The 69,245-nt window shown below is 39.5% G+C and overlaps 7 protein-coding genes and 1 long non-coding RNA gene across 9 annotated transcripts in view; 2 read left to right on the top strand and 6 right to left on the bottom strand.

Annotated features, from left to right (window-relative positions):
* Positions 1–297: 297 nt before the first annotated feature.
* Positions 298–7,637, bottom strand: pwp1 (PWP1 homolog, endonuclein). Its single transcript, XM_037695854.1, has 15 exons — positions 7,480–7,637; positions 7,069–7,127; positions 6,661–6,926; positions 6,477–6,562; positions 6,193–6,289; positions 4,567–4,677; positions 4,299–4,429; positions 4,152–4,222; positions 3,952–4,048; positions 3,770–3,831; positions 3,582–3,693; positions 1,510–1,600; positions 1,261–1,382; positions 1,062–1,167; positions 298–901 (listed from the first exon to the last, which is right to left on the bottom strand). The coding sequence occupies exons 1-15, from the start codon at positions 7,543–7,545 to the stop codon at positions 807–809; spliced, it is 1,572 nt and encodes a 523-aa protein (XP_037551782.1). The 5' UTR covers positions 7,546–7,637; the 3' UTR covers positions 298–806.
* A 2,841-nt stretch (positions 7,638–10,478) lies between these two features.
* ano6 (anoctamin 6) lies at positions 10,479–30,998 on the bottom strand. The gene is made up of 20 exons (XM_037695856.1): positions 30,780–30,998; positions 24,538–24,608; positions 24,070–24,198; positions 19,952–20,017; positions 19,574–19,861; positions 19,344–19,457; positions 19,141–19,256; positions 18,883–19,017; positions 16,872–16,974; positions 15,804–15,864; positions 15,488–15,633; positions 15,271–15,348; positions 14,726–14,957; positions 14,462–14,631; positions 14,280–14,377; positions 14,029–14,159; positions 12,831–13,036; positions 12,547–12,749; positions 10,916–11,021; positions 10,479–10,830 (listed from the first exon to the last, which is right to left on the bottom strand). The coding sequence occupies exons 1-20, from the start codon at positions 30,868–30,870 to the stop codon at positions 10,627–10,629; spliced, it is 2,748 nt and encodes a 915-aa protein (XP_037551784.1). The 5' UTR covers positions 30,871–30,998; the 3' UTR covers positions 10,479–10,626.
* Positions 30,999–31,674: 676 nt separating this feature from the next.
* Positions 31,675–39,762, top strand: ints13 (integrator complex subunit 13). Of its 2 annotated transcripts, none has more exons than XM_037695962.1 (17): positions 31,675–31,854; positions 32,136–32,387; positions 32,567–32,641; positions 32,759–32,961; positions 33,648–33,728; positions 33,830–33,920; positions 34,020–34,148; positions 35,194–35,278; positions 35,569–35,661; positions 35,899–35,988; positions 36,192–36,370; positions 36,450–36,614; positions 38,446–38,600; positions 38,674–38,904; positions 39,024–39,154; positions 39,332–39,467; positions 39,549–39,762. In XM_037695962.1, the coding sequence occupies exons 2-17, from the start codon at positions 32,163–32,165 to the stop codon at positions 39,583–39,585; spliced, it is 2,106 nt and encodes a 701-aa protein (XP_037551890.1). In that variant the 5' UTR covers positions 31,675–31,854; positions 32,136–32,162; the 3' UTR covers positions 39,586–39,762. The 2 variants fall into 2 exon arrangements, with proteins under 2 accessions (XP_037551890.1, XP_037551889.1); XM_037695961.1 differs by having other exon boundaries at positions 38,674–38,913.
* Positions 39,763–42,706: 2,944 nt separating this feature from the next.
* Positions 42,707–43,489, bottom strand: LOC119428482 (zinc finger protein 239-like). The gene has a single exon (XM_037696164.1). It carries the CDS (start codon positions 43,487–43,489, stop codon positions 42,707–42,709), a length of 783 nt encoding a protein of 260 aa, XP_037552092.1.
* A 140-nt stretch (positions 43,490–43,629) lies between these two features.
* LOC119428216 lies at positions 43,630–45,057 on the bottom strand. The gene is made up of 3 exons (XR_005187699.1): positions 45,012–45,057; positions 44,683–44,806; positions 43,630–43,804 (listed from the first exon to the last, which is right to left on the bottom strand). It is a non-coding gene; the product is annotated as an uncharacterized LOC119428216 (long non-coding RNA).
* A 9,648-nt stretch (positions 45,058–54,705) lies between these two features.
* On the bottom strand, positions 54,706–56,322 carry LOC119428481 (zinc finger protein OZF). Its single transcript, XM_037696163.1, has one exon. It carries the CDS (start codon positions 56,320–56,322, stop codon positions 54,706–54,708), a length of 1,617 nt encoding a protein of 538 aa, XP_037552091.1.
* A 3,966-nt stretch (positions 56,323–60,288) lies between these two features.
* LOC119428294 lies at positions 60,289–64,769 on the bottom strand. The gene is made up of 7 exons (XM_037695958.1): positions 64,758–64,769; positions 63,851–63,958; positions 63,684–63,740; positions 63,441–63,599; positions 63,106–63,265; positions 62,925–63,025; positions 60,289–60,453 (listed from the first exon to the last, which is right to left on the bottom strand). The coding sequence occupies exons 1-7, from the start codon at positions 64,767–64,769 to the stop codon at positions 60,289–60,291; spliced, it is 762 nt and encodes a 253-aa protein (XP_037551886.1).
* A 3,107-nt stretch (positions 64,770–67,876) lies between these two features.
* The window catches only part of asb15b (ankyrin repeat and SOCS box containing 15b), an 8,215-nt gene continuing 6,846 nt past the window's right edge, over positions 67,877–69,245 (top strand). Inside the window, exons 1-2 of the mRNA XM_037695685.1 lie at positions 67,877–67,943; positions 68,146–68,254. Of these exons, the coding sequence (XP_037551613.1) occupies positions 68,148–68,254 (107 nt within the window). The 5' untranslated portion in view covers positions 67,877–67,943; positions 68,146–68,147. The remainder of the gene's footprint in view (positions 67,944–68,145; positions 68,255–69,245) is intronic.

Genomic DNA, 69,245 nt, shown 5'->3' with positions numbered 1-69,245 from the left:
CTGTTTACCTGGTAGGGCAATCTGCACATAAATCTATAAGGTAATTTGCTTCTCACAGCTTTTGCCAAACTTAATTAAAAACATGTTAGGCAAGCATAACCCCCCGAAATCATGGCTTATTATTTCATCCATCTTTAATCCTTCTTCAATTTTTGTAACTATAAATAAACAAAAAGGTACACAATTTATTTTGGGGAAAAAAAAATAAACAAAACACATTTATCACCTTCAAAAACATATTAGTTTAAGACAAAAAAAAATTAAGGCCAGATTTCTGGTCAGTTAACCACATGCAAACCCCATTAGAACAATTTTATTTTAGAGCACTTTAATATCACAGCACATCATGAGCAGGGTTCAGACAAAGACAACACTTGTCATCAAATTGTCTCGTTTGTTATAATTGACTATAGTCCAGTTACAACAGTGATAGATCAAAATGTAAAATAGTTTCTTGTATATGTGTTGAATTAAAATAATCCTAGCAGATTACATTTGTAATGCACTGAAAACTATTTACACTTGTGCCTCCACCTGGAAACATCACTAATCACATTCATTTACAAATGTGAATATTGTAAGAAACATTTTCTTTTCTTTCCAGACCTTAAATGTTCAGTTTCATTTTGTAAGAGACGAGCTGAACAAGGTTCTTCAAGTCTTTTAAGGTCTGTTTTAAAACATATTCAGCGTTTCTGCGTGTTAGGTGTGGTTTCATTTAATTGTGTCCTCCTGAACGGAGACCCTTGAGGATTTCCACAGTACAGTTTTTGCATCAACATGTTGCTGTTGCATTCAGAGCATCATTAGGAGACTTCCATGTCTGCTGCGGCTGCACTGCTGGAGGCCTGTGATGCTGTATTCACCACCAAACGCTCTCGATTTCCAAACACCTCCGTCACTGAAAGCAAACACAACAGAGTGCTGTTTACAGTTTCCCTTTGACAGAGTTATATCTGACTTTAATATACAAGATGGAATAGCTGGTTTCAAAATACAAAAAAAAATAAAATAAAAGTATTTCAACTTTAACGAAAACCCAGTTTTGGCATTAACTTTACCTGCTGCAACATCACTTATATCCCAAACTCGCAAGCCGTCTTTCTGTCCTCCGAAGGCGTAGACAAAGGGCATGTCGGGGCAACAAGAAGCACAAAACAGCACCCCCTGTTCACAAAAGGCAAAATAAATTAATTTGATTACTTTACAACAAACTTCAAGAGCAGAATTAGCTATAAATGCACTTTTTTTTTTTTTTACCATCTTCATATCTCGAGTGTGCACCAGGTTGGGTTTGTCGCCTAAAATGTCCCAAATTTTCACATGTTTGTCAGCCGATGTGGTGACGAGGCATCCTTTAATCTGGCTGCTGAGGTCCAAACCTGCAACGATTTATAAAATAACTTCATGTCTTATTTTAGAGTGCATGACTAATAAGTCAGAATAAAAAAAAAAATCTGTCCAAAATGTTTTCTGATTTAATTATTTAGTGAAATAAACTTTAAGAACCTGAAACTTCTTCATCATGTGCTCTCAGAGTGAACACTGGTTTATCTGAGCGGGCATCCAGACAGTAGACAAAACCATCCTCTGTGCTGGCCTACACACACGCACACACACACACGCACAAAGCTGATTTACCCACAGACATTAAGAATTTAATTGCAGAAAAACAAGACGAGCAATAGTTGTTGAATCATGACCACACAATCCATTAATATTTAATTACAGATTTTTACATTTTAGTCTTTAAAAATGCTGAGGACACAGTTTTACAGTGTGGGTTGTGGTTGGGAACAATTATTAAATGAGCGAGCACATGAAACCTCTGTGCTCTAAAATGTGTTCTGGAGAAAACATGTTGCAACCCTGAAACAGACAAGCTTGTCTGGAAGTTTTTGAGTGCTGTACATCAAGTACAATCGTCAGCCATAAACAGATGTGATTAAAGCGGCAGAACAGACAGAAAGAGGTTGCTTAAATAAAATTATTTATTAAAGTAGTCCCTCGCTACTTCATGGTTTGATTTTTGCGGACTCGCTCTATGGTGGTTTGTGAACGTACAGTCCATAATATATAATATTGGACCCAAAAATAACAATAATTAATTAATATTACTCATGCGATTGGGAAAGTACTGGATACAGTACTGTACAGTAAAAAGTTAATGAAAAAATAAAATATTTTGGACCGGTGCCGCCATTATGTAGTTTTCTCTCTGTAAGCCTCCACTCTACATTCCCGCTCATAATGACCACATTTCCCAGAGGGCAACAGGGCCCCGTCCAGAAGCCCCATTTACTTCTGCTGTAAAAAAACAAACAAAAAAAAACAAAACTAGAGGTAAAGTTTTTATCTGACCCCTGGAGCAGAGCCAGACTTCCAGACCCATCGTGAATCTTTGAGAGCTGGTAACCCGCCCACGTGGACCTCCGAGCAACGTGCGTGGACAAAGGTCCGTCGCTCCGTTCGGTGCCCATCAGGACATTTTTCATTTCTTTCAACCGGCCCTCGAAGAGCCCTGAGCGGGACGCGCGTGGCCGATGATCCGGTGGTCCATCTGAAGCTTAACAGGACATTTTTCCACATGTTTCAACCGGCCGGTCAGTGGACGCGCACGGCTGATGATCCGGTTGTCCATCACAAGCTTAATGGGAATATATATATATTTTTTCTTTCAACTGGCTGAGGACCTCTGAGCGGGGACACGCTGGTAAGTAAAATTTATTAGCTACACTATGTTGTTAAAATTAGTAGGATTAAAAGTTTAGAATACTGATTGATTGTGGGTCGCTGCAGGGTACCTCTGCAGAAACGGAACAGAGTCGTACCGACACGAATAGAGCCGCTCCCGTTCTGCAGAGCCCGGCAAGTACAATTTTGTAGCTACATACACAGTATTGTATGTGTGTTTTTAAAATGACAAAGGTTTAAGAGTTTAGAACATTGCAAGAGTGTGGGAAGGGTTTAAAACACCTTAATATATACCTGTATATAAATACTAAAATTAACTACTTACTACTACTACTACAGTAAATACTAAAATAAACTACTACTTACTACTACTACTTGTGTACATAATGTTGTTCCATCTCATGTACCACATGAGATGATAACGACGATAAAGTTTACTTGAACTTAAACTTGGGACTACTTTATCCCTAATTGGCGGTTTTTCCACTAAGCGCGGGGGGCGTGGTCCCCTAAACCCTGCAATAAATGAGGGACTACTGTATATTGCACAGCTTTGTTCTGCAGCTCATTTGTAAAGACAAACAAACAGTTTAATGTGCAACACTTAGCTGTTTTTCATTAAACCAAGACTATCGGCCTCTTCCTGAGAATAAAAGTCCATTATCTTGTTGAAAAAGAAAATCCCCTACTTCAATGTCCTCTTAAAACAGGTCATACATTTTGGGTTTTCCTCTTTCTTCCCAACATAAAGGTTTTTGTGCTTGCAAAATACCTGCTAAGCTCTAAATCTCAACGTCTCCATCACATGTAGTTCTCTTCTTGTGGAAGACATCACTATGATTACACATGGGCTTTACTAAGCTCTACAAGAGGTGTTGGAAACTTACCAGGAAGTTGCAGGGTGAAAAGTGGTTCCAGACTAGACGCTCCACTTGACCGCTAAACCTCCAGGTCCGATAGCTCGTGTCTGGACTACGGCAGTCGTAAAGAACAGCTGTCCTAAAGAGGGAAACCCACTTGTAATGTTAAACTTTGATAATACAAAATATCCATATGTAAAGTGAGTAACACTTACTTGTCATAAGATCCAGATAATAAAGTTTGCGCCTCAAAAGGATGGAACGTTAGTGTTTGAACCTGAAAGATAGAAAGAGAAAGATTTATGATTTTTTTTTTTACAAAAACTAAAGCTTTCACAGTATATCCAGGAAGTAAAACTGTATAAAAACTAATAAATTGAACTAATTTTCAGAGTACCTTATCTGTATGCCTTCGCAGAGTTGTAGCTGGTTTGCATTGAGACAGATCCCACAAGATGACTGTGTCATCTGCAGATCCACTGGCTAACACGTTCCTAATTAAAGCAAAGTGCATTTGTGTTTCTGTAAACATGAACTTAATGTCTGGAAATAAGCAGGTATTGGTTTAAGCAGGTGAACTGCAGTAAGACAACCAACCTGACCAGTTTGTTCCAGGATAAATCCAGCACTGCGTCTGTGTGTCCCTCCACAGGCTCCGCAGCGGCACCCTGAAATACAACAGGAAGCTGCGAGTTAATGACTCTTCAAAGCGAGAGATAACGTCACAAATGTGAACACTTGGACCTTCTTGCTCTTCTTTTTCTTCTTGGAGGCCTTTTTGCTCCCCAGAGAGAAGACCGGCTCTAAGCAGTCCACCACATCCAGATCCCACACATCAATCTGAGGAGTCATGTTGCCCACGGCAACATAATTAGCTGCAGTTCAGACACACAGGAGACACTATATTACTTTAATTTATTTGAAATGTGAAATTTAACTGAGACAGTCCTGGTCAAAAGGTTAAAAGTTTGGTCAAAGGAAGTTCATCATCAGTGACTCCATGCTTTTTTACCTGTTTCCTCTTCAGGGTTGGGGTCAAAGTTCAGCCACTCTACACACAGTGGATAAGCTGGCAGCAGAATATCATGGTGAACATACAAAGAGTCTTCCTCAGAGTTGTAAACTGTGAAGAAAGAAATTACTTCCTTTAGATTATCTACATAAAATGCTACTAAATGTGTTTCCTTTGTTTAGCTTCTTTCACAGGGGTGCCCAAACATTTTCCCTGAGAGGGCCACATTTAAAATCTATCAGAGGGCTGCGGGCCAAATGCAATAATACAAGAAATGCAAATACTTTTTTAACAAAAGTCTATTTATTTATTATACAGTTATTTCACCTTCAAGTCTGTATAAAGAACATTACAGAACAGGCTGTGTTGGTGGTGGTGGGGGTCCTCTCCCTGAGAATTTTTAATAAAATAGATGCCATTTCCTGCATTCTGGTGTATTTTACAAAGGTTTATTACAGTAGACTAACATGAAACAAAAGATGTAAACTCAGTATTGAAATCTCTGACTGCAAAGTTGCAGTTCTGCAGGTAAGGGGCGTTCACTTCAGGACAAACTGAGGTTGCTGATTGGTCAGTTGCTGACATGCTGGATTGATTGACAGGTGGCTGGACTAGTGCAAAAAAAAAAAAAATTGTAGATTTTACTGGCCCGTTTGAGATTGTTGTCATTTATTCCATATTCAATATTTTGGTGAATCTAAGGTTTGAGAACTGTTTCCTTACAAAATCCTAATGATAGTTTATTTTTCAGAGGTGCTGAGTTTAAATTTAGGGGTGCTTGAGCACAATGAGCAGCCCCAGAAAGAGGCTAAAATCACTACTGAAGCCATCCTGATGCATGCTCAATAACTGAAGCCAGTTCATATTTATAATTTAGGCTATTTTTAAACGCTTTATGTGTGATTTTTAAGTGTATTAGTGCAGGACCAAAGGAAAATGTTTTTCAGTGGCAGGAAGCTGTAGGAAGTCTGTCAAAAATGAGTAAAATTGAATATTAAATAGGCAGCACGGTGGCGTAACTGGTAGAGCTGCTGCCTCTCAGCGAGCAGGTCCTTGGTTCGAACCCCGGTCCAGGGGCCTTTCTGGGTGGAGTTTGCATGTTCTCTCCGTGCATGCGTGGGTTTTCTCCGGGTACTCCAGTTTCCTCCCACAGACCAAAAACATGCATGTTAGGCTGATTGGTAACTCTAAATTGTCCCTAGGTGTGAATGAGGGAGTGAATGGTTGTTTGTCTCGTTTGTCTCTATGTGTCCCTGTGATGGACTGGCGACCCGTCCAGGGTGTACCCCACCCCTCGCACAGTGATTGCTGGACATGGGCACTGGCGACCCCCGTGACCCAAAATGGAATAAGCGGGTAAAGATAATGGATGGATGGATGGATGGATGAATATTAAATAGTCATTGGGCTGACTTTCCATTTAACATCAACATTAAAGACAGAATGACTGAGTGTAAACACATTGACACTTTAAAGGAAATTTTAACATAGTAACGAGGACAGCTTGGCGGGCCAACTCAAACAGATCTGCGGGCCAACTTTGGCCTGCGGGCCACACTTTGGGCACCCCTGTTCTATCATAAACAAGAACATCAGATTTAAAGAATATATATTAAAGACACTCACCATAAACTTCCAAACTGCAGTAGTCCTTTTCTGTTTTCCCTGCCAGGATCAAGTTATCAGTGGGTTTGATCTGGAAGTCTTCTCGCTCATATTGATCCTTAAGAATAAAAAAAAAAGTCAAGAGTGCATAAAAGTAATTTGATGGCTCTGCAACTCTTGATCAATTTAATAGCATTGTTTTTGTGATACAAGAAAAAGAACATCTCTAATATTTTATATTTATTAGATACCATTTGAAAGAAAGATGCACTAAATATATCAAGCTAATCCTAGGAGTTACCCACTGTGTCTTTGATGGTGATGTAGGGGTCCTCCTCATTTGTGCTGAACACTGTGAGCCCAGCCAGACTTTCACCAAGATTAGAGGTCACTACAGATAAACACAGAGTCAGTTTTTACTTTTAGCTAATTTAACTGGAAAGTCAAACTTAAAAGAAGAATAAGATACACAAATGTTGCACTCTGCACCTGTATCTTCTTCATCATATTTATCCAAGCCGTACTCCGCTAGCTCATCCTCCTCCTCCCCTTCGTCAATCTCATCCTTCGGAGTGCAGTCAACGTAAGCCGAGTTGCTGCTAGGATTGGGCTCAGGAGGTACACCTTCATCCTCCTCCTCCTCTCCTTCGTCACTCTCATCCTTCAGAGTGGAGCCAACGTAAGCAGAGTCGCTGCTAGAATTGGGCTCAGGAGGCATACCCTCATCCTCCTCTCCATCCTCATCAGCCACTTCTCTGAAAATGAAATAAAACGGGTAAAACACCAGAACACACATTCGATTGCTGTACCCCAACATAGTGAACAGATAACAAGCTGCTTAATCTTTTAGTGTTCCAAAAATAATGTGCGACTGTGTAGTTCTTTATCAAAACATACCCCAACTCTTCTTTTGCCTCAGTGATGATGCGCTGAAGCTCGTCTGGGCTCAACTCAACCTGATAAAAATAAACTTTTTAGTTGTTTTTTTTTTTTTTAATGTAATGAGCTTTTCCAATTTGAAGCCCATTACTGCCACTTTGCAGAAAACAAAAACCCTCTAGGTTATAATTTAAAGGCAGTATCTCAAAACGATTACTTTGCATCTCAATTATAACTTTACATTTGAATTTAGAAACTTATAGTGCAAGACAATTTATTAATAAAGCAGCTGTAAAACTTGTCTGACACAAAATGATGTATACACAACAATTACGTTCAGAGACTCAGTTTGGGCAACTCATAAGGAAGCTAGAAGCTAACATGACATGTTGACAGACCGTTCCACTCCTTGTTTACATCATTATTCACCTTGTCTGGTCTTTCCTTGGCAACGCCACGTCTCACCCACCCGACGCATGTGATCTGGGAGCTCATTTTAAAAACAATGTCTGAGTAATTTATAGATTAAAACCTATAATACGTGTACTTTTCGTACTAAAACGCACTGTGTAGACTTTACTCGCACGTGAGAGAATTGAAGAATTCCGTGTCGCAGCTTGCTGTCGTCTACAGGGTGTTAAATGATATGCCTGATCAGAATTCTACAAAATATCACAGATGACTTTAAAAATTAACATCAAAACTTGTAAAATACATGAAATTCGACATAAAAATGCGAAATACGTCTTACTAAATTGTATCATGTAAATATTTTGTTATTTGTGGATTTCTTTTGTTACGGCAGATATTAAGACAGCAATGAGTACAAGCCAAATTCTCCCCAACGAAAAAAAAAAGTTTTGTTTATTAAACTGATTGGGTCTGGGTTTCAGAATGAACTAAGCTCAAGTTTCTGAAAACTATAAATAGGTTCAACATAGAAATGTTGAAAGATTTATTGAACGATTTTTAAGGGATTCTATGCAACAAAACAAAAGCAAGTCCATCCATCCATCCATCATCTTTACCCGCTTCTTCCTTTTCGGGTCACAGGGGTCACTAGTGCCCATGTCCAACTATCACTGTGCAAAAGGGACATCCTGAACCGGTCGCAAGTCCATCAAGACAAACGAAACAACCATTCACTCTCTCACTCACACCTAGGGACAATTTAGAGTAACCAATCAGCCTAACATGCATGTTTTTGGTGTCCATCCATCCATCCATTATCTTTACCCGCTTATTCCATTTTGGGTCACGGGGGTCGCCGGTGCCCATGTCCAGCAATCACTGTGCGAGGGGCGGGGTACACCCTGGATGGGTCGCAAGTCCATCACAGGGACACATAGAGACAAACGAGACAAACAACCATCCACTCTCTCACTCACACCTAGGAACAATTTAGAGTTACCATTCAGCCTAACATGCATGTTTTTGGTCTGTGGGAGGAAACCCATGCATGCAAACTCCACCCAGAAAGGTCCCCAGCCAGGATATTGACAGGCTTCTGCTCCCGTTTAACAATGGACGAGTTCTCTTAAGCACTTCTCTATCAAGGATGTGAACATCTTCATTTCTGAAAGAGTGACTGCTGGCCTGCAGATGAGTGTAGACTGCCTGATGATGTTGATCTTCTGTGCTGAGCCATCCTTTTGGCCAGTGGCTGTTAAGTTTCCTCGATGTATAACTGATTACAGTTCTGGTACTTAACAGCATACACAATAAGAAACCGTCCCGAGGGCCTGACTCACGGCAGATGCAGGGGCGAGTGGAGACTCAAGAAACATGCGTGGTGATGTATACTGCAGCTCTGCATCTGTGTCTCATGGACTATGAAAGGTGTGTGCGAAAACAAACGTCCCGTAACCATGAGTCGACTGTTCGGCTTCAGATGGAGTATGTCGGTCCCTGAAAGGAAAGAGAACCTGTCCATCGTTTAACAGGGGCGGAAGCCTCTGTGTTCAACTGTCACCATCTTACAATGCTGTTATTGCAAGCGGCCATCAGGGCACTAACGATCAGCCATTAGGCTGGTGGTCCTCTTTTTCCATGAGAACAACTACCGGAATTTGTGTAATTATAAGTTTAAAAAATCTTTGTGAAAATATCTCGTCACAACGTGGACACCAGCGCAACTTATAGACGTGCAGCTTACGTAAGTACAAAATTACTTGTTTATTTTTTATGTAGTGGGCACGGCTTATAATTGGCTGCACTCAATAGTCCGGAAATTACGATAGTTTTGTTTGTCACCAGCAAACTGGTTGATCCACTATGAGACGGTGAGACGGTGCTTTTTACAAGACTGACTGTATTGCAGCTCCGCACGCTGAAGAAGTCTTTTGGATAAAAGATTAGTTTCATCAAAGAATCCATCCACAGGACCTGACAACCTTGTTAGATAACAAAAGCTTAAGCTTTTTTTTTTTTAAGTATAAAACAATTTATTGAAAATACATATTACAAAGATAAAAACTATGAATGAAAGTTTATAGATAAATTATACTGCCAGCACACATATTGAAAATAGTACCCTTATTTATGATAAAAGCGTAAAAACGCAGATTTGATTATTTGTTTTGTTTTTTACATAATTTTACATAAAACAGGTGCACAATCCTAGAATTCATCACAAAGTTCAGTGGTCACGGAAGATGATTTTAAATCTGTAATCAAAGGCATTTTGGCAGAAAACAGTGCAACAGCGGTAAATATAAGAATATATTTACAGCTAAAGACAGAAGCCCACACAGCTGCAGACATTACACACGTTTCACTAAACAGCATTTTACTCCACGATTACTATTCCTGCATGTTTGCAGCCATCATGCATGTATATTCAATAACATATTTCTATTTTAGTCATTCAAGTCTATTAGTTTAGGCAACAGGCGACACAAAGTACATTTTTACGCCTTTGAATTTACAGTTATGTAACATACTGATCCGTTTGACAAATCGTCTCAGCTTTAAACAGATAGGGTGTAAAAATGTAAAAAAACACTGATTACTGCATTTGTGTAGGAAAGTGGTACAAATGTATGTAATACTGATACAAAAGGCACTCAAGGAAAAATAATTGTCTTGAGCTGTTTATTCTAATGCATTAGGCCTTAATATTTTTTTTCACTTATAACACATTATATGTCATAAGTGCTACTGACCTTTGGAAGTTTCAGTTTAAAGATGTTCATCAGTACATTTAAATTGCATGTAAAGTCTGTTTGTTGAAGAAATGGTGCAGAAATGTTTAAACTTTTTTTTTTCAAACATCCTATTAGCACATTTTAGGATTCTGATGGAAGCAAGAGTGACGGGATTTCCCTAATGTCACTTTGAACAACGACACACAAATGGCAGATGTGTTGCTTGACATGAACCAAACCCAATGAGGAAGTCCAATGCACGAGCTTAGTGGTTAAAGAGGAGTGGTTTCTTCTGTCTTTGCCTTAAAACTCCAAAAGAAAGAAGTTTGGATTGTTGTGTAATTCACAGGGTGGATGCAACAAAAACTTTGTAAAAAGTGATAAAACACCAAAAAAGGAAAGTCTTGTGTCTTAAAAAAAAATGTTTTCGTCAACATTGAGCTTCTTCCTGCTTTGTCTCGCTTGTCTCCTCATCTGGGGCTGGGTTCAAGTGTTTGGTAATCACCAGCTTCAGGCTGGTCTCGTGAAGGAGAACTTGGGTCAGGTACTTTTCTCGTTTGATTTGTTCTTTGACTGCGTACGGGACATCTGGGATGACGTAGGACAGGATGAATTTAGTAAAGTAAACAATGTGCTGTGAGGAGAAGAAAGAGACAAGCATGATTAATGTCTCAATGAATATTCAAATATATAATTTTTGAGGATGTTTCTCTTCTCACCTCTACAACAATTATGAAAGCCATTTTGGCAGCAATTACGTGCCAGTAGAGCATGTTGTGCTCGTATTGTCTGGAGTGTCCAGGAGAAAATCGATAATCTCGATACCTGAAAGAAAAAATGCATCACTTTCTGTTTACGAGCCCTGAACATCTTCCTGCACAAAACTGACTGTCATGTTGCTTTGGAAAATTACTATTTCCTCATTTTTGTTCATAAATCTGGCATAAAACAAAACTAGAGAAATTGCATTTTCTGCGAAAATGTAGTGTGAATGCTCATTGGAGAAGAACTTGCTGAGAAACAGCTGAAATTAGCTAAAAACGTGCCTTAATTAGCAGAAGAAAGCAGACAAAACACATTTTGGCTGAATTAGGTTTAAAAAAAAAGAAACGGCACAAAAATTAGGAATTTAGCTAAAAAAGCTGAAATTAGCCAAAAAAAGCTGAAAAGTAGCTGAAAAGGCAGAAATAAGCTTAGCAGAAAGAGCTGAAATGAGCTTAAAAAATGTGGAATTAGCTGAAAAGGCTAAAATTAGTAAAAAAAACAGCTAAATAGTAGCTGAAAAAGCAAAAACACTTAAACTAGGAAAAAAAAGTTGAAAGGCGCATAACAAGCCACAATTAGCAGAAAGAAGTTAATTAGGTTGAAAGTAGCAAAATTACAATGAAAAACTTGAATTTATCTGAAAACAGCTGAAATCAGCTAAAATATGCTAAAAAGTTAGCTGAAAACGTAGAACAAAATTAAATTGGCATAAAAAAGCAGAAAGAACATTTTTGCCCATTTAGTCTGAAAGAAGCAGAAATGAGCAGAAAAAAGTGGAAATTATCTGAAAAGAGTTGAAATTAGTATAAAACTGCTCAAAAGTAGCTAAAAAAATCATAAAGAAGCTTAAGTTACCAGAAGGAAGTAGAGAGAGCATATTTTTGCTGAATTAGGCTGAAAAAAGTTGAAAATTATGCAAAAAATGTGGAATTAGCTAAAAAAATGATACAATTAGCATATAACAGCTAAATAGCAGCTGAAATAGCAGAACATTCTGAAACTTGCAGATATAAGCATAAAGGAGCATAACAAGCTGGAACTGGCAGAAAGAAGTTCGAAGAAGTACAAAAATGTTGTAGTTAGCAGAAAGAATCTGAAAGGTGCACAAAGCAACTGAAATACAGCTGAAATTAGCTGGAAAAAAAGTTTAAATTTGCAGAAAGAAGTTGAAAGAAGCTGAACCAGAACAAAATGTGAAAGGAGCAGTAAAAGGTTGTAAACCCATCTAAAGATCTGAAGGAGGTAAAATGAGCTCAAGTCATCTTCTATTAGAAAATAAAAATAGCAGAAAAGGCTAAATATTTCAGTTATGCTAAAGTTGCACCAATACCAAAAGTCATAGCAGGATTGTCCTGAAAGAGCTGAACGTTTTGATTTATGATTTGTTGAAGTAGCACAAAAATTGTGGAACGAGAAAGATGCAGATAAATGCATGGAAGAAAAATGGATCACAATAGTGTGAATGCTTCATAAACATTCACACAATTTTAAAAATGAAAGCAACATATAATAAAAACACACTGAATAACTTCAAACACAAGAGAAAAAACAGAAAGCATCCAGGTGGGTTATATTTTTTTGATACCTGCAAAAGGTGATGTTGCGAGGCTCGTCAGCTGTGGTTCCTATAAAATCACTGGGGAAATCATTGATATTGAAAAAGGACAGGGAGCTGTTGATGTAACCCTGCATGGTGTGGTTATCGTGGTTTCCGTATGGGTAGACAGAAAAAGACCAGTAGTAGACGAGTCGTGGAATCATGTCAGATGTAAATGCTATGATCATGGCCTGTTGAGACAAAAATACCGTGTAAATGACATCACATGCAGTAGAACTGCAGCTGCTGAAGACTTTCTAAAAGCAAGTTACATTCGTTGCGACAGCCAAGATAGCGACGCCTTGGAGGATGGGCTGCCAAGCTCCTATGTCCTGGGCCTTCTCCGGCACAAAGCGGCGAAACTGGGTGGTGAATTTCCAGGCATCCACCCGGATCTCAAACAGGTTGTTGAGCAGAGCCAGAGCCGGAGCCAAGGGGAAGGAGGCCACGAAAAGGGTCACGAAGCCAAACTGGATGACTGCAAGAAACAGAGACGAGCCAGGATTTCATCACACAAGGTATAAAAATTCTACTTTCATCAGATTCATTTTCTAACATCGTATCGTACATCGTATCGTACATTGTATAGTACATCGTATAGTACATCGTATCGTACATCGTATCGTACATCGTATCTACATCGTATCGTACATCGTATCGCACATCGTATCGTACATCGTATCGCACATCGTATCGTACAATCAAGCACATTATTTTATCAACTGAAGTTATTGAAGTTCCATGATTTAGTAGATTACAGTATTTTATCAGTTATGTATAGGGCTCAAAATAACACATTACCATTAAATATCCAAAGAAATTTTGTTAAAAGACAAAGTTGTTATAATCTTAAGGGGATAGAGATATTTGTCAAACCAAAATTCAGAACTAGTCTGAAGGGAAGGTCTACCTCATTCCAAGGAGTTGGATTGTGGAATGTTCTAGAGAGTGATGTGAAAAATGATAAGTCAATGTGTACATTTAAGAAAAAGATCAAAGCTGAATTGTTAAAAAATATATATGAAGTAGCTTAGTGTGTGTTTTGTATTAGAATTAGAAAAATTAGAAAGAGTTATTCATTTTGTTCTGTTACTTGAAGATTATTATGATTGAAATAATTGTTTGAAAAAAGGGGCAGATATAATAAGACTTTTTCTTCTTTCTGCTGCCTTTCATTTTAAATCTCTTGTATTTTTTTTATATTGTTATGGAATTGTTTTGTACTTTTTAAAATGAATAAACTTTATACCATACCATACCACATTGTATCGTACATCGTATCGTACATCATATCGTACATCGCATCGTACATCGCATCGTCAGTTATGATGTTCTCCCTGCAGCTGAACAACTTGTACAACGGGCTACAAATTCATTCAACCTTTATTTAAACAGGTGGATCCCATTGAGCCTCGAGGACCTGATTATGTGACAGCAGTCAACTTTATCACTAACAGAAATACGTCGTACCCATCTCAAGATATTCATAGAACAGTCCAAGTTTTGAGATGGCCTGGAGCTTGTAGTCCTGCTCCCAGCGAGGTACCTCCTTCTCTTCGACCCGACGAGAGCAGAACTGCAAATATCGATTCTTCACCCACCTGTGGAGAAGCATTAGTGTTTCAGAACTTTTTGCCTGTTAGCATGAGGGCTTTGACACCGGGCAAAGAGTTGAATGATTTGATACAACCAGTAAACAAAGCTCTTGTTTTGTTGCTTACGGAATGAGGACTTCTTGGATGTTGTTCCAGATGGCTTTTCCACCCATGATGATCGAGAGCTGAGTGGTCAGCTCAATCAGACACCCACCAGGATCACACTGTAGAAGCAAGCAACACAGGTAGACCAAATTAATATTGACAACAAATAAAAAACCAGTACAGGCTAGACAGACTTATAATACCTCCTCATTCCGGTATTTTCCCAGAAGATAAACTGGTTTTCCAGGATGGCCAACCACTTTTCCTTTCACAAAGGCAATGTAGAAGCAGGAGGAGTAATAGTTGACGAACTGAAAGAGGAACATCTTCAGAGTCAGGCTGTTCTCGTAGTCTCTCATAGTCCGGGGAAGCTCTGTTGTCCAATCAGTGATGGGAAGCTTTTAGGATTATACCGTGCACAACCAGCAAATGAGAAGAAAAAATAACAAGTACGATGAAAAACTCACCAAAATCCGTGATCCAGATGGCGACGCGCTCGTAGAGCATATTAAGGATCATGATGACAACAAAGCTGATGATGGAGGCTGTGACAGACGTGGCCATCTGAGGCGTCACGTACTCCTTTATTGGCTCCAAGTTCTGCAGCTCCTTGGAATCTCTGAGTTTAATTGATAAGGCGAAGAAGACGGCCAGACGGTACACAATGATGGCCACAATGGATGCCAGGATCAACATAATCTAAAAGAAAACACAACAGAGTGGTTTCTTTTAAGGGCATTTTGGGACTGAACAAGCATCAAGTGGAAAAACTGTGAGGGGTCAAACTGTTGTGGAAAAATTTAATTCAACCTTTATTTATACGAGTTAATCCCATTGAGCCTCGGGAATTCATTTACAAGAGAAACCTGAATAAATAAAAAAAATAATAACCGCTGTGCCAGGATTTTATAACGTCAGGTATCAGAATGCTATTTTCAAAAGAAAAATGTTAAACCGTATTGCTTTCTTCTACACAGAAAGTAAGTTGCATGAAAATATTTATTCACGTTACCCAGAATAAGACCGTCCCAATTCCTATTGACACCCGAATGCACCGTCCGCAGGATGTATACGGCACATTTTCTTTCACCTAGGTCACGTAAAAAATAAACAATGAACTGTAACCACAACATGCAAACAAGGCACTTTTTTACTTTACATAACGTCTGTTAACCAAAAAAAATCAACTTTTTTATAGACGATAAAATAAAAAACAATATTGTTTTTACCCCAGTTATAGGATTTTTCCTCTCGTAGATGCACTTGGCCTCATATTCTGGACGAGGTGCCATTTCCTGCTCCAGAAACTCCACAGTGTCCCAGTCGTACTCCAACTCCGCCTGGTAGCGCTTCCAAAACTCCAGGAACAAAGTGACTACAGGAAGAAGGACAAAGACACAAACAATCCATTATTATCTGTCTCTTCTATTTATACGTATGTAATGTAAACTGACTAAAGAGACTTTACTGCTTTCAATACAACCAAATATAAACAAAGAAGTTAGGGATATTGCTTTAAAACGATTAAAAAAAGTGTCCACTTACTCCAGACTGACATGAAAACGGCAAACACCAAAGTCCCAAAGTTGTCGAATATGCATAATATCTAAAAAAAAAAAAAAAATACAATAAAACTGCCGAGTCATTAAATAAAATAGCAGACACAAACACACACAAAAAATGGCAACAATCTTCCTTTACAGCACAAAACTGATCCCAAATTTCTTTCAGCCATCGTATTATTTTCAGGGTTTACATTATAGACTTTTATTTACTGAACTGATTTACACTCACAACATGTTAAGCTACATGAAGTGCTCTCTAGTAGCTAAATATTAGCTAAAAGACAAAAACAAAAAGTACAACAAAATTAAATTCAAGGTTAGTGACTTTACTACAGTTGGATAAAGAAGCTAAAACTGAATTGGAAAAGTTAAAACAAGCAGACGCTAAAATCCCCAAAAATAAACAAAATGCAGCAGAACAGTAGCTAAAGGCAGCAAAACAGTAGCTAAAGGTGGCAGAACAGTAGCTGAAGGTATCAGAACAGTAGCTGAAGGTAGCAGAACAGTAGCTAAAGGCAGCAGAACAGTAGCTAAAGGCAGCAGAACAGTAGCTAAAGGCAGCAGAACAGTAGCTAAAGGCAGCAGAACAGTAGCTAAAGGTGGCAGAACAGTAACTAAAGGCAGCAGAATAGTAGCTAAAGGCAGCAGAACAGTACCTAAAAGTAGCAGAACAGTAGCTAAAGGCAGCAGAATAGTAGCTAAAAGTAGCAGAACAGTAACTAAAGGTAGCAGAACAGTAGCTAAAAGCAGCAACCCTAACAAAAATGAGTACAACAGTAGCTAAAAGTAGAAAAGCCGATTTTTTTAGAGATAAAAAAGCAAAGTTTTGCTGCTTTTATTGTCGCTAAAAACACCAAAACAGTAGCTAGAACCAGCAAAACTATAGCTACAGACTAGAAGGAGAGTAGCTTGGAGCTAAACGTAACCTAAGAAGACAATAATAGAGTAGGCCGATTTAAAAAAAAAACAATGTTTCTGAAGGAATTAAAGAGATGGTCGCACTAAGATGCTGACTCAGCATCGACACCTTTAAAAACAAAAGGCTCACTTTTGAAGTGTCACAGGTGCTGTTTAGTATCCAGTATTTGCAAAGGTCACACTGTGGACACATCACAATCTGTCCTCCGATCTCAGGGTCGCACACCTCTTTGCTGAAAGGTTTAAGGACACACAACACGAGTTAAAGGAGAGAGAAATACACAAGAGACAAAGATCTACAGGAATGTAAACAACACAGATAAGAGTAAGAGAGAGAGAAAAGAAATCTTCAAATTTAAAATCTATTTGGGGTGGTGTTTCTAAATATTCATCAGATATTTTTATGAAACTTGCCACACCCTCCTCTAATCCAGCTGTGTGCAGAATGATTTTTTTTGTCTAGTTTATATTTTAGGTGGTCATTCCTGGAAACTAATTCATCTTTAAGGTGCTCTAAAACCTTAATGTCATTTCTTCATAAATGTTTCTATCCCAGAAATATTTATTATTACTTAAAGGCATTACAATCTGCGTTGTAAATAGTTTAAGTTAGAGAAGGTATGGGTAGTGTAGGAAAAAGAAAAGGATTGCTATGAATTATGTTGTGATTTATCTGAACATAATCCAGATTTGAGTAATGGTTTATCACTGGTGTCTCAGACAGAGCCCACAGATGGATTTCTCTCTGACGAACTGAAATCCTTCCAGGTTGTTGTGTGAACGGAAGCATTCACACCCATCATAAATCCAAACGTTCAGCTCTTTCAGGACAATCCTGCTATGGCTTCTGGTATTGGTGCAACTCTAGTTTTTGGAAATATTTAGCCTTTTCTGACACTTTTTTTTAATAGAAAATGACTTGAGCTCATTTTACATCCTTCAAATCTTTAGATGTGTTTACAACATTTACTGCTCCTTTCACATTTTGTTCTGGTTCAGCTTCTTTGTGCAAATTTAATTTTTTAATCCGCTATTTTCAGTTGTTTTGTGCTCCTTTCATATTCTTTCTGCTGACTACAACACGTTTTGTGCTTCTTCTAACTACTGTCTGCCAATTTCAGCTTGTTATCCTAATTTCAGCTCACTTCTGCAAATTTAAGCTTTTTTTTTGTTACTATTTCAGCTAGCTGTCTGTATGCTAATTTTTAGCCTTTTCAGTTAATTTTACATTGTTTGCACTCATTTCAACTTTTTTCAGTCTAATTCAAGAAAAATGTACCCTCTCCACTTCCTTCTGGTTATTTAAGCTTCTTTCTGCTTTTTAGCTACTTTTCAGCTGGTTTTTTAAATTTTTTATTTCAGCTTTTTCCAGATAATTTCCCATTTTGTGCTAACTTTTGCTTCTTTCAGCCTAGCTGGGCAAAAATGTGTTTTTTCTACTTTCTTATGCTAATTGAAGCTTGTTTTACCTTATCAACTACCTTTTTTTTTTTAGCTAATTTTAGCTGTTTTCAGATCAATTCAAGTTTCACTTGAGAATTTCTGCTACTTTCAACCTAATTAACTTATGTCTTCTCATTTCAGCCTGTTATGCTTCTTTCAGGTTTTTTCTGCTTGTTTCAGCTTTTTCTGCTATTTCAGCTACTTTTTAGCTGTTTTTTTTTTTTTTTTTTTTACTAAACTTAGCTTTTTCAGCAAATTCCACATTTTTAAAGCTTATTTCAGTTCCTTCTGGTAATTTAAGCTTCTTTCTGCCTTTTCAGCTACTTTTCAGCTATTTTTCACAATTTTCAGTTTTTTTTTAAGCTGATTTCCTAGTCCTAATTTTTCTGCTCATTTAAAGCTAATTCAGCAAATATGTGTTCTTTCTGCTTTCTTCTGCTAACATAGGCTTGTTCTTCTACTTCAGCTACATCTCAGCATGATTTTAGCTAATTTCAGCTGTTTTTCAGCAAATTCTTCAGCAAGAAGCATTCACACTGAATTTTCGCAGGAAATGCAATTTCTCTGGTTTGAATTGTTAAACTATGAACAATAAAATAAAATCTTCCACTTTTTTCTCTTTCAGAGTTGTTGATGCTGCTAGTCGACGACATCTGATCGAGAAAACAAACGACACATTATTGATTTAGCTGTGATACCTCCATGTGCTTGTTTCTTGATTACGGTAGCCATAAAAGAAGCAGGCCAGCCCTACGACAGCAGCCACAGCCAGCATCATGGTGTAGAAACCCAGCCAGGCGAAGTAAATGCCGATCTTCTCCCCAAAGTATCTTCTACGGAGGGAAATAAAACAAAAAGCAAATCAAGGTTTTGTTAATACAACGCAGCACTTCCTGGATTTCTGCAATACTACAGGATTTCTTTGCGAGGGGAGTCAAAAAAAAGCATTTGCACACCTGATGAGGTCAAGTGGTTGCATCTTGTAGAAGTTCTTGGGATGAGCCCATTCTTTAAAGAGCAGAAGCCTCTCGTTAGGAGAGTGCTGTTCTTTAGACCTGACATTGAACCTGCACTTCAATAGCAAAAACAAAAGCATGAAACACATTTACAGTAGGTCAACTTAACAAAGCACAGTGCAGATGAATACAAGAAAGCTTACATCATGAAGGGGATAGGCAGCTTTGTACACTCCACCATCCAGGAGCTTGGTGATGCCAAACTTCTTGATGCTTCCGCGTACTTCGTAGGGAGCTCTGCTCAAGATGTAAAACGCCTGGATTTTACAAAAAGAATATGATCAAAAAAAAAAAATGGCCACTCCTCCATAGTCAAGTCTTTAAAAAAAATGCAAGCTGTAAAAACAAATAAGAAAAGCCGGAAGATACATGCCATCCTGCTCCGCATGGACGGTGTAAAGAAGAGATCCTTGTTTTCGGTGTAAAAGGCACCCACGCGACTCTTCTCGAAGGGCGCGGTGAAGAACTCGGGCTCCTTTCTGATCAGGTCTTCGTTGGGATAGAAGTGTTTGGTGATGCAGTTTAAAAAGCGCCAATATGAGGGGCGGGTAGGGATGTCGTTGGGCTTGATGGGAAGCTTGATGTGCATGACCTCGGCGTAGGTGCACAGCACGTCCCACGGCATGTGAACCTTCACGAATATGACTTTGTCGTCCACTACCTGCATTCAACACAACGGGAGTTTGGTTTAGGTAAGAAAAACATGAGGCGTTACATTAAAAAAAAAAAGCTTTAAAGAACTTCCACCTACAGAGGGCGTGGCTTCCAGCTCCACGCCCATCTTCATCAGGCTGGCCTCAAAGAACTCCCGTCGTCTCTAAAGACAAAAAAAATACAGCTTAGGACTCTTTGAAGGAATTCATATTAACCACCGCCATCCATGTCAGAGTTTCAAATTAGTTTGACCCCAAAGATGAGAAACGAGTTAAAGTACCGTAATTTCTGGATTAAAAAAAAACTTTTCCTGTACGTATTTGTGTACGTTACCAGTATGTTTTTATTTAAAAGTTTTTTAAAAAATCTTTGTGTATATATGTCTGTCACATGTCACATGTCTCATGTCGTAGACACCTACCTGCGGCTTATACATAAGTGCGGCCTATACAGTATATGTACAATTTGTATTCTTTTTAAATTTAGTGGGCGGGGCTTATATTCAGGTGCGCTCAATAGTCCGGAAATTACTGTATTTTTAGTCAAACTTTCCAATCTCATGTGACTCTGCAAGATCTGCCATGACCTGTTACCGCCTGAGATGTGTGTTGAGGATCACTCCCAGATACTACCACATCAAGACTCAGCTCAGTATCTGTCAATTTGATTAAGCTATAGTCATTTTAGTGTTGGTTAAAGGTAATTAGCTGTGGTGGCCATCTTAAATCAGGTTATCAGTTGTAGACTTACAAAGTACATTAAATGAATACTTTGAGAGTTTGTCGTGTTTTTCTTTGTTATAAGTAGTTTTTTTCTGTTTCATTTTTAAAGTTTTTGGGATTCTTGTGTAGAATTTGTCACGTCTCCCCTCTCAGTTCTGGTCCTGCCCCGCCCACTCTCACCGTGTCACAGTTGTATTCGCGCCAGGTGTTCTCCATTTTGTTCAACAGTCCCGCTTCATATATCCCTACACTCTCTGTGGCTCCCTCAGTGGAGCATCATACATGTTACATGCCGTCTCGGTCCTCCTTGTGTCTCCTCGTGGTCCTGTTTGTCTTCCTTAAGTAGAGTTAGGCTGCCAAGACAGCATTTTGGTTCCATTATATATGTTTGTTTCCTGAGCTCCTCGTGAAAAGTCTGCACTCTGGGTTCTATCCGCCATTGACCGTGATAGTTTCATTCAAACTTGTCCACTGGCCCATGGGATATTTTGCTAACGCTACAGACAAATGAACACACACACACAAGTAAAAATGCCATCGCCTCTCGCCAAACTGCCGACTGACAGACAATAATAATTTTACCGTATTTTCCGCCGTAAATGTCACTCCGCCCTATAAGTCGCATCAGTCCAAATATGTCTAATAAAGTAGACAAATCCATAAATATGTTGCTTCGCCGTATACATCGCATCTATTATGCGTCACCGCTGACAACCCGGAAATGTGGGCCGATGTTGTGCCAAAAATCAATGGGCTGCCAAATGGTGGTCGCTGGAGCGTGAACGGGAGTGCTTTAACAAGAATTTAACAAGATTAACACTTAAAAACAATTGTTTGTTTGCTCGAAATTATAGTAAATGTGTGTCTCAGTCTAACTTTTGCTTAATAAATGCACTTTGATGGTCAAATCAGCTGCATTTCACCGGGGCAGCGCAGCGAAATGAAGCTGATTTGGTTGCTCCAGGCAGACAACGGTGGTAGGCTATGGCAAGTCGACTGTGTCATTAATAGGCCTGTCGCAATAAAAATAAATCAGTTAATTGCATGATGAATTAAAATTATCGACCTTATTTTCATTTATCAGCTTTATCGTTTTTCCATGTCTCTCTCTTTCTACTGAAGACACTGGATGACAAAAAACTCAACTCCGGTGCTCTTCACTGACCCCTCCCTTTGTCTTTTCTCTTTAAAATCTGTTTTAACCGTCCAAAATCGCATTTTTGGATCATTAAAAGCAGATAAGCTGAGAAGCTAAGCTACGGGCTAAGCTAACAGGCCGACTTCGGGGGAAAACCTCAGTTTTGTCAAAGCTCCAAAGCGCCTCCCTCCCATTTTTCTTAAAGAGACACGCTGCTCGCTCTCTCAGCATCCATCCTTCGGTTCAAACAGTCTTATACTGTCATCCGGTGGTCGAAAAAAGGTACTACACGCAAAACAAAATAAGAGAAAACATTTCTTCTTAAAATATCACAACAATTACTAACTATTGTCAAATTTCAAACAATATTATTCTTTATCACAATAATTTCTGAGACAATTAATCGCCCAGCAAAATTTGTTACCATGACAGGCCTAGTCATTAATAGCCACTTTTACCTATTACATGATACAACGGCATGCCATACAACTCTCGAATTGTATGGCATGCCATAGTAGTGTGAAATGCCATGTAGCGGCTGAAAATGGTAGTGTTAAATTTTTTTTCAGTCTGAATGAATGAAAACAGTCATATCTCAGCCAGAAATTGGTTTATAAATATGGGGAAAAAACATATATACGTCGCTTTGGCGTATAAGTCGCAGGGCATGCAAATTACGCAAAAAACTGCGACTTATACAGCGAAAAATACGGTAGTTTAAACACTCAAAGCTCTTCTAGCCTTTACAATTTAATGTATTCAAGCTCTTCAAAGTCTAATTATTAGTATAAGAATGGATTAAAGAAATCAGATTTTGTTTTAGACTATTACTAGCTAAACAAATAACCCAATCATATCAATATTGTTGCTTTCAGATGACTTCTAATAGCGTTCTTAAAGCTCAATTTAAAGTTAATATCGTTTCCAATAAAACAATGATTATTTACACTGTAAATAATAAAAATATGAAAAAGTCAAACACAGGCTCTTGTTGATAGTATACAGTCCAAGGACAAAGTATGGCATTACGAAGAGAATGTTCCATTAGTTTCATATATTTAACAGGAAATGCACTTTGCGTTCATAATTAATTGTTCTGCTCGAGTTACTTTAATACGTCAGGCTTATTCTCAACCAAAACAAATCGTCATTCCTTCTGGGTGAGTCGTATCTTGAATGCATTTATGCTCAGCGGCAGCTCCATTGTTGGGACTTCCTGTGATTCAGCTGTAGCGTTTCCAAGAAAATCAGGAAAGTCATATTTAAGACTTCCCAAGATCCTTTGAACATCGGCTTACACATAAAAGTGATTGCAACTGCTCCAAAAACAGCAGAACGGTGTTGATAATTAGTCGAGGCCATCTTTATAAAACCACAAGAAGCAGAAAAAAAAAAGATGTCAGGGTGAAGGGAGTGTCTGGTGGAGACAGAAGCTGAGCTCTCAGAGGATTTAGTTCGATAAAACGCTTCAGTTGCAGAAGAAAAATGAGTTCTGACTGAGTGTTTTTACTTCTGAGAAATCAACCAGAATTTAAAGCTGGCTGAACAGCTTGAGCTTGTGTTTCCAGTCAACACAGTCAGAAAAAAACAACTCTTAAATGTCTGACCACGCCTACAGCGTGCAGTATTTCAGCTGTTATCAGCTCCAACTTATTCAAATACCTGATGATTTGATCCTTCACGGTTTCAAAACCAGCTCAGGGTTTTAAAGTTACAGTAACGGTGTTACACAAACAACAGTAAGCTGGTTGTGAAAGGCAGGATCAGCCTGTTTCTCTGTATCCTGTTTTGTGTTTTAGTCCTTTTTCCAACTTGGTATGATTGAATATCCTGCATGTCAGCTGACGTAAAGACAGAAATGATCGTTTTTATTAGTTCACCCGAACTTTGCACATGGATCTAGCTGCACTGGACACACGAAAAAGCTTCTGTTCATTCCTTTGTACGCATTCAGGATCAAAGAAGCTCAAGTCAGCCTGCTGCAAATACAAATACCTTTTGCAAATAGTCTTCTATACTTATATTTTACAATAAATACCCTAATTATTTGCTGTTAAACAATTGGTTTTCTTTGTAATTTATGACGTTTTTAACGTGACTAAATCTTCATACTGTTTAATTTGACATTTTGATTTTAAAAAACAAGTAAACTCACTGTCACGTGTTATTAAACACACACAGGAGAGTTATAAATCCTAACTTGACTGATAAATAATATATAATTGTACTCTATTTATTGTTGTTTGGATTCTTTAAGGATTTTGCAACAAATTTAGTGAATTAGACCATAATTTAGAGACGAAACAAGGTGAAAAACATCTGGTTGGAGTATACATTTCATAAAATAAAACTTACCTTTCGTCTTTGGAACACATGCCTCTTCTCAAACTCCTTCTTGTCCTCGTCTTCGTACACCAGGATGAAATCGATCTTCCTCTTGCCGTCGTTGAAGAATAGGAAATCGGGTTCGTCGTTATACTCGACCTTAGGGCAGAAACAAAGCCCATCAGGTAAGCCCACAGCGCGAAACTCATACGCCTCTTCCTCCATTGCACCGTACACGCTGAAGGAGCTAAAGACCAGTTTACAGACGAGGACCAAGCAGAGCTGTTGTTAAATGCTGTCCACGACGGGCTGATTTCATCTGGAATACACATCATTAAGTGGAAATGGGAAGTGTCAACAAACACTGGGATACCCGCCCTTCGCCTTCCTCCCTCCCACATTAGGATTTGTGGCACAGCTAAGCATCATTACAGCTGTTAAAAGGGCCTCGTGTTATGAGTAACCTTTCTAAATGCAGCGTACAGAAATGACACTCACCTGTTCTACTTTGGTTATGGTTGAACATTCTTTAATAGAATGGTATGTGGGTAAGAACTCTTCAGGGTACACTGAAAGAACAAGAAGGACACAAATATGATAAGAATCAAAACAAACTTCAATAGATTTGGTCCAGCGCTGGAGAAAACGGGAGTATGAGTTCACTGCATCCTCTGATGTCGACTCAAGTACGGAGAAAATGGAGCGCTGCGGAACAAAACACGCAGATTTAATGAGTTAACTCAGCCATTTTTGTAGTAAAAATGGTGTTTGTCTTCATGTTCGGCAAATAAAATCACACCGGTTGTACTAACATACAAGCGCTGGTGAAGGTTCTCGGTCATCCCGGACATGGTAAATTCAAAAAAGCTCAAGACAAAAACAACTGGACTTTATTTGTAACAGAAGACGTTTCACTTCTCATCCGAGGAGCCTTCTCAGTTCAAAGAACAGAGAGTGTGAGGTTCGAGTTATAAAGCTGAGGTAAACTAGATACATATGCAGATTGCCCTATCACTCCTCACAATAGGGGTTTGGTTCTGAGGAGCCACTCTGGTGACATGGATGAAACACCTGATTAGGCCTGTCACGATAACACATTTTGCTGGGCGATTAATTGTCTCAGAAGTTATTGCGATAAACTATACGACTGTTTGAAATTTGACAATAATTAGTAATTATTGTCAAATTTAAGAAGAAATGTTGGTTAATTTGTTTTGAGTGTAGTACCTTTTTTCAACCACCGGATGGCAGTATAAGACTGAACAGAAGGATGGATAGTGAGGGCGCAAGCAGCGTGTCTCTTTAAGAAAAATGGGAGGGAGGCCCATTGACGTGACATGGACTGTCTCTGTTCGGTTCTCAAAATGGCGGACACTCTGTGTGGTCTTAGCTCTTCATCATAGGATTTTTCACACAAAACTTTTAATAAAAAAAAATCAGTAAACAAGTTCTCAGCTTCTTTTTGCAGAGAAAAACAAGGTTTTACACGAAGGCACGGGTTTCAACCGTGAATTTTGAAGCTTCGACAAGACGTAGGTTTTTTTTTCCCGCGGTCGGCCTGTTAGCTTAGCTCAAAGCTTAGCTGCTTTTAATGATTCAAAAACGTGATTTTGTACGATTAAAATGGATCATAACGTATTTTTCTGACTATAAGTTGCACTTAAAATCCTTCAATTTTCTCAAAAATCGACAGTGAGCCTTATAATCCAGTGTACCTTATGTATTAATTCTGGCTGTGCTTACTGACCTCGAAACTATTTTATGTGGTACAACTGAACAATGCTGAGAGTTATCGTGAATGGGTTGAAATAAAATTTGACTTATCTGACTGTTTAGTTTTGCTTAATGCGCCTTATAGTCCGAAAAACACGGTAAATAGCTTCCTTAACCCCCCTCTCAACATTAACATACAAGAAACCATAGAGTTTGACTTTGTCTTCATATTCAGTAGGATTTTTGTTAGGAAATCATTAATCTTTTAATGTTTCTAACTAAAAATAGTTCCAATGTCCAGTGTGCTTAATGAGTCAAATTAAAGACTTACAGGTCCTTGAAGGAATGCAAAAAATTCTGCTTGTAAAACTGACTTAAAGTTTTTTTGTGTGTTTTTAAGGTTACTTGACTGTGGCAGCCAACTTGAGTAGTGTTGACTCCGTTATAGATATGTTACTAACATGTTTTAAACACTGTATTATATTCCCGCTGAAAAAAAACAACTTTTCAACAAACTGTTGACCAGAAGAACAAACAAAAGAAATCTAACCGCTCTCAAGCGTGTTTATCTGGAAATGACAGATACAGATTGCCCTAGTGGGTAATTTTTATTAATGGGGAATGTCAATGCAAAAGCATGGCAGGCACATACTATAATACACCCAATAAGCGTTTCTTTACTTATTATTTTTCCGTCTCCGTTAATGCAGCAAGGCAATGCAGGTAATGTAGCTAATTAGCCTGATCAAATCAAATATAGTAGTTGATAGCAATAGCATGTTAGCTTAGCATTAGCATAACCTGTTAGCATATGAGATAACATCAGTACTTTGTTAACCAAGTTCAGGTGGGTCACCTGTACAGATATGGCAGGAAAATGCAGCTGCAGCTACAGCGTGTGCTCTCAGGACATTATTACATGCAGTGTTCCCTCAGTGAGAACTGAACTAGGCAAAAGGGCCTTCTCCTACTCCGCTCCTGTTTCCTGGAATATCTTACAAAAAGATCTGAAGCTCTCGACCGTGACCTCTCTAAGTGGCTTTAAACATCTGTTAAGTTCGTGGCAAGAACCAATGCAGACATTCTTGTTTTTAGTTTTCTACACCGCCTTATAATCTAGCTGTTTTTTTTGCTAATTTTTTTCCTTTTGACTGTCCTTTTGGTTGCCATTTTATTTTAATTTATAAAAAAAATCAAAAAAAAAAATCTGTATGTCGCTTTTATGATTGTCTATTGTTGTTGTTATCCACTGTTGTCATCACTCTTTGTTAAAATCAGGTCTCTCTTGTAATTGAGTCCCCGAGGCTCAATGGGATTAACCTGTCTAAATAAAGGAATGAAAGTTAGCCTAGCATGCTAGTTAGCATGCTAACAAAGTTTAAGCTATTTGGATGAAACTCAGATATGTTGATAAGCATCAGAAGCTGATCAAGATAAGGTAGCTAATTAGCCTGATCAGAACAAAGATACACTCATATTTTACTAACAAAGACGACATATTTCCCCATAGGAAATGAATAAGAGAACACTCCTCACACTAACTGCTGCTGTCAAGTCACCTGAAGAAAACAGAAACTCACAGTTGGATTTGTTTGAAACTCACAGAAAGTAATCATCAGAGCAATGTCTAGAACTGATTAACGTTTGGAGCTATTTTGATTCAAGATGGCTGCCACAGCTATCGCAGCAACCTGGCAGTCCCCGTCAAAGTTTCTCTAGGAACTTTCTAGTATTATTACTATTTTTTATGTTTGCTTTTTTTAACCGTCTTCTCTCCAGCTTTCTGGGATCTCCTAGCGTCCCCTGGCAGCCCCCACTTTGAAAAACACTGCCCTAAATGGCAGCTCTCTGCTCCACACAGAGGGCTGCGGTAGCTCAGTGGTCTGTGGTTGCGTCAGGAAGGGCATCCGGCGTAAAAATAATTGCCAAGTCTTTGTGCGACTTAGTTCGCTGTGGTGACCCCGACGAAGAGAGCAGCCGAAAGAAGAAAAAAAGAGTTTAAATAGAACCATGTTTTGAGTTGCTCCACTGATTTCCCCCCACAAGACCTTTAAAACAGTCAGGCTGACATCTTGGTGCTGCTGTCTTTATAAGATCTTTGTTTGTCTGCTCTCCCTTGGTTCACTGAAGCAGCACAGGTTGTTCATTTTCCTAAACGTTTCGCCCTCGCTGATACTTTTTAACCTCATGTCCGAGATTTCCCATTCATCACTCCTGGGACAAAGAAGAAAAGTAGGTCAGAGTCTGCGGCGGTGTTCCTCCAAACGCTACAGCAACCCTGACCACATCAACGCCAGCAAACAAAAGTATAAAATACTGTAAGTTCAGCTGTGTAACTGCATTGTTTGTTTTTACAAAACAGTAGACCGAACATCCATGATGGAAAGTCTTGCCATGTAAAGTGGAACACTAACTAGAACCAGATGCTGTTTTTATGAGTCATAAGAATAAACTGTGGCTCATCAAAAAAAGGGAAACATGTATCGCCCTTTAACTTTATTTTGAAGTTTGACTCAAACTCTTTAGTGTTGTGCCTCAACACATTTCTTCTGTGATAAATCTGAGATTTAATCTTGCAAATTCCAAACTTCAAAACAAAACATCCCCGCTATACAGTAAGACAGTTAACTATGATGCCTTAGAAAGAGACATTGATAGCTGCCAGAAGTAATAAAATCTGCTTTCCCGCCTTAACCGAGCACCAACTTCCCTTTCTATAGAACAAGCCCCACAATGTACATGCAAAGTAGCAAGGCCAATGTGACCAAACAGGAAAAGAAAGCTTTGTTCCTTTACAATCACACTGCGCATGAAGATGATTTGACTTTAGCCTATACGTTTAACACAAGTCACTGATGCAGCAACTGAACACACAACATCTCTACAGCATCTGGGAGAAACTGACCTCAAAGAATCTCACTTCAGTTTTAGTAACAAGAGACTCATGGGAAAAAAAAACATTTCCTGTCAAACTATAAATGTGTTTATTGAGAAATGACAGTTGTCCTGGTTTTGGCTGATATTGTGAGCTGTCATGCTAAAAGTATGTGTGACTGACTACTACCACATCAAATGCTAGCACAATATCTGTAAAAATGACTGAGCTATAGACTTTTTTCATCAAAATTCATGCTCAATAATCCAGATTTTAAAAAATCCAACAAAGTTCAGTCACGTCATCTGGACGGTTTCTTTTTTTGTTGAGATGTTTCGTCCTTCATCCAAAGGACTTCATCAGTCTGAGGAGCGCCAACAAACTCAGCCCCACAAGCACACTCACATAGTGGACCAACCAGTTTGCTGGTGAAAAGATGGTTTCTTGGGCCCGACCTCTCCCCCGTCGACTCCTCTGAGGCAGCCATAGCCAAAGTGATTCAAAACCAAAAAAACAAAACCATCCAGATGACCTGACTGAACTTTGTTGGATTTTTTTACCTGGATTATTGAGCATGAACTTTGATGTTCTGAATCACTTTGGATATAGCTGCCTCAGAGGAGTCGACGGGGGAGAGGGCGGGTCCCAGAAACCATCTTATCACCAGCAAACTGGATGGTCCATAGTGTGAGTGTGCTGCTTGTGGGACTAAGTTTGTTTGTGACTCCTCGGACTGATGAAGTCCTTTGGATGAAGGACGAAAAGTCTCAACAACAACAAAGAAACCATCCAGATGACCTAACTGAATTGGATATAGTCATTTTTGTATTTATAAAGTCATTTGGCTGCGGTGGCCATCTTGAATATGATAGACACCAAATGGTAATCCACTGTAAATGTACATCCAAAGGTAACAAACATACATGGACGACTACATCACTTACTATTTATTATTTATTAAATTATATGCACAGTGACAGCATCCTTTAAAAACACTGTAATAACAGGGAGAACAGGATTAGGAAGGTTTTAAACCTGAGACCTCCTGATCCTCTGTGCAATATATACAGGTGAGAACCACTGAAGGATCAATCCAATTCAATTCAGTTCATTTATAAGTACAGTAAAGCGCTACGTGTTGTCATCATTGTATGTTCCCATACAATGGCGAAATTGGTTCTTTGCATTTAACCCAACACACTTGGGATACACCCAGGTGGAGCAGTGGGCAGCTATGTAAGCTCCCGGAGAGCAATTGGGGATTAGGGGTCTTGCTCAGAGACACCATGACATGTGGGTATGGTTGGGTATCGAACCTGGGACTTTCGGGTCATAGGGGAAAAATATGTATATAAGTCGCTTCCGACTATAAGTCACAGAACTGGCCAAACTTTGAAAAAAAAGTGTGACTTATAGTCTGGAAAATACGGTAGTAAAGTTCTCTATCTAAAGAAGCCAGCAGACTCGTTGACTCTTCACTTCGTCGCAGTCTCCCATCCTGAGCAAGCACAAAGGCAACAGTGGAAAGGAAAAACTCCCTTTTAACAGGAAGAAACCTTCAGCAGAACCAGGCTCAGGACAAGCGGCCATCTATTTCGAGCGGATCAACAAGCGTATTAATATTTAATGACAATGGAATAACGGTAGAAAACAGTCTTTTTTATGTTCCTGGTAGGACTTGTTCTTTAATTTACTACATACTTTTAATAAAAACATGAACATAAGGAAAATTTAAAAGTGCAGCACCAGTTGGTAGAAATCCTAATAACAAGACAAATACAGTCGCTAGCAGGTTCTGAAGTTTCTTAGAAGAGCCACAACAACTAATTGCAGCTGGATTATGGTTTGGCAGGAATGTTTTTATGTTACCTAATGGTGAAATGTGTGCAGCACACACCCACATGTGAACAGTTGCTCTTCTGCACGCATTTTTTTTTGCATAGTTTGAATATTTAAATATTGTGCTGTCATCAGTAACACAGTTTGGACCTCTTGTTTTCATGCATGCGTAAATAATAAAGTAAATGAAAGAATTTAAAGTAATTTGCGGCGCATTGATTGATGGGAAATTCAGAAACCACAAGATAAAATAGAAACAGAACCTGAGTCGGACACCAATAAGATACGAATAAAAACATAAGCATAATCTTACCGACTTCCTCGTCTATCATGCCCAACCTTACTTCGCCGAAGTCCTCGTTTTCGGACGCGGAGTCCATCATCTCCATTCCGTCTTCGCTCATGGTTTCGAAGGGCCTCGGTCATCAAAGAGATGTTAACGTGGAGCACAAAAAACAAGCACGTCCCCAAGACATTCCTGTTTATTTCAACATACTCCGCTTTCAGTCTGAACAAGACAAAAGTCTGGTCAAGTTGAGGCACGAGAAAACGCAAATAATGCGGGAGGAGTTCAAGGAGGCGCAACAACTTCGAAGCGAAGGGCGGATAACCTCCACGAAAACAGACTACAGTGCAATCCATCATGCGGAAAGAAGTCAGTACAGTAATTATAAATTGAAAAATTGCTTTTTTTTATTGTAGATTTTTGTTTCAAAAAGTATACCGCGCAAATAAACTTAAATATATAAAGAACAGCTTAGGCGCGCGACAAAAATGTTTTAACCTTAACGTTGCTGTGGATATTCCTTTATCGGAGACAATCTATGTGTGTGGCATAGCTTATGTTTTTTTTTAAATTTCAACTTGTTGCTGTACAACAATTTAACTTGTTATATCGATATTTTTAATTTGTAATGCAAAACGGAAGGCACTAGGAACGCTCTCAAAATGACTCAACTTCAAGGGGGAATTAAAAGGACGACGGACGGATCTTCACTGTAGCTATTTCCGCTAATAACAAACCAGCTAGCTTCCAACGACTTTATGCTTTATTTTGACAAGTGTGTAAAAAACACCGTTTAATAGTGCATTATTTAAGAGGCATGTTGCTAGGTATCCAATGGATACTGTAATGAATAATTCTCCTTATGGCTGAATGTATTTGCTAAAAAGCGACAGGAATACGCCCTCGTTGTAGCTTAGACGAGCTAACGCAGTTGTCATTTTAGCAGGTCGTGCTACATTAGCTCACTTAGCTGACTCGGGTTGTAAGGAAATCTTAGAATGAAGTATTAAACATGTAAGTTACTTTAACCCCGATAGCGAGTTTCTCTATTTTATAGCGTTTTAGAGGAGAACAGCCTTTGCTTTTCAATTACTTTGTTCAGGTGAGTTAACTTACCAACAGGTACATTTTAACAAACTAGCTTATGTAAAATGAGCAGTCTAAGAAAAGCTGTCTCTGTGCCAATACTGATTTAGCCATTATGCCACAGCTGTCTGGCGTTTTAAATAAACAACTGTTTTTGTGTTCAAATGGGTTCTAAAATCTTAATTTTGCATATATCCACACGAAGAAGTAGCAGTGAGATACTAATCTGTTTGCAGTATATTACTGTTTCATTACTGTACTTCATTACACATGACTGAGTCTTGTTTTATCTTCCAGGTCAGAACACACTTCACATTTTGCAAAATGAAGATGTTCTCAGTGGCACACAAGACCGTGTTTGTAGTGGACCACTGCCCCTACATGGCGGAATCCAGTCGTCAGCAGGTGGAGTGTGACGTGTTGACAAAGAGCCGAGCTCAAGGCGTTATTCCTCTGGCCCCTTTGTCCAAGTCCCTGTGGACCTGTGCTGTGGAGTGCTCTATGGAGTATTGCCGAATCCTCTACGATATTTACCCAGTGGACAAACTGGTTTGTTTATTCCTTTTTATGTTAGTTCTTGTATCTAAGTTCAGGCTGGCCCATTGCAGTTTAAGCTGTTAGAATTTGTATATAATACATTTATAGAATATGGTATGTAATTTAGAATGTTTAAGTTTAATAAACACATTGTGATGTGAACAATGCCACTGACCCTTTTTAATTTACAGGTGAATTACATTGTCAGTGACTCAGAGTTCCACATACTGAACAGCTGGAGGCGAGAAAATCAGAGCACTTATGAGGTAACCATCTATCTATTGGAACTCACTAAGCCAAATGAATGTGACTTCCTGTGGAGAGGAGTTGTGAAAACGTTCTCTCAGATTTTCCAATGAGGTAGATTTCCTCTCTGTTTGCAGCTTATGGCAGCTCTGGCAGCTGTTGGACCACCAAATCCCCGTGAGGACCCAGAGTGCTGCAGTATCTTGCATGGACTAGTCGCTGCTGTGGAGTCGTTATGCAAGATCACAGAGTTGCAGCATGAGAAGCGCACCACTTTAATGGACACTGCTGAGAGAGTTGCCAATAGAGGTCGAATCATTTGTCTTACGAACGCCAAAAGGTAAACGACAGACTACTGAACAGATGCAGCAGACAAAATTAACTGTTTATCAAATGTCTCAACCTGGTTTGTTTTGTATGTTTTTATAGAGAGGAAAAAACATTTTGTACAGTTGGAATATTCTAACTTTGTTGTTGTGCATAAAAACATGCTTGTGGGACATGTTTCTTCAAATGTGACACACAGTGACCTAAGTTAATCATAGCCTGGTCATTGAGTAATCTTAAATAGCTATGATATGTAATCTGATGTACAAAGTTAAATTCAAACAACATTAAATGTAAAAATGAACAATTTAAGACTTAGAAGAGATACAGGACGGCCATATAAAGTACAAATATTAATTGTAATATGTGATGGATGCAAAAGAAACAGCGTGGACAGGAAACGAACATAAAGACGAGCACAATAAAACAACCACAAGCGACTCACAGTTAGCATAAGGCAACATGTCAAATGAAATACCGGTAATCACATAACGGTAGTCAAAGTAAAGACAACAATAGAAAATGCCTACAAGACAGAAATTTGAGTCAAAACATGGTCAGATTATTATATAAGATGCAAAGATGAAGGCTAAAAGTAGTCGTATTAGATATCTGGATGTGCCCAGCAGCTTGTTGTTTTACAATTTGCTCACGTCACTTATTAATCTTAACTGTACTTTTGTGTGTGTTTTCTGGCAGTGACACTCACGTGCGCATGTTGGAGGACTGCATTCAGGAAACCATTTTGGAGCAAAACAAGCTGGCAGCATGCTCTGACAGGTCAGTGTCCAGCATTGCAAAACACATCTGCGCATGAATAAAACTACGCTGCATTGTCTTAACTCATGTTTCATATCTCTGTAACTGATGTGGGGGTTTAGGTTGATGGCCATCCAGCAGTGTGAGCTGGTTCTAGTTCACATCTTCCCACAGGGTGAGGACACGCTGGTGTCTGACCGGCTCAAGAAAGCGGTGAGTGAGAAGCTTGAAGGGACTAAATGTACACACGCATATCTAACAGCCTCAGGTCAAAGCTGTTCATTCTCAACATTTCTCTCACTTCCTGGTCAGATCTCACCTCTGCTCACCAGTGAAGTTCACAGCGTTCGTGCTGGGCGGCACCTGGCTTCCAAACTCAACATTTTGGTCCAGCAGCACTTTGATTTGGCCTCCACCACCATAACAAACATCCCCATGAAGGTACAAATCCCTCCTCTGAGCATTTTCTGTGGTCTTGCGCATTCATGTTTAACCTGCAGAAACTTGGGCATGCTTTCATTTATTTTTTTGTTAGTAGTGAAAATGTGTGGCTCGTAATGCACATTTCCGTTTTTTATTAGATTGCTAACATCTATCTTTTTACATATTTTTTGCTAGCTTAATCATCAGCTGTATGCTTCCTCATAACAACACCCTAAACCCCACAACCTTTTTGTTGTTGTTGTTGATCTCATCTCATCTGCATGTTGACATGACTGTGAACGTGCTGCTGGTTTCATGCTGTATTTTCTGTTTTGCTAGCCCACATTAAATATTTGCGAACAGGTTAGTACTCTGATCCACACACACATCAAACAGGGGGAAGGCAGAGAGTTCCCAGCATGTAGCTCGGCTATTGGAAACACTGGTTTTAATGTGACGCTTGTTTCCTGCTGAGGCTCAAGTAGAGAGCAGGCAACGTTGGTCTGAAAATACAGCCTTTTCTGGTAAATCAAAAAAAAAAAACGTACACAGCATGAATTGACTGTTGTTTTAAAACAAATACAAAAGTGGCTAATTAAAACGTAGCTGTTGCGTGTAACTGTTTGTGACCAGCATTGCCTCATCTGAGTTGCTAATCAGTGTCTTTTAGGTGTGTAAACCTTAAAAGTTGTGTGAATTTCTTGTAGTCTCTGTTTCTCTCCTTTAAGTTTTTATCCTAAACTTTCCATCGTGGTCCATCGTGTTGTCTTGATAAGTTTATACACCATCCCTTTAATGTCTAAAATCGATTCAGCTCTTTAGATATTAAGGCTTTATTTATGTAAGTGTACAAGATTCAGTCAGAAGCTGGAAACATAAGTCCCGGCTTAACAATCAGCCTTTTCCTTCATCATTTTCCTTTTGGAACATGAAATCAGCAGTGTTTTTTTTTTTCTTTTTTCTTTTCTGTGGATCAGTTTGCACGTCGTTTTATTTATTTTTGTTTATTTATGCACCGACTTCATGCTAACCCGTATTTGTGATTGTCGGTGCGGTCAAACAGGAGGAGCAGCACGCCAACACGTCTGCTAATTATGACGTCGAGCTCCTGCATCACAGAGACGCTCACCTGGAGTTCTTTAAAAGCGGTGAGTGCTCATGTTAACTGGACACATCATCTGTGTTTCTTACAATTAGCATGGGAAGGGTTGTAAACTTTACAATTAAACATAAAATTTTAACGATTTTCAAATAAGTTCCTTAATTATTGTTTTAGCTACCATTCTGCTAGATACAATTTTGATATTAGCCTCTGCTTTGCTAGTTTTAGCCTCTGTTTAGCTCATTTTAGCTACTTTTCTGCTCGTATTAGCTACTAATTATCTGCTTTTAGGTTCAACATTTTAAAATGTGTTTTAAAATCATGTGTGTTCCGCAGGCGACTTACACATGGCGGGAACCAGCACTCGAGAAAATGGGCTCAAAGAGACCATCACACTGAAATGGTGCACTCCACGAACCAACAGCATCGGTAGGCGCTCTCAACCAAAGCTCTCGCACTTTTTCTTTCACATTTACAGCTTTTGCCTTTAGGGTTTTAAAGATATCCTTGTTCTTTATTGTTTGCCATAAATAAATTTTTAAGCGTCCATATTCTTGCACATTTGCTGTTTCAAAGACAAATTCAGTTCCTGACGATAATGAAACTGTGATATCTGAAAACGCCTGCTCTAATAACGTCACATTAAATATTTTTAACATCTTCCAGAGCTGCATTACTGCACGGGAGCTTATCGCATCTCCCCCACAGACGTAAACAGTCGTCCCTCATCGTGTTTGACAAACTTTCTTCTTAACGGTAAGCTGAATAAATCTTGATTTGCATTTATTTTTGTTTATATTTTTTTCAAGCTGTCACCTGCTTGTTTGTTGTGGTGGGGTCATGAGGATGCTGAACATTGTTTTTTATAGTTATTGTGAGTTTTTTGTTTGTTTTTGTATTCTGATTGTAGTTTAGCTGTTTTGTAGTTATTATTTATTTATTTATTATTTTGACCACAGGTCGTTCGGTGCTTCTGGAGCAGCCAAGGAAGTCTGGGTCAAAGGTCATCAGTCACATGCTCAGCAGCCATGGAGGCGAGATCTTACTGCATGTGCTCAACAGCAACCGCTCCACCTTAGAGGACCCGCCCTCCATCAGCGAAGGCTGCGGAGGCCGAGTGACGGACTACAGAATCACAGTGAGTTCAGCTCACAGCAGCTCGGCTGAAACGAACAGTGACGTTAATCTGACTGTTGTTTTTTTTTTTTTTTTTAAAGGATTTTGGTGAATTTATGAGGGAAAACCGGTTGACTCCAGTTTCAGAGTCCTCCCATAATCCCTCAGGGAAGCTCCCAGTCGAGAGGGCCAAAGCTCAGCTGGAACGTCACACCAGATACTGGCCTATGATCATCTCTCAGACCACCATCTTCAACATGCAGGCAGTGAGCACCATCTGCAGATTCTGTCTTCACTTCCTGTTTATAGTTTCTGCTGTATATTTTCTGCAGTCAGACTTTGTGCTATGTTAACCCTCCATACATCAAAACGTTCAGCTCATTCAGGAGATGCTTCTATGACTTGAAACTTTTATCCCCTTCATAATATTCAACTTTATTTTAAAAAATCCCCTAGATATCTATTGTTCAACTGAGAATCTTCACCAGCCTATTGTTCTTTCATTCACTTAAAAATCTGCTTCAGCATATCTGCACTTTTTGTCTTCTTATGCTACTTTTAGCTACCATTTTGCTACCTTTTAGCTTTTATTGCTTCTTTTAGCATCTTAACTACCTTTCAGTCCTTTTTGCTAGTTTTGCCAATATTCACATCTGTTTTGTTACTTGGGAGTCTGTTTTGCTAGTTTTAGCATCTGCTTTTTTAGCTTGTTATCTTCAGCTTCTGTTTGGCTGCCTGTGTCTTCTAGCTACCATGTGCTTCTTTTATCTTGGTTACTCTTATGCTTTTAGCATCTACTGTAGGCACCAATGGGGGGCACAGCTAACCAAAAAGTTAGTTTTGCTAACCTCTAATTTGCTAACTAAAAAAACAACTTTACTAATACTAAACCACTAAACAGATAAGAAGATTAGCAAAAGCTAACGCTAACGTGCTAACTTGTAAGACTGTCTGTAATGTGACAATGTTGTAAGTGAGCCCAACTCAAAACCATTTATAAATCACAGGTAAAGCATGCATGTGGCTCAATGAGACTAACCTGTATAAATAATGGTTGAATGAATGTCTCCTTCAGACGTGAGCTTTCAGTAATGAATCCGGTCCATCAAAACCAAAGAGGCGGAGTAGAACTCTGCTGTGCTGAAATAGAACGATGCATTCAATGTATGTCGGACGTCTGCCTTGTGTCATTTACTATAATGAATTAACTCACTTTGGCGATCCTCTTTGTGGTTAACTACTTTTTTAAACTACAAAGTTGCTGTGCATCGTCATCAGTATTCTCTCGATCTGTTTGGATTAAAGTAAAAATGTGTGAAATGTGTGAGAGAGTCACGTCCCAGAGACTGTGAGCATTGCAAAGTATGCTGGGTAGGAAATGTGTGTGCAATGTTTCTATTTATGACGTTTCTGAGTGAGAAAATGGTTTTTTCGTCTTATTTCCCTGTTTTGGTTTGGTTTGCATCATCAGACTGTTTGCGGTAGATATGAGGGGAAAGCACTGCGAGGGTGGTGACATCACTGGGTTAGCTTTACTTAGCTCTGCATAGCATCGCTCTGTAAATCGCCATTCTCTTGAATGCTTTTAGCTCAGAGAACTGTTTTTTGAAGAAAAAAAAAATAGCAGATTTGAATTTACCAAACTTAAATTTGATGTTAGCTAATTTTGCTAAAGTTTTTAAAGTTAGTGAAAACTTTACTCCGCTAAACAGAAAGTTCATTCCGCTATTAGCAGATTAGCAGAACCGTGCCCATCACTGCTAGGCACTGTTTTGCTAATATTAGCTTGCTTTGCTACTTGTAGCGACTTTTCTGCTCCTTTAAGCTATTGTTTTGCTGCTTTAGCTTTTAGCTACCATTGTGCTGCTTTTAGTTTAATATGTTCTGCTGCTTTTAAGCTTGTGTTCTGTTTATTTTAGCCTCTGTTCTGCTTGTTTTAACTTTTCAAAGCTCAGTTTTTGCTTTTTCTGCAAAGACTTTCAGCTCAACATTCACGCTGCATTTTCACAGAAATTAAATTTTTTCTTGAGATTAGTACCACAGGACATTGCTTTGGGACATTTTTGTATTTATGGGGTTCTTGTTTTCCACCAACAGGTGGTTCCTCTGGCTAACCTGATAGTGAAAGAGACCCTCACTGAGGAGGACGTTCTAACCTGCCAGAAAACGATTTACAACCTGGTCGACATGGAGAGGAAGAATGACCCGCTCCCTATTTCCACTGTAGGATCAAGAGGCAAAGGCCCCAAGAGGTATGGACTCGGACGTTAAAAGCTTTTGGCACTGTGGTAACACGGTTTGTAATGTCACTGGTTGGATCTCCAGGGATGAACAGTATCGCATAATGTGGAACGAGCTGGAAACGTTGGTGAAAACGCACGCCAGCGCCACCGACAGACACCAGCGAGTTCTAGAGTGCATCATCGCCTGCCGCAGCAAACCTCCAGAGGAGGAGGAGAGGAAGAAGAGGGGGAGGAAGAGAGAGGAGAGGGAGGATAGGTCAGAGAAAAACGGCAGCAAAGAGACGGAAGACAAAAGCTGGCAGGACTCGGAGAGGTCAGTCAGGTCTGTTTGAGCAGTTTGTTGCTTTACTGCTTTTTATTACTTCAAAACATAATTTATTTTTTAATTATAAGAAGTTCTTAGGCGTTTTCTCACACCTGACTCCTCCAAAGGTTGAAGGGTTTGTTGGAGAAGGAAGAAGCAGTGTCCGAAGTAATCAAGGACTCCCCGGACTCTCCGGAGCCGCTCATCAAGAAGCCTCGTCTGGTCGCAGAGGAGGTTCAGCCAACAGATCGAGCAAAAGGTTTGAGCGCACGTCATCGCTTTTCAAAATAAAACATTTAGAAATATCTAGACTTCGACTTTATCTCGTTTTAATGTTTTAGTGCCAAAATGAGCACAATATTTTCTTAAAACACTTAAGTTTCCGGGTTAAAATATGAACTATAAAACCTTTTTCTCTGCCTTTCTCCCTCTGCAGGGCCCGTCACGCTCCTTTCCATGTGGACCAACCGGATCACTGCAGCCAATTCCAGGAAGCACCAAGAGTTTTTTGGTCGAGCGAGTTCGGTGAACAGCAGGTTTGAGTTGTACCAGCACCTCAAAGAGGAGAACGGGTGAACGAGTCCTTCATGTATCATCCAGTCTTGACTTTGTGTCATTTTTACAACATTAAATGGGATTGTTGTTGTTTACAGGATGGATGTTCATGAAAATGGAAAGGCTTCCAGATGATTCTGCCGGATATATTGCATCCCCCTTTTTGCAGAGGATGAGATTGAGGACTTCAGTGTTTTTCACGCTCTGGATTTATCCTCCTGAAACAGTTGAAGAGGACGCTAAATTTCAACAGGGAATTTGTCATTTTTTACTCTTCATTTTTGTAGATATGGGCTTCGTTTACACAATAAAATCCACGTGTAGAAACCTCTGCAGTTGATTTGTGCTTGGTCCCATCAAAACAAAACGTCATACAACCAACAAAACCTGTTACTGTGTGGTTGCTGAGTCAGCATTCACATGGTTGCTCTCCTAGTTTAAAATGTTTTGCACATTCTTTGCAGCTTCACTGCTTCTTAGGAATGCACAATATTATCGGCGTGGTATCGGCCAATATTTGCGTTAAAGTTACCGGTAAATATCAGATATCGGCCATTCCATCAAAATAATTCACCGATATAAAAAGGTGATTTTTTCACACACACACACACACACACACACACATATATATATGTACAGACCCTTTCCTAAAAGTTAGAATATTATGGGAAAGTTGTTTAACTTCAATAATTCCATTCAAAAAGTTAATCTTTAATAGATGATAGATTCAGGGCCCACAATTTAAACGATTTCAAGTATTTTTTTGTTTATTTTTACATAATTTGGGGTTCCAGCTCATGAAACCCACAAAAACTGGATTTCAAAAAATTAGAATACTGTGGAGAAATCAGCCCAAATGTTGCAGGGCATGAATGTTTAAACTGAGTGTGACACTAATCATCTACTAAACTCAAAGCACCTGCACAGGTTTCCCCAGGTGTCATTAAATTGCTTCAGTTTGGTTCAATTGACTCAGTTCGGTTCAATATGGGAAGACTGCAGACATAACTGGCCAGAAGACCATCATTGATACCCTCCATAGGATGGGTAAGCCACAAAAGTTCATAGCTAAGGAGGCTGGCTGTTCACAGAGTGCTGTGTCCAAGCATATCAATGGAAAGTCTAGTGGAAGGGCAAAATGTGGCAGAAAAAGATGCACCAGCAAAAGAGATGACTGTGGGCTTCAGCGGATTATCAGAGAAGATTCCAGAATCTGGCAGAGAGCTAACTCTGAATGCTAGGAAACGCCTTATATCTGTGACCTTCCTTCCCTCCATTGATTACGGTGACATTATTTACATGAACGCTCCTACAGTCAGTCATGATTTGGGGTGCAATGTCCAGTGCAGGTGTTGGTAAACTCTGCTTTCTTACATCTAAGGTCACTGCAACAGTCTACCAGAATATATTAGAGGACTTCATGATTCCTTCTGCTGAGGATCTGTATGGAGATGCAGATTTCATCTTCCAGCAGGACCTGGCTCCTGCCCATGCCGCCAGAAGCACCAAAACCTGGTTTGACGCCCATGCCACAGTGCTTGACTGGCCAGCCAACTCACTGGACCTAAACCCCATTGAGAAGCTATGGGGTATTCTCAAGAGGAAAATGAGGGGCACCAGACCCAACCTTTCTGCTACTTTTAGCATTTAACCAGCCTTTTGCTAATTTTAGCTTCTAGCAAGTTATTAGTTCTTTGTACCTATTTTTTGCTTCTTAGCTTTTAGCTAGTCTTTTGCTACTTATGGCTAATGTTTTGCTGCTTTTAACTGTTTAGCTAACTTTGTATTTTAATCAGCCTTTTGCTACTTTTAGCTTCTAGCAAGGTACCAGTATTAGCTTTTTGTACCTTTTTTTTTTTTTTTTTAGCTTCTTTAGCTAGTCTTTTGCTACTTATAGTTTAATATTTAGCTGCTTTGGAGTGTTTTGCTAACTTTGTATTTTAACCAGCCTTTTGCTACTTTTATTTTCTAGCTAACCTTTAACTAGTTAGCTTCCAGCACGTCTTGATCTTCTTTTAGCTAACACTTTACTGCTTTAAGCCAACCTTTTGGTACCTTTTTTAGATTTTGGCTAGCTTTTTGCCATTATTAGCTTGTAGCTAGCCTTTTGCTACTTTTAAATACTTTTAAAAATTCAGTTGAAGCTTCAGTAAATTTCAGAAGTCATTCAGCAGTCACACTGCATTTTCTTTCTAGTTTTACTAAGAATAAATTTTAAATTGAATAATTACAGTATACTGTACACAAACGGTCGTATATTAAAAGAATTGTATGAACTATTCAATAATAATATTACATACAAACATAAAAATTTCCTTCAGGTGTAGTTTTATCTTCGCATATTCTTGCGTTTATTTCTTTTTGTACAAGACTATGGAGTCAGAAGAAGTGCCATACTAATATTATATTTTCATCTAATTACACTGGTGCCATTGAGGCTACTTTTCCAGGAAATTCTGCTCAAAATGTACGACTCATTTCCATGTGATCCAGTTTTTGTTATGTCCTATATGTTCAATTCATCCCTGCATGCAGCTGTCACCGTCGAGTCATTACAGCTTAAAGACTGCATGACTTATCGTCCAGAACAATCCCAGTCATACAGGAGTCACTGTGGGCTGACTGTCAGGGTAAGTGTGGTTGGGTTCAGTCTAGAAGTGTGTGCGGGGGGGCTGTTTCCTGATGAGGTCACGGGGTCAGACAAGTGGTGAGCATATTTCTGTCAACGACTGTCTGTGTGGAAGTGACTGAACGAGGCACACTGAAAAACATGACTCTACTTTAAAAAAAAAAAACATGGAAGTTTCCACTCAGTTGGACTGAAGTTTCTGCCTTTTCACTCTGTCCTTCAACAGGTGCTCCCTTTACAAAAGTGGATCTGAAAGAAAGATCACGCCCTCTACTTGGTCATTCCTCCCAACATGGCCGCCTCAGACAGAAAGACACCTTTGTACAAAATGTAACAACAAAACCAATAAAACAGCCCGAGGTGTTTATTTGGCCTCCATACTTCTCATTTGGAAAAAAGAATAATAAAATATTAGGCAGTTTTTATGCAGACATAAAAAAAAATTACTGAAGTGAAAAACATGCATTAGAAACTTAATAGAACTGATATGCTTCTAAATAAATAACATTCAAAGGCCCCTTAATTTAAAACTTGTGCTCAAGTGTTTTTGAAATGGCAGTTTTTAAAAATAAGTATAAAGTCATGCTCAGCACTGATAAACTAAAAATGATAATAACCATAAAACAATCATATTGAGTCGTGGGTTTTAACGTGAAGTTTAAAAGTACCCTCTTGCCTGAAGATTTTCCCGCACTTCAAACACTGGTAGGACTTCCTGTCGGTGTGGATCTTCAGGTGCTTCCTCTGTGCTCTCAGACTGGAGAAGGACTTGGGACACAGCGGACACCTGTAAGGACTCTCGCCTGTATGTCGGCGGGTGTGAACGGTCAGCAGGCATTTGGTGACGAAACCTTTCCCACACTGTCTGCACGTGTACGGTCTCTCTCCGCTGTGACTCCGCCGGTGCAGCTTTAACTCCCCGGAGGAGAGGAAGGCCTTCCCGCACTCTGTGCACAGGTAGTTCTTCTCCCCTCGGTGCATGCGCATGTGTCTCGTCAGATGCTGGATGGAAGTCTTTCCGCATATGTGGCACCTGAAGCGCCGCTCTCCCGTGTGTATGCGCGTGTGTAGCTCCAGGTAGGATGAACGCCTGAAGCCTCGGCCGCAGAAAGAGCACAGAAATGGCGTCTCGCCCGTGTGAATCCGGTGGTGGATGATCAGGGAGGATCTGGAGAGGTAAGTCTTCTCACACCTGTCACACTGAAACGGGGGTCCGTTGTTGACGGGGGTGACTACATCCTTCAATGTGTCACTGACAAACTCAGATTCTTTAGTGCCTCGAAACGAAACCTCGTCATTCAGAAGGAAGTTGCCTTCGGCTGCAAGAAACGGCCCAGACTCCTGGACCAGATGCTCCTGTCGAATGTGCTGAAGGAGTTCAGACGCTCGGCTGTCGGAGTAGGAGCACATAGAGCAGCAATGCGGCTGAAAAGGCTTTAAACCTGAAAGATAAAGAAATGCAACAAAAATAACTGTTTCTAATACTTATTTGAAAACAAAACTAAACAAGTATACTTGAGTTTTCAAATGTCTTGCCCTCATTTTGGTTTTCGTTCAGGTCGTGTCCATTCCCCGAGTCCTCCGCGCTGATGCTTTTCTTCAATGGTTCTTTACCGATGCCACAATTAAACTCTCCTTTATTTTCAACATCATCTTGTTGCCTTGAGTTTGTTTTGGCATGAAGAGACAGCACGGGCAAAAACATATTCTGAGCTGGAGAGAGGCCTGTAACAAATAAATACCATAAAAAACAATATTTTAAATGATTGATACACTGCATTGGCTTCTAATTTAATAAAGCATCAGCAAGTTTCCATGTATTTGTACTGAAAAGCAGTCTGAAAGTACTCCAAATATGAAAAATAGTAGGGATGCACGATATTATCGGCATGGTATCGGTATCGGCCGATATTAGCGATAAAGTTAAATATCGGACATCGGCCATTCCATCAAAATAACTCACCGATCTAAAAGCTTCTGTTGTAAGTTATTTTTTAATTTAAGAAACTGACAAGCATATTTATTAATGCACTACTACTTATGCACTTTTCACTTGCTGCTTGTGAACAGGTTGAGTTTAGATTTGTGAAAATTTACAAATTTTCACTGTTCGAGTGTTGTCATTGTGTTGGAGTAAATGTCATTAATAAATTTGACATTAAACATAATCCAAGTTAAAGTGTAACATCATTTTCAGCCCCTTTTTTGACATCTGCATTTGGTAGCAGCGAAACTGACAAAGACCATGCAGAATAATGTAGTATTTTAACTCCACAGCAGAGAAAGCTATGTAGTCTCTTCTAAGTAGGTCTAGGGAGAAGAAATATCGGTATTGGTATCGGTTATCAGCCAAATAAGTTTTAACATATCGGCATATCGTATATCGGCCAAAAATCCAATATCGTGCATCCCTTTAAAATGGCACCTTTTATGAAGTTTTACTTTTTATAATGATGTCTAATAATACTTATGTAGTGTCAGAGACAAATTTCCCCTTGGGGACAAAAAAGTATACATCTATATAAAATGTCTATTTTAAAGCAAAACATTCAGTCATTAAAATTACAGCATAAATGCTTTTTTTTTATTTCGGAGATATTTACTTTTGTTGGTATTTCCTGTTTGTTGCTCGTGGAAGTACAGCAGCGCTTTCAGCTCTTCTCGTTCCAAAACCAGCTGCCCGCACTCCTCCATGACAGAGGGGGCGCTGCTGAGCCACGCTGCCGTCTGTAAATAACATTTAGTAAATCATATCAAACATGTAGCACTACTGCTACAAAAGGGAACAATAATGCTAATGAGCCATCCTGCTTGGTAACCTGAAGTAACTAATTAAAAGCTGCATTTTTGTCAACGACACAATCAGTTTTAACAATGATTACATGGTTTTTATTTGCGAAATGTAAAAAAACAACTAGAAGTTGTAACCAACCTGTTTTATATCAGGGACGGGCAACAGATTGTCCAATCTGGAGATGAATTTCCACACTAATGTTTGCAGCGTGGCTTCATACGGTTGGCCGTAGTGGATGGGAAAAACCTCCTGGCAAAGCAAACAGACGGTGATATTTAATAAAACAAGATTAAATATCAAGTAGACATGGCTAAAGCTTATCTAGTTCTGCTTTTCATTACCGTGAAAAACCTCTTTCTTTCCTGGGGGTCATCAAGCAAAGTGTGAACAACCTCCACAAAGTTTGACTTTGACTCCTCCAACTCCTCTACCTCCTATCAGTTAGGGCAAAAAACATATTAGCTTTTTAAAAAAATGAACAAAGTTAAAAGAAGGCGCAAAAGGTGCAACGGTGAGTCCATTTGTGGCCAAAAAATAAAACTAGAGAAATTGCATTTCCAGCGAAAATACAGTGTGAATACTTATTGCTGAAGAACTTGCTGAAAAACAGCTGAAATGAGCTAAAAACATGGTGAAATCTAGCTGAAATGGGAAATGGGAGAAAGAAGCTTAAATTACCAGAAGGAAGTGGAAAGCGGTGAAAGGAGACCCAAAAATGTGAAATTAGCTGAAAAAACTAAAGTTAGCACAAAACAGCTAAATAGTAGCTGAAATAGCAGAAAAAGCTGAAGGGATAACAAGCTGAAATTTGCAGAAATAAGTAAATTAGGCTGAAACTAGAAGAAATTATTACAAAAACTTAAAATTAATCTGAAAACAGCTGAAATTAGCTGAAAAGGTAGAACAAGCCAAAATTAGCAGAAGAAAGCAGGAAGAACACGTTTGCCCAGTTAGGAAGAAAGAAGCAGAAATGAGAACAAAAACAGTGGAAATTATCTGAAAAAAGCTGGTTAGCTAAGAACAGCTGAAAAGTAGTTTAAAAAGAAGAAGTACTGGTAAGCTTAAATTAGCAGAACGAAGTGGAGAGAGCACATTTTTGCTGAACTGGGCTGAAAAAAAGTTGAAACAAATGCAAAAAATTTGGAATTATCTGAAAATGCTAAAAATAGCAAAAACAGATAAACCGTAGCTGAAATAGCAGAAAAAGCTGAAACTTGCAGAAATCAGCTGAAAGGAGCAAAAATACGTTGGAAGAAGCTCAACAATGTTGTAGTTAGAAAGAATCGGAAAGGCGCACAAAACAGCTGAAAAACAGCTGAAAGTAGCTGGAAAATAAGTTAAAAGCAAAATTTGCACAAAGAAGCTGAACCGGAACAAAACGTGAAAGGAGCAGTAAAAGGTTGTAAACAGAGCTAAAGATTTGAATGACAAAAATTTTTGCTAATTTCCTATGAGGAAAAAAGTGTCAGTTAAAGTAAATGTTTCAAAAAGCTAAAGTTGCACCAACAGTCATAACAGGATTGTCCTGAAACAGCTGAACGTCTTGATTTATGATTTGTTGAAATAACTTGAAAAATGAGAAATGAGAATCGTGCCGAAAAACGTACAGAAGAAAAATGGATCCCAATAGTGTGAACGCTTCATAAACGTTCACACAACTAGACATAAGATTTTCAGAGTGCCTTTAAGACAGAAGGAAAAGCTCTAAACTTAATTATTCAACAATGAAGGAAATTAAATCACACATTAAATACAGTGAGTGTGTTTACCTTCTACTTACCGACATTTCTAAATCGATATTTGTATTGATGTGTACAGTTTGTCAACACCTAACATTTGACCGCCCTACCTCCTGAGCACAGCCAGAACTCATCATGAGGTCCTGGATGGTCCTCAGGTGGGGCTGGACCTTCAGCAGGTTGCCTCTGCTCTCACTGCGACACAGTTCCAGCACGAGCTGTAACAGAAGTCGGCCTTTCTCAGCGTTTGTTTTGCTCTGAAATGATATTTGAAAGCGCCACATGAACTCTCACCCTCGCCCTGAGTCTGAGCAGGAGCTGCACTCTCTCTCTGGCTGGAAGCAGCTCTGGCGCCAGCTCCGTCACCAGCACCACCAACTCCTCCACTTTGTTATAATGTGCAACGTTGCAGCACTGGACCACCTGCCAGGCAAAGGCACACATCAGGCGCAGGGTGGGAACCAGGAGGCACAGGGAGGGGATGGACAACGGACAGCCTGCGAACAGAACCACAACCATTAAAATGACCAATCCAAAGCAACATGGAGCGAAACGTCTGAGCTCATCTCACCCTCTGCTGACTCTGTGACTTCAGCTGTGCGTTTAGTCTCCATCTTTGGCTTGGGGCAGCCGTGAATTTGATCCATGATGGCGAACCAGCTGCTTTTTTCTGACTTTTCCTCTTTAATCCGTCCGTACTCCTGCTCCAGGAGCCGTATTTTGGTCCGACACTGATTGGTGGTCTTATCAAAACCCTGAGTGGCGAGCTCTGAACTCAGCTGCGCGTACACCCGCTCATCTTCCCGACGTGATTCGAGCTGCTCCTGGACGCTCTCCTCGGCCCACAGCGAGAGCAGAACCCCGACTTCGTCTGATGTCCACACAGTTCCTGAGGAATCTGCAGAAAGACATAGAAGGAATGTAAGACGGTGACGGCTAAAGATGTGAAAGTCTGCATGTGCACGCTCACCTTCAGGTGATTTAGGTGCAGTCAGAGCAGAATTCACGTCTTTGGACGTTTCTCCACCAGGACACAGAACACCGTCCATTATAGCAAACCAGTTGCTTTGATCGTTCCCCCACGGCTCTACTTGTTTAATTTGCTCATACTTCTCTTTCAGCTTCTTCACTTGAAGACTGCATTGCTGCGGCGTCTTGTTAAAGCCAATCAAAGCCAGTTCATTGCTGAGGTACGTGAAGACGTCACTGTGTGCTCCTGAGGCGAGAAGCTGCTTCTGGATGTTTGGCTGGGCCCAGAGAGTGATGAGCACTTGGACTTCATCAGGCTGCCACTCAGCTACATCTGTGGAGACTTTGATATGAAAGGAGCACATAAGCTTAAAGCCAAGTCCAAAAACTTGAAAAAGCAAATGTTCTTCAAGACAGCAGGGAAACTGAGGTGAACACTGAAGCAGGTTCGCTCACCATTACTCTCCAGGTCCAACATGGACGGAGTGGCTTCTGCTGAGAAAAGCTTCGGTGCTTCTGAACATTTCGAGGCTGCTGGCTGCGAGCCGAGGACTTCATCCAAAATGCCAAACCACGCGGCCCTGCGCCAGCTCGTGTTTTGACTCCTCCTGATTTTCCTGTAGTCCTGCTTCAGTTTCTTGATCTTCTCCTTGCACTTCTGCGGCGACTTGGTAAACCCGAACGACGCCAATTTGGCGCTGAGGCTGTGGTAAACGTCATTGTTTCTCACGTTGCGGCGAAGCTCTTCTTGAACGGCGGGGTTTGCCCAGAACGCCAGCAGTATGTGGACCTCTTTTTTAGACCAACTACATGTGTGGACATCTATTAAAAAAAAGAAAAGAGCATTTTTTACTGTTTTGCTCGTTTTAGCTACTGTTTTGTTCATTTTAGCTACTATTTTGCTCATTTTAGCTACCGTTTTGCTAATTTCAGTTACTGTTTTGCTCATTTCAGCTACTGTTTTACTCATTTTAACTACCGTTTTTCTCATTTAGCTACTGTTTTGCTAATTTTAGCTACTGATTTGCTAATTTTAGCTACTGATTTGCTAATTTTAGCTACTGATTTGCTAATTTTAGCTACCGTTTTGTTCATTTTAGTTACTGTTTTGCTAATTTTAGCTACTGTTTTGTTCAATTTAGATAGTTTTGCTCATTTTAGCTACAGTTTTGTTCATTTAGCTACTGTTTGGTTCATTTAGCTACTGTTTTGTTCAGTTTAGCTACCGTTTTGTTCATTTAGCTACTGTTTTGTTCATTTTAGCTACTGTTTTGCTAATTTTAGCTGCTGTTTTGCTAATTTTAGCTGCTGTTTTGTTCATTTTAGCTACTGTTTTGTTCATTTTAGCTACCATTTTGTTCATTTAGCTGTTTTGTTCAGTTTAGCTAATGTTTTGCTAATTTTAGCTACTGTTTTGCTCATTTTAGTTACCGTTTTGCTAATTTCACTGTTTTGCTCATTTCAGCTACTGTTTTGCTCATTTTAACTACCGTTTTTCTTATTTAGCTACTGTTTTGCTAATTTTAGCTACTGATTTGCTAATTTTAGCTACTGATTTGCTCATTTTAGCTACTGTTTTGTTCAATTTAGATAGTTTTGCTCATTTTATCTACAGTTTTGTTCATTTTATCTACAGTTTTGTTCATTTTAGCTACGTTTTGCTAATTTTAGCTGCTGTTTTGTTCATTTTAGCTACTGTTTTGCTAATTTTAGCTGCTGTTTTGTTCATTTTAGCTACTGTTTTGCTTATTTTAGCTACTGTTTTGCTCATTTTAGCCTCTTTTCTGTTTGCTTTAACTTTAACTACTAGTTAGAATTTTATCTTTCTTTGATTAAGATAAAAACTATTTATACAGACGCATCAATCGAGTTTCTGCAGTTCAACGCCGTTTTGTTGTCATGCATAACTTTAACCACTAGATGGAGGCGTAGGAAAGGATATAGTGTTTAAGCTGCAGCAGAAGGCCATGCAGGTGAAATCGTGGAAATATCTTTTAAAAAGAGGCAGAAGAAAAAAAAAATCCTGAGCCTTTCCTACAGCATTCACTTGATACTTGCATCTTTTCTTTCCTTCGTGTCTGGGCGAGCACACGTCAGAAGTCTGCTCTGCAGAGCTTGTAGTGGGCGTGTCCCTGTCTTCAAGTTTAACTATGTAAATGTCTGGTTCTTTGGAGAGCTCAGTGGAGCAAGGTGATGGGCTGCGGACAGTGCAGGTTTCAAAAAAGCTTGTCGCAAAAGACGGAGCTGCAATAAAAAGAAAATCTAATTATTTAAGTTCTTTGTGGTGATAAATCCTCTGGCCCATTTACTTGTCTCAAAGTACAATTATTAAAAATTATTTTCAGATGGTTGCTTGTTTAAATTCCACCTACTTTCAGAGTTCACATCCTGCCCGACAGGCTGAGGAGGTTCTGCCAAAGAAGGCGTTGCCGTTTCTGCCGGCTGAGAACCGAGGACTTGATCAATAACGTTGAACCAGAGATTCTTTCCTCCATCCAAGTGATCACTGTTCTTGATCCTCTTGTAGTCCTGCTTCAGCTTTTTGAGCTTTTCTTTACATTTCTGCGCCGTTTTGTTGAATCCGAGCGTCGCCAGTTTGGCACTGAGGTTGTTGTACACGGCATTGTTTCTCACGTTTCGTCGGAGCTCCTGCTGAACGGCCGGGTTTGCCCAAAGTGCCAACAACGTAAGGACTTCTTTTTTGGACCAACTGCACGTGGACCTAGCTGTATAAGGAAGAAACATGAGAAACCGCTTAAGTGCAAAGCATCAATCAAGATTAAAGATGATTACAATATGGCCACAGTCACACTGAAGGACATCAGAGATGTGAGGTTAAATATCAAGTAAGGAAAAGAAAAAAAGTGGACCAAAAAAAAAAACCACCAGTAAAGGTAAAGCTGACAAAGAGTTGGAGAGATCCTAAAACTATTTACAAATCTGTTCCAAGTAGGACATGTTGTAACATTCTGATGTTATTTGAAGTAGGTATGTTCTCTTCAGTGCTGATTCAGCTGTAATTTTGGTTCAGGTCATCCCCCTAAAATAGGGATGGGCAATATGGACCAAAATGAATATCTCAATATTTTAAGATAAATCGCAATTTACAATATATATATATCGATATTTTCTTTCTTTCCATAAAGTAATAACAAAAATATATTTGAGTCAAAGCTTTGTCCCAGTTGTCACACAGGCATATTTATTAACAACGGCTGTAACTGTACAAAATAAATGTCTAAAAAATAAATTATTTACATATATTAAATAATAATCCTGTTCAGATGCCGCCTTCATGACATTAGTAAGCGTGTGTGAACTGCAGCTGCAGGTCAGACAGACTTCAGCCTCCTTCCTTGAAACAAACCACGGGTCAGAACTTATTTATCTGTGATGTGTTTATGAGAGGAACAGTGAGAGCGCAACACTAATAAATCAGCAGCTTATCGTATCACTAAAGACACGGTCCCAGTCTCAGCTGTGGAAAAAGACGGCTAAAGCGTTAGCCGTTTAGTTAGCCGCTAAGGACCGTGTCTTTAGTGATATGATAAACTGATGATTTATTAATGTTGCGCTCTCACTGTTCCTCTCATAAACACATCACAGATAAATAAGTTCTGGCCCGTGGTTTGTTTCAGGGAAGGAGGCTGAAAACATCGTCGGAGCTGCAGCTACAGCTTCACACATGCTCCATACTCCACCACGTACAGCACTGTTTTAAATGGTGACAAAGATTTGTAGTTCTGACCTTTAGTTGGGACTCGTTTTCAGCATTGTCTTCAGAAATCGATTTTCTGCCCCTCATGTGACAATTTAAATCCAAACCATCTCCGAAAGAACAGCCATTGGTTTTCTTTTTGCCCAACAGCAGCTAAGCTGCTCTTCATATATCTTCCATGTTTACTTGTTGTGCTAAACGTCTCCAGTGTTGCCAGATCTCACGATAGATCTCGCTCTTTAAATTGATATAGTTTTACCAAGAGCCTGTTTAAACATTGTGTAAACACGCCTGTTAATATGTGCGGTCACTGAGCTTTCTGATCACAACTTACCTTTTCTCCTCCCGGGGCTGGGTGACCACATGGCTGATGTCTGTGCTGAAGGTGAGGTCAGTGAGGTGAGGGCACACGGAGCTGCAGGGTCTTCCAGTTTAATGGGGTAAAAAGCAGGTTCCTGCAGGTTCTCCATGGAACAAGTTGAACTCGTACTGAAGGTTTCGGGTGCGTCTGTTACACTGGCTGAATCTGACACGGGGGGGGGGGGGGGGGGCAGTTTCAATGAGCATAATGAATATTTGTTAATTTAAAAGTTTTAAACTCTTGACCAGTGGAAATGCCACTACCAGCCTGATCAAGGAAGCTCATCAGAGACTCTACTTCCTCAGACGGCTGAGGCGACCTGGACTGGAAAGCTCAGTCCTCACCTCCTTCTACAGGTGTGCAGTGGAGATCCTGTGCGCCAGCATCAACATGTGACATGGAGGCTGCACAGCTGCAGAAAGAAAAGCTCTGCAGAGAGTGGTGAAGGCTGCACAGAAGACTGTTGGATTAGCCTCCCCACCATCACAGACATCTACACCTCCAGATGCAGGAAGAGGGCCACCTGCATCATGAAGGACCCCACTCACCCAGCACACACACTTTTTGCCTCAATCCCCTCTGGCAGCAGGTTGCGGAGCATTAAGTGCAGAACCACTAGACTGAGGAACAGCTTCTACCCTGAAGCTAAGACTCATGAATCTCTAACCAGAAAATCACTAAGAAAAAAGAAAAATCACTGTGATGCCACTTTAACTGATATGTTCATGTGCTGCTGATCCTGAACTTATCCGTGCTGCTGATTATCCATACTGATCTCTTGCCTTTTAAACTGTTGTATTCATTCATACCCATCTGCTCACTACAGCCTCATGTTCGGGCTGCTGTTTAATGCACCGTATTATTGTACATGATTAGTGTTTAGCATACATCTTAGAGCTTTGTATTTACTTTATATATTACTTTATGTATCTACTTTCTTTTTGTACTTTATATTTTTGCTATTTTTGGGTGTAACTGGGACTTTGAGTACGCAATTTCGTTCCACCTCATGTACAACATGTGATGCGAATGACAATAAAGGACCTTTGACTTTGAAATGCTTAGAATAAATGTAAGCAGGTCTGCAGTTTATGGCACTTTGTAATAACTGTGCTGTGTAAGTTGCTAACAAAGCATGTAGACAAGTAGCTGATTTTACATCTGAAGTCATGAATTCAAGTACAATCAGTCCTGTATTCAGTCGTAGCAGCAGCAGGTCTGTTGTGACAGCGTCCTGTCACAGTCGAACCACACATGTTTCTGTGGAGTGTCACTGACAAACTGCTCTCTGACTTCTATATATTCGTGTTTAAGCTTTTTCAGCTTAGCTCTGCACTGTTTTGGCAAGCGACTCACTCCAACCGCGGCCAGCCTAGCTGACATTTCTCTGTACACATCTTGATTTCTAAATGATACCTCCAACTCACGCTGAATTCTGTCCTCCGACCACACAGCTAGAAGCGCCTGGGTCTCTGTGTGAGACCAGCTCACGTCTTGGCCCAAATGTCCGCTTCTTTCCATCGCAGCTGGAACTTACAAACAAAACAAGCTAGGTGTAGAAATGTTTTTTTTTAGTTAGTTTTCAAAATGGTGTTGTTTTCTTGTCGCTTTAATGACGTCATAAAATCTGCGCGAAAGGCGTTGCCTAGTTTTTTTTTTTTTTTACTTTAGACGATACAACAAAAAAAAAAATACAACTCTTGTGAAGGGTCATAACTACGAAATATTTTTTTTTATACAAAAATAATTTTTAAAAACAAAATTATGAAAAAAATGGCTAAAATAAAATGTGTACCTTTTAGTCTAAACACTACTATTTTCTTAACAAATGCGCAAAAATACATTCAAATTCATATAATAAAGAGTTTGTTACAACAAAAACAACAATAAAAGTAAAAAAAAAATAAAAAAAAAACACAATAACGCGTTGTCTAGTTACGGTTTCCAAAATGGCGCCATTTTCCCGTTGCATCGGATACGTCTCATCGTCTGCGCCGTTGCCTAGTTACGGTGTTGCAACGAAAGAAATGACTACGCATCAATTTCAAGTAAACTACGAATACGCAGTTTTAATTTATAGTGGGTGTCGTTAGTTTATTGTGTTATTTATTATGGAGCCTGCCAGAATGTTTTCTCCTAAATAAAGGTGTAATAAATTATGATCTGGGGGATTACACTTTTTTTGTGCTATGGTACTTAGTTTCATTAATCCCGACTAATCATTCTGAATGCTCCTTTGTTCATATGCACATTTAACAACTTTTTCAATCACACCAGTTAGAAACTATTCAATTATTACGGGTATATTTATTCTGAAAGGCTTAAAAAAAGAAAAAGATAAACAATGACAGAAAATCACATTACTACTGGCTGCTCACATAAGATTTAACAGCAAATCTTTTCACACATTTACAAACTCTTCAACAGCCGTGATCTACCTTGTTGGCATTTCCTAATGTTAGATGACAAAAACTAAAGCAACAAAATAAAAACACAAATCAGACACTGTCATACAAATTTTTGTAAAAGTGGGGACACTTTAGGGTTATAAAAAAATAAGTGGGTGGTTATATGGTTTTCAAATCACTACAATTCCTACAAGAACACAGTGACAAGATTTTCTATAGATGCTACAGCAGCTTATTACACAACAGACAACATAATCTGCAGTCACACGCTTTGAAATACTTTTGTTCACATGTCTATCTGACATTTTGGCTTCATAACTGGAGCCTTTGCAAAGCATGATGTTCGAAAATATTTTTAACACATTACTAAAATAACTAGAAGAGCATAAAATAGCTTGATGTTATTCAGTTGTACTGAAACATTGAGTTGGACTATTATTACTCAAAGTATATGATTGCTGAACTACGTGATTTAATATCAACTGCCGGGCAGCGTTTCGAACGGAGTTACATAATTGCATGTTTACAGGATCTCTCATCGAGCTGCTTTTTAAATTGACCTATTTTACTCATATCAATGATCAACATGAACTTTGAAAAGTGGTTTGAGGACTCGCGTGAGAAAACGTTTCTTTGATTAATAGTCATCGCTGCCCTCTTCTTCATCTTCATATTTCCTATTGAGGGAGTGCTTCTTGTGCTTTCCCCTGTGTGCCCGTTTTCTAGTGAAATCGGGGTTTGCCTCCCTCGTGTGCAGCTGCTCGTGTTTTTTAAGAAGGCCGGGAACAGAGAATCCCTTCCCGCACGTGTCACATGTCCAGGGCTTTTTGCAGGTGTGCGTCCGTTTGTGGACGTTCAGATGGGAAGCGAGCTTGTAGGTTTTCCCGCAGACATCGCAGCTGAATGGTCGCTCGTTGGTGTGTAACCTGATGTGGACCTTCAGGTTTCCAACCTGTGTGAAGGTCTTATCACACAAGGTGCACCTGTACGGTCTCTCTCTGGTGTGGATCCGAAGATGAACTCTGAGGCAGTACTTACTGGAGAATTTCTTTTGGCAGACAGGACAGGGGATCTTTGCTTTGGGTATGTGGTCTTGCTGATGCCTCTTCAGGTCAGACAGGTAAACGAAGGTTTTCCCGCACTGGGAACAGAGATACTGGCGATCGCCGATGTGGTAGCCCATGTGCCTCTTCAACAAGCTGGGGACAAGGAATCTCTTTCCGCAACGCTCGCACATGTGGGGCCGGTCTCTGGTGTGCCAGCGCTCGTGGTTGGTCAGCTTGAACACCGTTGGGAAGGTTTTGTTGCAGTGCTTGCAGGGAAACGTCATATGGCTCGTGTGACATTCCATGTGCCTTTTGAAGTAGGTGGACTGCGTGAAGCCCTTGTTGCAGATGTTACAGAAGAAAGGCTTTTGGCCGTTGTGGGCGAGTATGTGCTTTGTGAGGCTCTGCAGTTTGGCAAAACACTTGCCACACTGGCCGCAGGCGTAAGGACGCATAGTGCTGTGGGTCTTCAGGTGGTTGTTGAGAAAACCCTGCGTGCGGAAACTTTTGTTGCAGGCCGTGCACGTGAAAGGCTTCTCGCCTGTGTGGATGCGCTGATGATCCATCAGCTTGGACTGATAGGGGAAGCTCTTATCGCACACGGTGCAGTTGTATCTGTCGACCACGTGTCTGAACTGCTTCTTCCTTCTAATGCTCAGCCTCGGTTCGTCGTCAAGCAGCGATCCAGCTGGAAGAGGCGGCAAGGCGGGGAGCGACATTGTGTTAGAAGCAATCTGTGACACCCACTGATGCAACGTGACTCGCTGAGTTTGAGGCTTTTGTCCATCCTTCGTCCCTGCTCCGCCAGCATTCTGTACGGTGGAGAGACTTTTGACTGGCACTTGAACAATCTTAAAAGGAATTGATTTTTGGGGTAGTTGCTGCAAGTCTCTGGTTTCTGGTTTTTCTGGTGCCGCGTCATTTTCTTTGCTTTGGGGAGTTGTGGCAGGCTGTTGCTGAGCTGAACTCTTTGTCTGCATCTCGCTCTTTTCCTTTGCTGTGTTGCCAGACGCTGTTCTTTGACTAGTCTGATCTTCTTGCTGAGGTCTGCCTGTTGATGGTGCCGGGCTGTCATCGTCATCAGAAATACCCCCCACTCCTTCACTGTCACTAAGGGAGTCGGGGCTTTTTTCAACGACAGTGACGTCCCGTCGCATTGGCGATTGTGAAGGTTGTGCAGGTGGTGTCGCCTCTGCCGATTTGGGCATGAAGGCAAGAGAAGAGAGCACACAGTCGCCCACCGAGGTTGACACACTTGCTGTTAAAAAAATAAAATATATTATGTATTTCTCTGTTCTGCATTTTATTACAAACTGCGATACCAAATCTCGTTATGAGCTATACCTTTAAAACTAAAAGCCCCTTTGGACTGCTGGTGTAGAAGTAGAGTTTTTAAAACTTCAGTGTCGGGAATGAAGTCTCCACATGCATCAAGGACAGTAGAATCCTTTCCGATCATGTTACCAAGCTGAGGGAAAAGAAATTAAAGTTACAATCATCTGTATTTTACAGACTAATTGTTGAGGCAGCTGACTGCTTAAAAAACTTCCAAATTCCCAATTTAATGAAGAGCAATGCACCGAGGACACTGAAATTAATCTTTCTTGCACTCGTCTCTTCTGAGAGTAAATGTCCGGTGACTTCAGGCATGCTTACCTGAGACAGATTTGGAACAGGAACAAGTTGCTCCAGCTTGCAAACAAGGCCAGCAGTCAGTGCCTGTAGTGCTGTGTCAAACTTGGCGCCATACTGAACGGGGAATATTTCCTGCAGAGAGAAAAGTGTATTACTGTATTATGAAGCAAATGTTTTCTACGTCTACAAACACTGCTTTTTTAAGCAACCATATAACAAGTTAAGAAGCTGTTAAAATAAGATAAGAATAAGCTAAAGATTACAACATCAAAATTATCTTTAAGTTCAACTTTTATGGCCTCATGTAACAACTTCTCATATTTGTTTAAAATCACTCTGACACAGATGTGGATACCTTAAAAAAACGCTTTCTTTCATTGGGGTTTTTAAGCAGATTCTGGACAAGCACCAAGAAGCTTGTCTGGGATTTTTCCACATCTTCATTTTTCTGTAAAAGAAAATACAAAACGTCTGGTTCCACTCATGCCTTATTGTTCTAGATTTTGATCTATTACAAACAAAGAGCTGCATGTGAGCGACTGTACACATTTCTCCCAAATAAACAAGAGGCATACCCCTGACGTTGTGGAGACCTTCAGTTTATTTATGAGAGTCTGAATAGCCCTGGTGTCTGGGGGGCCATCTTTCTGGAGAAGATCCAAGATTATCTAAGTGTAAGAAAATAACAGTGTTTAAAACGTTCAACCAAAGGTAAATACTAAGATTAAAAACAGCAACAACACAGTGTTAACTAATGTTTTTACTCCTTCTAGTTTAGAGTAGTTTTACCCTTGCTCTCAAGCCTAAGATAAGCTGAGCAGTCTGCTTGAAACTCAAGAGATCAGGGATGGTCTCTGTCACCATGGTCACAAACCCTTCCACTTTCCCATAATTCTTCACGTTTTTCTGCCGCATGACCTGCCATATGTATGAATATGTAAGCTGCAGCGGGGAAGCCATTAAGCGGAGTGATGCCAAGGGAAGGGTACTCCCAGCACCTGAAAAAAAGTTGGAAAACAATGCCAATATTGCACATTACACTGTTAAAGTAAGCCAACAAATCACTGAGGTTATCTGAACTCACAATACTTAACGTACAGTATCAGAACATTCTAGTGACAATCATTTTTGATTTAGTTTCTTGTAATTAGAATAACATTGGCACAGATCTGCCGCAGGGGGCGCTGCAGCGCAAACGCAGCTTTGAGCCGTGGAGTTGTTGGAAAAGTGCGCGTTTGCGTGTGTACGTTCTATGTATGATGGAGGGATTGAGCGCCAACCCTTATTAGGAGTTAGTTTAAACTTTAAAGAATATTTGGGTCAGATTAGTACCATTGCTCTCATGAGCTCTCTAAAGCGGAAATATATAAGCTGATAGGCGGACTATTCTCTCTGAAGGGCGATTTGATTTAAACATAACGGCAGCTAAAGCTTACTTCTATACATTCCATTGTAATAACAGAGCAGGTACAAGGATATATACATTGTCAGGTGATGGGAAGCAGTCTTCTTATTACAGCGGATGGATGGTGCTGCGTTTTATTTTTTTAACCGCCAGCTGCGGTTAGCTTACCGACGTTAGCTTAGCAACTTACCTGTTGTACTGGACCGCTGGTCCATAACTGCGCCCAGGCTGCGTGGCAAACTCCACCAATAAACTGATTTATCTAAACAAACTCTGAATGCAGCAATTTACTCTGAAATACTATAAATAAAAGCGCCAAAACGTCTTATTTTTAGCGTCAAGCCGCGAAGAATAATGGCGACCGCTAAGGAGCGGCTTTCCAAAACAAAAGTCGGACCACTTCCGGCGGATGTTCCTGTACAAAATAAAAGCATACTTTTTTTTTTTTTTTTAAGAGTATCCTAAAATAAACACAACATAATAATTATTTGAGTTTTCAAACTGACTTATTTGGAACATACAGAGCTTAACTTATTTTAGGTGTTAATAAAAATGCAGAGAAAAAATAGCTAAAGACAGACTCCAAGTCAAAAGTCCAGTGGAGCTGCAGTTATGCAACATTACAGTATTTAAATCTGTTTACATTGTACAAACAAACGCTTATTTTTGAAAACAGTCATCAAATCTTTCTTTATGATTCATAAGATATAATCTTAACTTTGCACCATTACAAGATATTCATTTACATCCATCCATTATCTTTTACCTGCTTCTTCCATTTTGGGTCACGGGGGTCGCCAGTGCCTATGTCCAGCAATTCATTTACATTGCATATTAAATTACATAGATGCAGATAATTTTTTAATTTTGTTTTGTTCATAAGCTGTCAATCAAATCAGTTCCCTCAACAGTCAAGTATGCATCCATTTTTTTCATTCAAATATTTGAAATATTGTGATTGTAGGAAAAAAGTTTATTACTTCTTGAAAGAGATTCATTTTATTTTACTAAAATAACTTAAATACATCACAATTGCACATTTTATAAAATTACAAACATGAAAGTCATACATTTGTACATTTATAAGACAGTGAACTCTCCTAAACCTTTAAGCCCATATTAAACATTTTAATACTGACATATCCATACTTTATTTGGCATGTTTTGGATGTAAATCATGAACTGTTATTAAAAAGCTAACCAGTCACTGCAGATACAGCCATATAGCCTGCGGTCTGAAGAGATTCTTGGCTTACTGATTCATAGGGATCAGTCGACATTGGTCATTTTTGTAACTGGCATTTCCTCCAGCCTACGGCCTACTCTTTTGTGACGAGAACAAGCCCTCCTTATGCTCCTCACTGAGCTCATCCGTTCATCTGTCTATCTGTCTATATCTCCCTCACTTCTCCTCGTCGTGTCTGTCCTGTCTCTTGCGCCCTCTCTGACACATCCAGCACAAGAGCGCTCACACTTGAGGAGTCATGTTCTCATGACTGAACGTGATTGACTCTGTGAATGAAGCACTAAAAAACCCCAACACGCTCGCAGTGGGCTGAGGAGCAGCTATAGATCACTGGGCAACATCTTCCTAACACAATGAGTGGATTCAAAGTGCCTCAGGCCGTGGCAGGCTGCCATCTGGTCAGATCTTTGATTCATAAAGTGGGACACTTGTTGAACTTCTCACAGTGTTGTTTGTGACTATTAAGTTGATAATTTGTGACAGATCACAGATCACAACAATGTCAACAACCAGTATAAGAAAAGCTGTATTCATCACTTCAGTTGTTTATCTGCAGATATGAACTTCTTGCATGAACCCTCGTACATTTCAGTAGAAGTCAGCATAGGAGCAGGTTATAAATCAGTGTTTTAACTGATTGTACAGCAATCAGTGAGTTGATGACTTTAGTACAATTTAGAAATGAATAAGTAAAAACATCCAAAAGATGTGGTTTTGATTCTGCAGCTATTCTGGACTGAGAGAAGAACTCCTGCCTCGACCGAAGATCCCGCAGAATTTTGCGACGCACCTGCCTTCTCTCTTGCAGCAGTTCTGGTGCATGCACTCAGTGGAGTGAAAGCACAGAAAGCGACAGACCACACTCGTTTATCTATGCCTCATCATGCTTCATCCACTTTCATGTTCTGAGATTGCCTCCCCCGCTGGCTGACTGTCAGCGGCGTGGGTGAGTGTTTGAAGTGGGATAGAGATAGACACAGTTGGGATCATGTCGGGAGTTGCCATTTGGTCGTTTACAGTGTTGCACGCTGGTAAACGGCCTCCAGTCTTGACCTACAAACAAATTGATTAAAATAAAGGAAGAAGCAGATAAAGATAGATGAAAACAAACATTAAAATAAAACACAGAAATACCCTGAGAATACTCATTTGTAAGTCAAATTCAATAGCAGATGCTAGCTTTATGGCATTAATAGGGCCTAAAAGGATGCCTAAATATTTAATGAGCTGCTGTTAAATTTACAAGACTTGTCTTCTTGGAAGTGCTCACTAAAATGAGGGCATAATCTGGGAGGTTATATTAGACTGACCCACAATACCAAAAGACATACATTTGTGTGAATGGAAATTTAGCACAAATAATATTTATTTTAGAGTAGGATGTCTTGGAGAACGGCATGGTTACCTTAGTTATGAATGGTAGATCACTATTAATGGTTGTAAATTATAAATAGTGCACTATTCAAAACTATATGTGTCTAACCAGGACTTCATCTTTGTGATTATGCTAGAAAATTTTGCTTTTGGAATATACTCACTGAAAAACACAACTCATTTTTACAACTCACTAACAATTAAAGATAATTTTCTGATCTTTTGAAGTGGGATCTAGTGGAAAGGTATGAACAATTAGCATTCTACCTGTTGTAAATAGCTCTTTGAATGACCTCAGTTTGGATAAAAATAAATAGCCAACAGCTAGTCTGAGTGGAGCAAATTGGATAAATGCAGTCTCAGAACAACTCCAATCTTAAGAATGTTTTAGTATTTTATGTGAACGTGCTTTTATAAACCTTTACACCTCAGTCAAGTTCACATTATGCTGTTATTTACATAAAACATTATGTTAAGTTGAAAGCAAATTTAGCTAGTAGCATCTAAAGCTAGTAGCAGGTAGCCATGTTCCATGTACGAAGGTGTTAAAACAAAAGTCAGAACTGGCAAAGGCAACACAACAGCATTTGAGATTAAAGTTGGCGTTCATCAGGGTTCATGTCTCAGCCCACTGTTGTTTATTGTTGTGATGGATGCAGCTACTGAGCTTATTACGAGAGAAGTGCTATGGGATATGTTGGATATGTTGTATGCAGATAACCTAGTTGTGGCTGGAGATTCTGAAGTTAATCTCCACGATAGTTTCAGATAGTGGCAGCAAGCACTTGATAGTAAAAGTAAAAGCCTTAAAATAGGACGAAACGTTCAAATATTTGGGGTTAGTGATAAATGACAAAGGAAGCTGTGAAGAAGACGTTCAAGGCAGAATTGGTACGGCATGGCAAAAATGGAAGGAGTTGACAGGAGTGCTTTGTGACAAAAGGATGCCGATTCATATTAAAAGGAAGATGATGGTGTGATGGTGTGCCCAGTCTTGCTTTATGGATCTGAGATATGGATATTAAAGAGAAAGGAAGAGGAACTCCTGGAAAGAACAGAAATGCAGATGCTATGTGGGATTCTTGGGGTATCCCTCAAGGATAGACGGCGAAATGACGATATCAGAAAAACGCTTGGCGTGGCATGCACTGCGGATAAGATATGGGAATCAAGAATGAAATGGTACAGGCATGTGCAGCGAATGGAAGATGACAACAAAATAAAAAGACTATTAAACGCAGAAGTTTTCGTCAACGAAGCAGGGGACGGCAGAAGAAGAGGTGGATGGATATGATCCAGCAGGATATGAAGACGCTCCATCTCATAACAGACGATACACAAAACAGAGCAAAATGGAGAAGGAGAATCCATGGGGCTGACCCTACAGCCTGAAGGAGAGATCTACAACTAGCAACAGGTAGCAGAAAGTATAGGTGGCGGCAGAAACATATGCTACTTGCAACTGGGCCACTTTCAGCAGAAATTTCACAACATGTCAGCTATTATAACCATGTAATGCTTGTCAGTACTACTAAAGTTGTTCAAATAGTTAAATGTAAACAAAGGTAACTTTTTCAAAACCTCAGTTTAAAAGAACTATTCCTAATATCAAAAAAGAAGCATAAATCAATGTTTAGATGTGGTGAAAACCTCTAAGCTAATCTTAGCTCATGCTACCATCAGTTTGTCATTCTTCCATTAAATAAAAAAATCTGAACAGATAAAACACTGGCAAGTTCTTAATTGATCCTTTCTTTTATTGTTAGTGTATGTTTCTTCTTTTGTACAGGCCAATTTGTGTATTTAATGTTTATGAATTTGCTGTAAGACTGTTTTAACCGGTTTTAAACAAAATATAGGCCTATAAATAAAGTGCTAGCGCTTTCAATGAAATCGCAACTTTGTGTCGAAAAAAATACAGCACAACTCTACAAAATGTAGGCCCTAGATACGAACAGAAAACAGTACTGCTATTTTTGGGTGTAACTGGGACCCTGAGTACACAATTTCGTTCCCCCTCATGCACCACATGTGACGCGAATGACAATAAAGAAACTTGAACCTTGATCATTCTTTATGTTGATATTCATATTAGCTGATTACCTTGAATTGTTCGCATTAGGATTGTTATTAGAGGGTAAAGCTCTTACCTGCCATGCTATGAGAACGACACAAGCTGTGAAGGGGATTAGCACCAAAAGCAAGGGAGCTCTCTTTGACCAGCTATGTCTGCGACTCTCCTCCTGACCTGCTGCAATAAGAAAACAGTCTCAGTGACTAAAAATCAATCATTACCATCAGGTTTTAAAACATCCATCAAAACCTTTGTACCTGGGGTTAGTTTGCGATGAAGGCATGGTGGTGGCTTGCACGAGAGGCTCGATGTTCCTTGAGTGGCAGCATGTAAGAGGTCTTGGATGTAGTCGAAGTAAAGACCCGACTGCAGGTTCTCTTCCTGATAGTGACAGCGGAAGACTTGCATTGCTGTTTCCTGGGGGAGGGTATCAGCCAACAAACCATCCTGAAATAATTCACTTATGCAATTAAATGTGCAAAACAGTCCCCGATTTAAAGAAAACTGCAGTGTTTTGCACATGGCTTTCTACTATAGACTTAAGCTGATCAAATAGTGTTTGCGCTCACATAGAAGAGTGTAAAGTGCTTACTAGCTCCTCATGGTCGTAGGTGAAGCGTAGGCTCTTGAGCATCGCAATAAAAACTAAAATGTTATCTTTGTTGGAGGAGTTGGTACCAAACATGTTGGCCAGCTTTCGAAGACTTAGCTCCAAAGGATAGATATTTAAAACCACCCAGCATGTGCTGGCCTGCGATGCAAAGCAAATGTTTTATTTAACGCAAAATGCATCAAACCAGTACTTGCTATCAGACTGTTTCTTTTTTATACATACCTCTTCTTTGGGAATGCGACTAACAGGAATCTCATAATCAGAGGGGATATTTTGCTTCTGCAATGAAAAAAAATTAAACATTTTTGTATCTGAGTTTCAGTCTTGTAATTATTTGTAAAAATGAAGCACATTTAAACAGGAATTTACGCTGTCAAACGTAATCTCACCAATAAAGACAGCTTGTTCACATCATCAGTTATTGGCGTTCCGAACTTTCCAGAGCAGAGATTTAAACTCGATATCAAACTTAGGAGGAAACAAACTGTGCTGAAGATCTGAAGAAAAAAAATGTACATCAAACAGTTGAGGTTGCATTGAACACACACTGCCTGTTCTGTAATAAACTGTTCAGGTCTAACTAACAAGGTTAAGTCAGGTCGTCTGGATGTTCAGGTCTACATTAGTGCTGTTAAATGTGTTAAAATGGGAAAACAAAAGAAAAACGCACTGACGCCGACTGGATTACACCTGAGGATACAATTGGAGCAATCTGTCTGCACAGGAAAGCTTTCCACCTCCATGCATGCATGGAGGTGCCTTACTGGCATTTTGGAGATGGTTATCATGTTTTGTGATAAATCCTTTGAGCGGAAATTTACAAGAGAAAATTGCAGCTGATAAATGATGTCGCAGACTGACAGAAAAGCAATTGTAGTAAAATTAAGGCAATGTGCATTAGAGTTTGTAAGCACACGATGTCTTTAATGTGAACTTTATTTTCTTAAATAGGAAATTAAGCATTAAATCAAGACAATAAAAGGTCAATGATTCCATGTTGGTATAACAGTTTGAGCATGAAATTAAAGTGCAATAGTCATTTGAATAAAACAATGAGAATAGATTGGTTTCCTTTGAAAAATCAGTTTTAAACCTACCGATTGTTTTTCCCTTACCGCTTTATAAAACGTGCAAAAGCAGCACTGCATGGTGAGCCTCCTAGCGCTTTAAAAAGAATCTAAATGCAGCTGAAAAAGGATGCATCCCTCAGCCTGTGTGCCACGTTCATACACATAAGTGCACTTTACCGTGCAGAAGATTGATTTATTAAAAGAACAATAACAAGAAACAACTTACTTTCTTCCTCATATGGAGCAAGAGTCCAGTGATTCTCAAATCCAGTTCATGAAATGTGAAGCTTTTAGCTCAGAGGAAGGACTCATGTCAGTGAAAAAGTGGTGTACAAATCCAAACGTGGAACTTGAGGACGGGCCAGCAGTCTGCTTTGACTTCAGACAAACTGGTGGGGTCGTTTTGACGTGCTGGAGAGGCCGCCTACAAGCTGAATCATTATGTCACACAGTGACGCTGTCTGAGACTTTTCCATAAACTCCCACGTATCAATTTGGTCATCAGGAGAAGTGGGTGCTTGTTCTCTTGAGAGAATATTTCTTTTGGAATACGTCTGGCTCATTCCCCGAGCTGTTGGTTATAAAAATGAAAATCCTCCCTTTGGGGGTGGATTGTTTTTGTATTTTTGATTTTATAAATTGCTTATAAAATGTGTTGTTTCCTCACTGGTTTATGTTAGAGCACATTTAGCTTCTGGATGATTCCAGGTTGAGATATGAACATTCATGGCTTAACCTGCTCCTGACATTTGCTGAGAAGTGAACCCATGTAAAAGCCATTATCCAAATTGATTTCCATCACCAAATCAATAGCAAGACACAAGGGACAGTTTGGAGCAATGAAGAAAAAACAAATGATTTCAGAAACCGAATGGTTCATTTCCTGAGGAGTGGACACTTTGTCTGCTCTCCCTCTTCGCTGGGGACTTCAGTTTCCTCCCACAACCCAACAAGACGTTCATGCCAGGTTTGTCTTTGATTTTTTAAAGACAGAAAACATGGCTGCCCATCACAGTTTTCCCTGGAAAGTCCTTTAATGAATAGAAGCTCACAGTCTCTCCTTGGTGTGATGCAATGGGCTAAAGAAAATCAAATTAGTTTTGGGAAACAGGCAGTAGGAGAGTATAAAAGCTTTAACGTGCTGTATAAAAAAACAAAACAATTATATGTCATTAAATAGATGCACAATATTGGATTTTTGGCCAATATCCGATATGCCAATATGTTAAAACTTATTTGGCGGATAACCGATACCAATACCGATATTTCTCCCCTAGACCTACTTACAGAGACTACATAGCTTTCTCGGCTGTGGAATTAAAATACAACATTATTCTGCATGGTCTTTGTCAGTTTGGGCTGCTACCAGATGCCAAAAAGGGGCTGAAAATGATGTAACACTTCAACTTGGATTATGTTTAATGTCAAATTTATTCCTGACATTTACTCTCTCTAACACAATGACAACGCTCGAACAGTCATACAAAAACAGCGTCTTTCACATCTATATATATATATATATATATATATATATATATATATATATATATATATATATATATATATATAAACAGCGCCTTTTATATCGGTGAATGGCCGATATCCGATATTTAACTTTATCGCCAATATCGGCCGATACGGATACCATGCCGATAATATTGTGCATCCCTAAAATAGTCAATCTTGAACTGCATTAATAAGCTGCCTAGACATATTTTAAAATTGGACTTATCTTTCCATGGACAGCTTATAGGAAATGTGATTTATACAAAATATATATTAAATGTTATCTTTTTGTTTCCGTTGTGACAAAACTGTAGGCCATTCTAAGCTGGAGAGTCCGATGCTTTGGATGTTGCACAGGTGACCTGTCATGTTAACCCAGTGCCATAACTCATATTTGGAGCTAATTTAACTTAATGTATAACTGATATACTAAATGGACATGACCCAAAATGAAAGAAGCGAGTAAAAGATAATGGATGGATGAATGGATTTACTAAATAGCTTGTGCTGCTGCTAAAAAGTCCTTAATCACTTAAATAGCAACAGGAACTTGAAGATAAATTATGCAGATTATTTATAAGAAAAGGGGTTTCGATATTTTACTTTACTTTCAAATCTTGTAGTGAAGAAATTATTGATGTTTCTGCAACATGCCTATCATCTTAACATTTTGGCCTTTACTCCTTCAAAATACTGTAATCGTGATTACTAATGGCAAAATACGGTTGTACTGTAATAATGGTATGTATAAACCTAGGTGATGATTGGATGAATTCAAAAAGTCAAACCTATGTAAAAAAAAGTGCTTCTGTGTTGTTTTTTTTTAACTAAGGGCATGAGTTGGATCATTCGTAACAGCACCAACTATAGAATCCACAGTATTTCTCAAGCATCCACCAAGATTATAGCTCAACTCTTCTCACAAGGTGGCACTGCAGCTGCCATGTTTATCTACATGAAACACTGCAAGCACAGTAGTTGGAATGAATCTTGGTAGAAAATCGTCAGATCATCCTCTAATTTATATGTGGAATGATGTTTCATTGCTTTAATATCAGGAAATTAAAACTTAATGAAAAATATAATGAGCACAAAACTTTACAAAACTGCCATATGACGTGAAAAGAGACAATGCAATACAAAACAGTGTTATATGATGCAACGCTGTATGACGCATACATTACAACATGATGAAATACAAATCAATACATCATAATTCCATAGTTCCCATTTTAACATCCTGAGTCCTGAGCTTTTTTTTGGTTTGCATTTTGCCTGAGCTCTTTGAATTATTTTTTGCATTTCTTTAGCAATTACAAAATCAAAAATGACACAATGAACTTAAAACATTAAACATATTTAAAGCAAGTTCTCTGAACCGGAGCATCAGAAAGTGGACAGGTTAAAATATTACACTGCAAGGAGACCAATGTCCTCATACAAGGATACAGATCTCATGAGATTGCGCAACAGATGCATTTTGCAACTAATTTAGACTCTGAAGATGATTTAAAGTAGTATTTGAAGTGAGGAATAATAACTTTGGTCACATTGAGGAAATAGGACAGAAAGAAAGATTAATAAAATAACCCATAACGATGCAGTGGATAACTGAAGAGTCCTGCAGCACAATTAAGCAACAGTTATGATCTTATGCAGATTTTTTTGTCTGGTTTTGGTAACTGCACAAACTTTTTTTTAATTTTTGGTCTTCATGTCACCAAACGATCCGGTGTAAATGTCACAGTGGAGTTGTTTGGGAAGTGAAAAGATGAGAGGCGCACTCAGAGTTGAGTCAGGTCATCTAAAGCAGGCAGCTTCTAAAAATAATCCAGACAGCCCAGAACTTTGCACAACAAAAACACACGAGCTGCTCGCTGTAGAACTCGACGACGTCGATCAGAAGGTGAGGCTCAACATGACTTCGTTTTGTGGCGTTAAACATGACAAGTTCACACTAACGCTTGATGCCATCTCCTGCATGAATCCTGTCGATACAGTCACTGTTTAACAAGCTGCAGAGGACTAAACGCAAACTGGAGACAGATGTGACATCAGCACGACAGAATCCCTTTAATGTTACGATCTCTCGTCATTTTTGTTCTCAGATATGGATGACTTTGAGCAGGAAGGCATAGACAATGAGCTCTTTGAGTTTGCCATTCTTGAGAGTATCCAAGAGGCCTTCAAGCCGCCATGTTCAGCTCAGAGTGACTGGTAGGAAAAACAGTCAAATTCTTTCAGATGTTTCTGACCCGTAAGATCTTTTAAAATGATTGTTATATGTATATTTACCGTATTTTTTGGACTATGAGGCACACCGAATTATAAGGTGCATCAAGCAAAACAAGTTAATTCTGACAGATTTTTGAGCGCCATGTACTAGAGCTGTCATTTCTAACCCGGGCCCAAAGCCCGGCCCGAATTCGGGGTGGGCCGGGCCATGATAATGTGCTGGATGGGCAGGCTGGGTCGGTGTCTGGCTTTTGATTGCGTCAGCGGATCAGCCGCGATCCAATTATATGTCAACATGGCTTGCCATAGTTTCCAATTATATGGCAACATGGCTTGCCATACATTCACCAGCCGCACGCGACTATTTCACCGTGAGCTGACCGGCCTTGAAAGAGGTAAAAAGTTCAGTTAAGCTTCAGATGGGACTATACTGCAAGGAAGTGATCCATCACTCAAATAGACGTTCATTCAGCCGCTGCACTCAGCTGATGCGCGCGGCCGATGATCCAAACAGGTGAGATCACAAAGCAGACATGTGAGAGCAGGGTCTGTGTGTGAATAATGCAGAATGCAGGCAGAATCAGGGTTTTAATGCATTTTGACAGCCATGAAATAACAAACATCCGCTCAGCTCTGATCTTCTGCCCCTTTTATTCAGCTGCGCATCCACCGACCGTTAATAACTATATAAACAGTCAAAGCCTAATTAAAAATGTCAGGGTTTTTTGTTTTCGGATTCGGACCTGTAATTACTGTTAATTCGTCGAGTCAGCTGGGGTTTGGAAATGATGGCTACGAGCAAGGGCCGGGTTGGATCAGATTTTTTGGGCCCGAATACAACTCTACCATGTACCACATAAAATCGGTTCAAGGTCAGTAAGCACAACCAGAATTAATAAATAAGGCGCACTGGATTATAAGTCTCACGGTCAATTTTTGAGAAAATTAAAGGATTTTGCACCTTATAGTCTGA

The sequence above is a fragment of the Nematolebias whitei genome, chromosome 22 (assembly GCF_014905685.2).
Source record: "Nematolebias whitei isolate Nwh7 chromosome 22, NemWhi1, whole genome shotgun sequence".
Classification (NCBI taxonomy): Eukaryota; Metazoa; Chordata; class Actinopteri; order Cyprinodontiformes; family Rivulidae; genus Nematolebias; species Nematolebias whitei.
This window is presented reverse-complemented; position numbering and strand designations above follow the sequence as displayed.

Excerpts from the sequence above, each read along its gene's own strand:
- LOC119428481 (XM_037696163.1), bottom strand. The coding sequence starts at position 56,322 with ATGCCCAAATCGGCAGAGGCGACACCACCTGCACAACCTTCACAATCG.
- ints13 (XM_037695961.1), top strand. The coding sequence starts at position 32,163 with ATGAAGATGTTCTCAGTGGCACACAAGACCGTGTTTGTAGTGGACCAC. Across the intron at positions 35,279-35,568 it reads CCTGGAGTTCTTTAAAAGCG|GCGACTTACACATGGCGGGA; the intron begins GTGAGTGCTCAT and ends TGTGTTCCGCAG. Across the intron at positions 36,371-36,449 it reads TGACGGACTACAGAATCACA|GATTTTGGTGAATTTATGAG; the intron begins GTGAGTTCAGCT and ends TTTTTTTTAAAG.
- pwp1 (XM_037695854.1), bottom strand. The coding sequence starts at position 7,545 with ATGAGCTCCCAGATCACATGCGTCGGGTGGGTGAGACGTGGCGTTGCC. Across the intron at positions 6,563-6,660 it reads ATATGATGAAGAAGATACAG|TGACCTCTAATCTTGGTGAA; the intron begins GTGCAGAGTGCA and ends GTTTATCTGTAG. Across the intron at positions 4,430-4,566 it reads CAACCCTGAAGAGGAAACAG|CTAATTATGTTGCCGTGGGC; the intron begins GTAAAAAAGCAT and ends TCTGAACTGCAG.
- LOC119428482 (XM_037696164.1), bottom strand. The coding sequence starts at position 43,489 with ATGTGCTCCTACTCCGACAGCCGAGCGTCTGAACTCCTTCAGCACATT.
- ano6 (XM_037695856.1), bottom strand. The coding sequence starts at position 30,870 with ATGAGCGAAGACGGAATGGAGATGATGGACTCCGCGTCCGAAAACGAG. Across the intron at positions 19,257-19,343 it reads CTGCCTATCCCCTTCATGAT|TGCAGGTTCAATGTCAGGTC; the intron begins GTAAGCTTTCTT and ends TTGCTATTGAAG. Across the intron at positions 14,958-15,270 it reads TTGGGACGGTCTTATTCTGG|ATTATGTTGATCCTGGCATC; the intron begins GTAACGTGAATA and ends GTTTTCTTTTAG.
- LOC119428294 (XM_037695958.1), bottom strand. Across the intron at positions 63,026-63,105 it reads TCATCGCAAACTAACCCCAG|CAGGTCAGGAGGAGAGTCGC; the intron begins GTACAAAGGTTT and ends TTCTTATTGCAG. Across the intron at positions 60,454-62,924 it reads TCGTTCTCATAGCATGGCAG|GTCAAGACTGGAGGCCGTTT; the intron begins GTAAGAGCTTTA and ends ATTTGTTTGTAG.